This window comes from Chenopodium quinoa, unplaced genomic scaffold (assembly GCF_001683475.1).
Source record: "Chenopodium quinoa cultivar QQ74 unplaced genomic scaffold, ASM168347v1, whole genome shotgun sequence".
NCBI lineage: Eukaryota > Viridiplantae > Streptophyta > Magnoliopsida > Caryophyllales > Amaranthaceae > Chenopodium > Chenopodium quinoa.
This window is the reverse complement of record NW_018742556.1, coordinates 35,081-106,408: the sequence shown is the minus strand read 5'-3', so window position 1 is coordinate 106,408 and position 71,328 is coordinate 35,081. Positions and strand designations below refer to the sequence as shown.

At 37.7% G+C, this 71,328-nt stretch overlaps 6 protein-coding genes and 1 long non-coding RNA gene across 7 annotated transcripts; 3 read left to right on the top strand and 4 right to left on the bottom strand.

Moving 5' to 3' along the window:
• The first annotated feature begins 14,875 nt into the window (after positions 1-14,875).
• Positions 14,876-18,777, top strand: LOC110720322 (probable serine/threonine-protein kinase PBL7). The gene is made up of 6 exons (XM_021899325.1): positions 14,876-15,942; positions 16,300-16,557; positions 16,654-16,826; positions 16,924-17,003; positions 17,145-17,292; positions 18,067-18,777. The coding sequence occupies exons 1-6, from the start codon at positions 15,393-15,395 to the stop codon at positions 18,403-18,405; spliced, it is 1,548 nt and encodes a 515-aa protein (XP_021755017.1). The 5' UTR covers positions 14,876-15,392; the 3' UTR covers positions 18,406-18,777.
• Positions 18,778-19,234: 457 nt separating this feature from the next.
• Positions 19,235-19,807, bottom strand: LOC110720276 (polcalcin Che a 3-like). The gene has a single exon (XM_021899277.1). It carries the CDS (start codon positions 19,803-19,805, stop codon positions 19,545-19,547), a length of 261 nt encoding a protein of 86 aa, XP_021754969.1. The 5' UTR covers positions 19,806-19,807; the 3' UTR covers positions 19,235-19,544.
• A 503-nt stretch (positions 19,808-20,310) lies between these two features.
• On the bottom strand, positions 20,311-25,301 carry LOC110720321 (probable fructokinase-6, chloroplastic). The gene is made up of 7 exons (XM_021899324.1): positions 24,857-25,301; positions 23,268-23,479; positions 22,036-22,248; positions 21,407-21,604; positions 21,173-21,310; positions 20,969-21,085; positions 20,311-20,759 (listed from the first exon to the last, which is right to left on the bottom strand). The coding sequence occupies exons 1-7, from the start codon at positions 25,020-25,022 to the stop codon at positions 20,625-20,627; spliced, it is 1,179 nt and encodes a 392-aa protein (XP_021755016.1). The 5' UTR covers positions 25,023-25,301; the 3' UTR covers positions 20,311-20,624.
• Positions 25,302-44,521: 19,220 nt separating this feature from the next.
• On the top strand, positions 44,522-45,451 carry LOC110720293 (probable calcium-binding protein CML18; the record flags this gene model as incomplete). The annotated part of the gene is made up of 1 exon (XM_021899294.1): positions 44,522-45,451. A coding segment is annotated over one exon (555 nt), but the record flags the coding sequence as incomplete, so codon positions are not given.
• A 5,124-nt stretch (positions 45,452-50,575) lies between these two features.
• Positions 50,576-54,765, bottom strand: LOC110720320 (GDP-L-galactose phosphorylase 2-like). The gene is made up of 5 exons (XM_021899322.1): positions 54,045-54,765; positions 52,716-53,143; positions 52,388-52,573; positions 52,028-52,288; positions 50,576-51,268 (listed from the first exon to the last, which is right to left on the bottom strand). Exons 1-5 carry the CDS (start codon positions 54,169-54,171, stop codon positions 50,930-50,932), a joined length of 1,341 nt encoding a protein of 446 aa, XP_021755014.1. The 5' UTR covers positions 54,172-54,765; the 3' UTR covers positions 50,576-50,929.
• A 7,317-nt stretch (positions 54,766-62,082) lies between these two features.
• On the bottom strand, positions 62,083-63,951 carry LOC110720319. Its single transcript, XR_002511305.1, has 2 exons — positions 63,265-63,951; positions 62,083-62,521 (listed from the first exon to the last, which is right to left on the bottom strand). It is a non-coding gene; the product is annotated as an uncharacterized LOC110720319 (long non-coding RNA).
• Positions 63,952-67,350: 3,399 nt separating this feature from the next.
• LOC110720318 (putative receptor-like protein kinase At5g39000) lies at positions 67,351-70,981 on the top strand. Its single transcript, XM_021899321.1, has 2 exons — positions 67,351-68,687; positions 69,289-70,981. Exons 1-2 carry the CDS (start codon positions 67,513-67,515, stop codon positions 70,826-70,828), a joined length of 2,715 nt encoding a protein of 904 aa, XP_021755013.1. The 5' UTR covers positions 67,351-67,512; the 3' UTR covers positions 70,829-70,981.
• The last annotated feature ends 347 nt before the right edge of the window (positions 70,982-71,328 follow it).

The following is a 71,328-nucleotide window of genomic DNA, read 5'->3' as shown; positions in this document are numbered from 1 at the left end:
CTTCTTCTGCTGCTGGGGCTGAGACCACCATGGGGCCAAACAACGCTATCAGTCTGATCCTCGGGCTGAAGCATAGGAACTCGGGCAGTCGTCTTCAGAATCTTGCGGTTCATCATGCGCTTAACTTTAGACTTGCCGCTTTCTGAATTTTTGCCTTGTCTGTTTTTTGCTTCAGCTTGCCTTGTCGTACAAAACAGTTTATTTTTTGCTTCTGTACGTATTTCGGCAGCTGTTATTTTCCGCTTGTGGGCGACTGCCGACATGGTTTTTAATTTATTTGAACTTGTAGCTCAATTTCTGAGCATGAATTATTAAAATGATGTTCTTTTCTTCAGCTGCTTTGTCTTATTTTGAATGCTTTACTGTTTCTTCAATTCTGCTGAACGTAAACTCGCACTGGTAGTGCCTCTTGTCCCCCCAGAAATTGAAGTATGACTTCAGCTGAATAAACAATTTCTTTATTTCTTAAAAATGGGTATCCGAAACACAGGGATTTCTGGGATACAAGGCTCAGTTAAGGCAATATCCCAGACGTGTCCGTGGACTCATGCCTTTGGAGAACAAGTCTTACTAAAGTTTGACTTCAGCTGAAAGACCAGAGTTCTTTAAAAAGACGAGTTTGTCAGCAATCTGAAACCCAGTTACCCGAAAGGGAAGGTTGCAGACGACGCTGAATAAACGGTTTCCAACTGTTGCTGTTATCCTTAATTTTCTGTCTATCTTTAAAAAATGGATATCCGAAACACAGGGCCAACTGAAGGCAATGTTTCGGATAATGGCTTTCTGGAATACAAGGCTCAGTTAAGGCAATATTCCAGAATTGTCCATGGACTCATGCCTTTGGAGAACAAGTCTTACTAAAGTTTGACTTCAGCTGAAAGACCAGTGTTCTTTAAAAAGACGAGTTTTGTCAGCAATCTGAAACCCAGTTACCCGAAGGCGAAGGTTTCAGACGAGGCTGAATAAAAAACCCTTAAAGAGTAGATAGAACCAAGAAAACTTTGAAAGAATAAAAAGTTGCAAATATTTATGTAAATGGTGGCTCCAAGGCCTTTCATTAATTCAAAATGTACTTACAAAGATTGTTCTGCCCCGAAGGGTTTACACATGATATTTTTTCAGTACATCAGCGTTCCAGTGATTTTTCAGCTCAGTTCCCTCCAACTGTCGAAGTCGGTATGTCCCTGGCTGAAGCTCATCATAGATTTCGTAGGGCCCTTCCCATGCAGCTGAGAGCTTCCCATGGATTCGGCCTTTCTGAACTGCAGCAGCATTCCGAAGGACAAGATCCCCAATTTTAAGAGGCCTTGCGTGGACCCTTCGGTTGTAAAATTTGCTGATTCTCTGCTTATAAGCAGCCATTCTATCTCGGGCCGAGTCTCTTACTTCGTCGAGGAAATCGAGAGATTCCTTCATCAGTTGCTCATTCTCAGCCGAGAAGTGGTGCACTCGTAGGCTCTCAGAGCCAATTTCCACTGGAAGAACGGCTTCGGCACCATACACCAGTTACAAGGGTGAATAGCCCGTTGCCTCTTTTTCAGTTGTCCGAAGGGACCAAAGGGTTCCAGGGAGCTCCTCCAGCCACTTGGACTTTTGGTCTTCCACCCTCTTTTTGAGGGCATTTAGGATCTGTTTATTTGCAGCTTCGGCTTGTCCGTTACTTTGCGGGTGGCATACCGCTGAATATGCCAGTTTGATGCCGAACTGATCTGTATACCGCTTCAGTGGTAATTTATCAAATTGCCTCCCATGATCGAAGACAAATACTCTCGGGATGCCGAAACGAGTGATGATATTTTGCCAGATAAATTTTCTGACAGTTTGCTCTGTAATGTTCGAGGCTGCTTCGGCCTCGATCCACTTACTGAAGTAGTCAACACCGACTATCAGCCATTTTTTCTGGTACACAGCCTCTGGAAATGGTCCTAGTATATCCAGTCCCCATTGGGCAAACGGGAGTGGATTAAGGATCGGCTGAAGATCCCTTGCTGGCTGGTGGATAACTGGAGCGTATTTTTGACATTTTTCGCATTTCCGGACCAGCTCCTTAGCATCTGCGATCATGGTGGGCCAGTAATATCCAGCCCTCAATGCCTTGTGGGCTAAGGTCCTTCCCCCGATGTGGTTCCCACAGATGCCGAGGTGAATCTCCCGTAGGATATAATCTGCATCTGTTGGTCCCACGCATTTCAGCAATGGGGCTGAGAAGGACTTTTTCAGAAGCCCCCCTTGAAGACAATGAACCTTGAGCTGGTTCTCTTCATCTTGGAGGCCAAAGCTCTATCTCCGGGAGTCTCTCCCCGAAGTTTGAAAGCTAGGATGGGATCCATCCAACTAGGCTCTGGGTCAGTGCAGCACACTTCAAGTGCTTCGTCGACACTTCTTTCTCGACGCACTTCCACATATACGGATCTGTTCAGCTCAGTGAGAGTTGAACTGGCAAGTTTGGAGAGTGCATCGGCTTGAGTATTCTGACCCCTTGGGATCAGCTGAACTTCGAAAGTTTTCAGCTTTGCAATGACTGATTTGATCTTGGCAAGTAAGCTATCATGGAGGGCTCTTTGGCCTCGTAGCTGCCGCTGATCTGATATGCAACTAGCTGAGAATCTGTTTTCAGGCAGACATGATCGGCTTCCAGGGAGATGCACAATTCTAGGCCAGCGATTGCTGCCTCATATTCGGCTTCGTTGTTCGACGCCTTAAAAGAAAAATTTTAGTGCATACTCGAAGGATTTGCCTTCGGGAGAAGTTATCACTACTCCTGCCCCCGAACCGTTTTCGGTGGAAGATCCATCCGTAAACACGGTCCAGACTTTCTTTTCATTGTCTAGCGCTTCTTGGTATGAGCATTCGGCCAAGAAATCCTCTAGAGCTTGAGCCTTAATGGCAGCCCTCGGACGGTAGCTGATGCTGAACTCGGTGAGCTCAAAAGTCCACTTGGCTAGCCTACCAGATTTTTCAACCTTGCCGAGAACTTTTTCCAACGGCTGATCAGTTAAGACCACTATCTGATGGCAATCAAAATAGGGCCTCAGCTTCCGAGCAGCTACTACTACCGCAAAAGCGACTTTCTCGAGTAGAGGGTAGCGAGTCTTGGCATCCGTCAGTGTATGACTGACAAAGTAGATCGGTTGCTGACTTTTGCTTTCTTCCTTCAGCAGTACTGCACTGATGGTGGCTGGGCTAACGGCCACATACAGGTACAAAGTTTCTCCTTCTGCTGGGCTAGCCAGCGTCGGGAGTTGAGCCAGATGCTCCCGAAGCTGTTTAAAGGCTTCTTTTTGCTCTTCATCCCAAACGAGCTCTTTTGTTTTCGGGAGTTTCAGGGCTTTGAAGAAAGGTAACCCCTTATCCGAAGCTCTGGAAATGAACCTCGAGAGGGCTGCCATTCTTCCGGTGAGCCGCTGAACATCCCGCTTTGTTTTCGGCTCAGGAAGGTCGAGCGCTGCTTTGACTTTGGAGGGATTGGCATCAATCCCCCTCTTGCTGACTATGAACCCAAGGAATTTCCCTGACTTCACGCCGAAGACACACTTCTTCGGATTCAGCTTCATTTGATGCTTTCTTAAGGTGGCGAAAGTTTCAGCCAGGTCTTTAACATGGTCCTCAGATTTTTTGCTTTTGACGATCGAATCGTCGACATAGACTTCCATGTTTCGGCCTTTTTGGTCGGCGAAAACTTGATCCACCAGCCTTTGATAGGTTGCCCCCGCATTTTTCAATCCGAAGGGCATCATTTTGTAATTGTACACCCCAGCGTTCGTGACGAATGCCGTCTTTGCTCGATCGTCGGGGTGCATAAAGATCTGATGATACCCCGAGAATGCGTCCATGAAACTAAGCAAGGCATGGCCACTTGTCGAATCGACTAGCTGATCGATCCTCGGCAAGGGATAGAAATCCTTCGGACAAGCCTTATTTAGGTCCGTGAAGTCAACGCACATCCTCCAGGTACCATTGGCCTTCTGAACCATCACCACATTTGCCAGCCATTCTGGATATTGGCAAGGCTCGATGAAGCCTACCTCCAGCAACTTTTTGACCTCGGCTGCGATGTCTCGGTTCTTATTAGCGGAGTAATTCCGCTTCTTTTTCTTAATTGGTCGACATGTTGGGTCAACATTAAGCTTATGGGAGATGAGGTCTGGACTTATCCCGGGCATATCAGCTGCCGAGAAAGCGAACACATCTCTGTTGTCCCGAAGGAGTTGAATAAGTTCACAACGGGTGTTCGGATCAAGGTCCATCCCGATTGTTACACATTTCTCAACGTCTCCTTCGGCCAACCGAATTGTTTCAGTCTGTTAGTCCATATCCATTGCTGATGGACTGGACTCTTCAGAATTTGGCCTGCTGCCTATGTCAGCAGGTGTCTCAGTCTTTTTGTTCTTCGGCTGGCTCTCTGAATCTTTCGGTTCAGCTGAAGAGCTAGCCTTTTCCCTTTCGAGCCCTTTTTCTCTGGGCACAGATCCTTGGGCCGAAGCACTTAGGCCTTTCGCCTTTTTTGTGCTTGGCTCTCTTTCTTCTTCTTTCTCCTCCTCATCCTTGTCGTCATCTGTGCGACTACTGGATGGCTGGAGGTAGTTGCACCTTCGGGCGTCCTTTTGGTTGCCCTGTATCCTTTCGGGGAAGCCAGCGTCTGAGACGTAAATCATCAGCTGATGATAAGTTGAGACGACCCCTTGGATCTCATGAATTATAGGTCTCCCCAAAATCACGTTGTACACTGAAGGAGCCTCAATGACCAAAAATTCAATCATGACATTCCTGGCTGCCTCATCGCAGCCGATGGTGACAGGAAGTGTCACCTTCCCATCCGGATAAGTTGAAGCCCCGTTGAACCCGGATACCGGGTAGGGTACCGGCGTAAGGTGCTTGGGCTTCAGCTTGATTTGATTGTAGGCCTTTCGGAACAGAATGTTTGCTCCGCTGCCACCGTCAACAAGGACCTTACTGACGTCGTGGTTGGCCATCGTGGCGATGATCTTCAACGGATCCTCGTGAGGGAACGTTACCCCCCGGCAGTCGGCGGCTGTGAACGTCATGTTCGGCACCGGCGACTGGGGAGGCTGAATGTCAGCGTTGTTCACCTGGTGGGTCAGAGCCCTAAGGTGTCGCTTATGCTCCCTCCGAGAGCATATTTCTCCCGAGATAACATTGATCGGAGAGAATTTTCCCTCCGGCTTTTTACTGTTCTTCCGGGGGAAGTCGAGATCTTGCCGAGAGTCCTTTGCCAACTTCTCGGACTCTTTTTTCTCGCGGTAATCCGCGATGTATTTTTTCAAGTATCCCTTCCGGACCATGTCCTCTATCTGGTCCTTTAGTTGGATACACTCCTCAGTGTTATGTCCCGGAGATTCGTGGAACTCGCACCATTGATTTTTATTTTTCCGCTGATACCACTCTGGGAGTGGTCTCGGCTTTCGGTAACTCTGCTCCTCCTTCGTCACGCTGTAAATTTTGGCGCGTGGAAGAGAGAGCGGAGTGTAAGACTCGTACCTGCCTGTGTATGAAGCGGATTTTTCCTTCTTTGGGTCGCTGGCCGAAGATTGCTCCGAGGCCTTTGCCTTTCCCCTTGCCCTATGGCCTTGGCCTTCAGACAAGGGTGTTTGTTTTTGCTTCCCTCCCCCAGATTGAGGTTGGGTTTTTGTCTTGTTCCACTCTTCAGCTCGGATGAACTTATCCGAGGCATTCAGAGCTTCCTCCAAGGTCTGCGGGGTATGCATGACCATGAAGTCTAAGGAACTTCCCGGGCTGAAGGCCATTCTGCATTGCAAAAACGGCTAGCCCCTGGTCCAGCTGAGAGACGCTGGATGACTCGTTGCTGAAACGGGTCAGATAGTCTCGGAGGCTTTCGGTCTCCCCCTGTTGCAGACCCATGAGTTCTGCAGTAGTCTTCTCTCGGCGGTTTGCCGTGGAAAACTTGCTCCTAAATTTGGAGGACAGATCATCCCATCCTGTTATAGAGCCTTGCTTTACTCCCTTGGAGATCCATGCTTGCGCGACCCCCTTGAGAGTGGTTGGGAAATATTTGTACCAAGTCGCTTCGGATCTGGGGCAAAGATGCATATGAGTCTCATACGAGGCCACGTGGTCATTCGGATCCGAGGTCCCGTCATATGTGATGTGCGACGGTATTTTAACCGTGGGCACGTGCTCTTCCAGTATCCATTGCTCGAATGGCGAACTGGCGGGTAGCATAACGACCTTGCCCTTGTTCCTGGCCGAAGGGACCGCGCTCCGCCCTCTTAGAGAGGTAGGAGTGGTTTTCGTCCCTGGCTGGGAAGTCTGGGCCTCGGCCGCAGGGAACGAGAGGCGATTGTGCACGCTCGGTTCCTTGCCGCCGAGTCGGTCGAGGACGCTTCGGCGATCAGTCTCAGGTTCTTGGTGAGTAGATTCTGGCCGAGAAGCTGAGCTGCTGCTCTTATGCGTTTCTGGTCGGGAGGTTGAGGATCCTTTGAAGAATTGAGGGTTCTTTTTCCTTTCTTTTTCAGTTTTCCAGGTATCCTCTTCCCACTCTTCCAATTCCCGGAAGGAAGGAAGTTTCCCACCATCATGGTCTAGCTTCCTCCGCTGATGCCGGGTGTGTGGAGGAGTTCGATCACGAGGTGGCGGCATATTTTGTGCCCTCATTGCCTCCATGAGCACTGCCAGCGCTCTTGCCACCTCCTCCGAGCTGGGCCCCGTCAAAGGGGTCCTCGGCTGAGTGTGGGAATGAGAGCGGACGGTCGTGGTTGGCTTTGGGGCACTGAATGTGTCCTATGATCGGACTGACCCCTGCTAGACCGAGAGTGACTCGGCCTATGATGAGAGTTATGAATTACGGGAGAAAGGGAATCCTCCCTGTATGATCCTCCCCCGAGCTGGCACCCTTGGGAGAGTTCCGGTCCGGTGAGGGTGATGGTGTGGGGGTTTTAGGCTTTTCGCCTGCTCCTTGACGGAGGCCTTTGCTCTTGCGGTTCTTAGCCATTGCTACTAAGATAATTGCAAGATGATTTTGGTTAGAAACTTGGCTTAAAGATTTTTGAAAGTCTTCCCCACAGACGGCGCCAAATTGTTTCGGATGAAAACAATGGGACCTTGTTGAAGGTCCGATGAAGTGGAGAAGACTGGATTCGGTCCAAGTGATGTTGGGCCGAAGGTTTCCTGCACAGTAAACTAGCCCCGGGGGTGTTGCCGAGGAAGGCCCCTCCGATGCTAAAGTCAGTACAGTGTGTAGAAAGAGAACACTATGCAAGAGAATTAATTGCTTGAGGCTTTGTTGAATGAATGTACAAATGTTATATTGATGGCTTTTATACCTTTGTATATATGGAGAAGTTGGGCCTTAGCCCAATTGGCTTGCCTTGGGGACTGATCTTTGACTTTGGCACAATTGGAGAGTTGAACCTTGACTTTGGGCTTTTAATTGGATCATTCAGTGACTAGGCCCAATTGGACTAAATTGGACCCAAACACCATATAACATGCAAATGGAGTAACGGTGAAGGAAGGCAATTAAATTAAGAGTAGTTTTAAACTTTTAATGATTCTTGAGGCAAGGAAGCACGTAAAGAGGTAGATCGATCACGAACTAACACAAATAAGTAAATAACCCATTCTCCAATACTCAAGTTTCTCATGCACACGTGATGATGGGCCCATTATTTCTAGCTTATCACAAAAATAATACTCCCTTCATTTCACTTTGTTAGTCCCATATAGAATTAATCACAAAAAAAATAAGAGAATGAATAATATTTGGAATCTTACATTTTAGTACAAAAATTGCTTAATTAGTTCTATCTTATTAAATTTTGTGATTTTTTAATTTGGAAAGCATCAATTACAATGCTTGTTTAATGGGATTGATGACTAATCAAAATATTTAATTACTGTCATGTCATCAATCAACTAATGGGATTAGAAATTATAAGACCAAATTAGGAAATTAAAATAAAATAAAATTTAAAAAGGAATAGATTCAATATGGGTAGATCATTTTGAAACGCCCAAAATAGTATATAGGACTACCATTATGAAACGGAGGGAGTAATAATTCCCCAAAATTTGGTAAGCTTAGCTTTGCTCTCTTGCGAAATTTCTCCTATTAATGTTTTGCTTAACTAAACAAGTTACTATAAATTCTTAATATATTTCATTTTAGTTTATATGTGCAAGAATTTTGCAAGCCTTCTAGAACCAATCCCTTCATAGTTTAATGAAATCATTCCAAATCTTAGTTATGTAACAGTAAACACTAGTATTATAATTTGACTGTGATTTTATTTTGTGAGAAATTCATAATTTTTTAAATATATAAGACTCATATTTTCAAAGTTTAGTCAGCATGCATGTCTTTGTTTAATAGTTTATCCTCAACATTATTCTTCTAATAAGTGAGTGTACACTATTGAAAAATAATATGATATATGATATAATGCCCACTTAATTAAATTTTCTAAAAAAAAAACATACATATACTTTTACAAACATAATGAAACCTTAGAGTGAGGGATAACTATACTAAGGCCCCGTTCTTTAGAGCTGCTTTATTCTGCTCTACTCTGCTGAAATCTGTTTTGCTCTGCTCTGCTCTGCTATGCTTTGCTGAAATCTGATCTGCTCTGCTTCAATCTGCTCTGCTCTGCTCTGCCCTGCTCTGCTCTACTTAAAATTAATACTTAATATTAAATTATTATAATAATAATTAATATTTAATAATAATAAATAATTAATATTTATAATAATAATAATAAATAATTAATATTTAATAATAATAAATAATTAATATTTAATTATAATAATAATTAATGCCTAATAATAATAATAACAATAATTAATTATTGATATTTAATAAAAAAATAAAAAAAATAATAAATAATTATTAATATTTAATAATAATAATAATAATAATAATAATAAATTATTAATAAAGATAATAATAATAATAATAACAATAATAATTAATATTTAATAATAATAATAATAGTAATAATAATAGTAATTATACTAACAGTAATAATAATATTTGTAACTAATAATATTAATTATAATAACAATAATTGATTTTTATAATAACAATTAATATTAAGATAATGACTAATATTTAAAGATAATACTAATTATTAATTTTTAATAGTAATAATTAAATAATATTTAATAATAATTATAATTAATATAATAATAATTAATATTTAACTTTAAAAATTTAATGATTATAATAATAATACGATAATATTAGTAGTAGTAGTAGTAGTAGTAATAATAATAATAATAATAATTATTATTATTATTATTGTTAATATTTAATAATAATAATTATTATTATTAATATTTAATAATAATAATAATTAATATTTAATAATAATAATAGTAGTAGTAGTAGTAATAATAATAATAATAGTAATAATAATAATAATAATAATAATAATAATAATAATAATAAAATCTGCTCTGCTCTGCTCTGCTTTGCTCGGTTCGGCTGAAATCTGCTCTGCTCTGCTGAAATCTGCTCTGCTCTGCTTTGCTTTGCTCTGCTGAAATCTGCTCTGCTCTGCCCAGAAGCTCAAAAGAACAGGGCCTAAAGTGGTTAGAGCTTCCTTTCCGATTTCAGGAGATTTTAGAATCAATTCTCACCCCGTCCTTTTTTTTTTTTTGACAAAGGCTAAAATACAAATTAAGGATTAGAAAAAGAAACTAGATTAACTATACAGAAATTAGCTACTTGGTGTGCCTGATGGACTTGCTGTCTTTCCACCTTCCTGATGCAGCAAACTTCGAATTGCTCACCCCGTCCTTGTGACTCTATAAACACCAAAAAAAACAAATATAATAAAATCACTAAGTAAATAATTGAAGCACCTTTTTAATTGTATGTAAAGAAATACTAATTTGTTAATATTAATTTTAAGGAATTGTTGCAAATGATGGGAAGAATATTATGTACGAAGCATTATTATTGTTCATGTATATTCATATTGTTTTTTAATTTGCTCATAAAGGTGAGGTGCGCTATCACAACTCACGAGTAATACCAAAAGATTAGATTATTCTTGTACACTTACAAAAATGAGATTATTTATGATTATTGGTTGATTAATAGATCATGCATCGACTGTGGTTGATCAATGTGCAATAATTATCATAAATATACTACGTATATAGTTTTGGCCAATTTGTAAAAGAATTCATACTAATTACTCGAACAAACTACAAATGGAGGTAGGTGAAAGGGTCGTCATGTGCAAATTAATACCATATACACGTGTATAAACAAATAAAACAATCACAAAATCTTCAAAAAATCAAAAGAATTCTAGAGTATGTTTGTGGATTATTGTGATTCATGTTCAGCCTTTTGTTGAGTTGAAAATGAGCTTTTAGGCTAAATCATTAAAGCATAATATATATTATAATTTAATATAATGTTGCTAAATGATTGATTTTTGGCAACTCATCATGCATGGGAAAACCATAATTACATAATTAGTGGGTTCATTAGAAAGTAATTCGATCTATGAACATGCATGTATGTGCATTAATATATATTATATAGAGACAAAAGATGTAATTAAAGAAGTTTGATTTCATTCATTTTTATAGTTTGTGGCCCCTAATTGTTGTTGATGTACACCTTACAATTGCCATAATATAATTAATAAGTGTCAAAATGATAGAAGTGTTTGTTATAAGATATGGTTTTAATATGATCCAATGTATGACTTGTGTAAGATATTATGTCTCCTTAGGTATTTTATGGCCCACTTGGTTTTAATTAGGGTCACCTTAAGTGCATGAGGATTAAGGAATACTATTGACCCTATCTTATGGGTCCCACATTTCTAATATTTTCCACCTTTTATTTACTTGCTGTCTTGAGAAATTGTGATGAGTATATATACCGTATTTATGTACAACTGTAAGAGTATATGGGTAGTGTGTACTCTGTGTAGTAGTGTCATACACAGTCAAGCTAAGGCACTAAGCTAAGGGTCTGTTCTATTCAGCTTGTTTTTAGTTCAATTCAATTCTTAATTTTCTTCTCCTATAAAATTTTCAATTCAGTTCAATTCAGCTCCAATTAGTTAAATTTAGTTCAGTTCAGTACTCTGTATTTTTACAAAAGAAGTTATAATTTGTTATGAAAGGATTAGAATTCTCTAAATACTAACTTGGCCTACTTTATTTGTATATTATTTTTTCTGCTAAGAGATTTAATTTACTAGCCACAAATGACACAACTCACAGAAAATAAGTCATTTAGATACCTATATACGAGTAATTTTTAAATTCAAAGGAAAATCCCCATAATATAATTATGTAGTTGAGGGTAATAATAAATATTAATTAAACCGTCTCAATCATAAGGTGAGAGCTCTATTGAATACCATACGTTTACCTCAACTCCTACTAGATTATCTACTTCATATACTAAATATAAAACGGTATTAACTTCTTAATATATATATACAAGTTGATTGTCATCCTCATATATACCATATAATTAGTTTTTATAAAGACACTTAATTAGTTTACGTACATCAACTACTATTTTTATTTTCACATTAGTTTTGTTTTGGAGTTGTTTTCTTGCGTGTGCAAAATATCTGCGATCACAATCAACCAAGATAAGAAAAGTCATTAAATTCTTAGTTAAGATAAAGTCCTCTTATACACGACTACAATAAAAATTATAAAAAACCTTGTGTTATTGACTAATTTGATATATATCGTTCGCCTACTTCTATGTTTTTATAGTCTAAAATGCCTTTTCTTTAACAGTCACAGGTGAGCTACACGTTTATGCATAAAATAGCAAATTACATTATTTAAATTACTTACTTTTTATTGGTTTAAAGTTTAAACATATTTACTTGTTGCCTTGTTGGCTAATACCTACTGCTGTTTTGTTAAAATTTTAACAACGTTAGTTGGTTTTAGTTACATGCATGTTTAGGCTAATTAAAAAATATATGATACAGTTGAGTTTAAATTATAATAAAAATACAAACATAATTTATGCTACAATGAGGATGGTTTAATTTAATTGTTGTACACTTGTATGTATAGATACGTATTTATCAATTGATGTCTTTATTAATTTTTAAGTTTAGTCTTATACGAGTACTTTCATACCGTATTTTGCATAATGATTGTGCTGTTAATTGATTGGTTCAATATTGGATGCTTTTTTACATATCACAATAATAAGATTAATGCATAAATATTACTCTACCTTCGTTTTATATTATTTGCAACGGTTAGACATTTTTCCTAACTCTTTATTTTATGTCAAATTAAATCGTTATAAATACTAAATAATATGAAACGGTATAGTAATATATTGATGAAGTGATTAGGGGAATAATAATAACATACAAACAATTCTTCTTTCCTTGAATTATGAATTATAAAATTAGGTGACCCTATTATTCAGGGTTTTAAAGGAGGGAGAGTATCAAACTACCACTTTCAACCGACCACTCAGTAGCTTCTTACACAAAAAAATAAATTGCTATCTTGTCGTGAGCATTTAAAAGCCCTACAAATTGAGAGTGATAACAATCCGGCCAAAATGATCAATTAATTAGCCCTACAAATTAAAGCATCCAATCCACCTTCTCTCTTCCATTTCCATTTTCTCGTTTATTATTATTTCTAAACCAAATAATAAAGTGAAACACAATTGAAAATGTGATTTTTGTTTAATTACAAATTACGGATCGGAATATTTTTTTTAGTAAAAAATCATTTCCTCTTGAAAACATTTTACGTCAAATCATATAGAGCTTGCTTTAGTTCAAATCATTAAATGACTACTACAAGGCCCGCACCCATGTCTCTTAGCATAACTAGTATTAATTGCTTTAAAATTAAAATAATGATAGTTGATACCCTTTACGATTTTCATAAAAGACCATGTGGAATTAAATTCCATACTTCTTGAATATGAATTTAAATTATTTTGCATCATTGTTATTTTATTCATTTTTTTCTTCCTTAGATTATGCATTATAAGGAGTATTTTGCTATATTCTTAAGGCTTGTCCTTTAATGTTGTAAATAAAAGGAAAAAATATATAGCCATAACCAATAATTATTAGAAAGTTCATACCTAAAAACCGGTTAGTTTTGGCAGAAAGCTGAATAGAACCAAAGGAAGGAAGAAGGTAGTATATCCAATTCTAACCAATTTTAATTTGATTGTGACTTTTTTTTTTTTTTTTTTTCCCATTTGCCTTAATCTGCCGATGTCATTCCATTAATTAATGCATTCACAACACATGTCATGCACATAATACATGTATCTTACTAATATAGTAGTATACTTCATACTGATTGTTACACATTCTATTTTGATGTTTGATTTTCCTAATTTTTTTCCCCATATCTAGTTATCTTACTATATTAATTAATACGTCTTCTTTTTTATTTTTTATTTTTTATTTATTTATTTTTTTTTTTTTTTAATGCATCACTTATATTGTAATATTTTTAGTTGTGTACTAGTAAAAATTATACTCCATAACAAAATTAAACTATGAAATAAAAATTGTAATAAACCCTAACTTTATTTATTAAAATATAGGAGTGGTGATCACTTATGATAATTATGGTCAAGAAATATAAGTAAAAGTCAATTCGTGTGTTCTAAGAAATGACACTTACACCTTCACCACACTTTTTGCAAATCAATTTTAGCCAACATTTGAAGTTTTCAAAGCATAAAAGTTTTGTATTAAAGTGTTTGTTATCTTGTGTCCCATAAACAAACAAAAATAATACAACAACCCCAACCCTAAATCTCAAAAGAGATTGATCTAGAAAAAATATAAAATGAATAAATGAAAGATGAAAAAAAAAATTAAATGAAATCTTATACCCTTATTGGCTTACTTTATATCGGACATCCGGAATGTTATATTTAAGCTTGAGAGGAGGTGAGGGTTAAAAATAGATTCCAAGTACTACTTCGTATTAAATATCTTATATATTTTTATAATTATTGCTTAATAATTCAAATCTGTTTTACATAAAATTTAAAATATAAATCATAATATCATATAATATACAGAATATTTAATACATACGAAGTACAGAGTATATACAATAACAAAAAAACACCGTGTATTACAAAAGTTTGCATTTCAAGTGGTGAGGAAATGAAGCCATAAATAAAAACATCTCATCTGTCATGCTTAGTTGCTAAGGGGTGAAGAATGAAAAAGTGTCGGATGGTCACCAAACTAGTTATCATACTTGTTTAATTTGGCTACTAATTATCCTATTATCATTATTGGTAATACTTTTTTAATCTTCATATCCCAACGTCCAAATCCCCATATCTTTTTTACAAGTCACAACCTTTCATATCTTGTTCTTTTCTTTTCTTTTCTCTTCTTAGGTAGATATATATATATAGACCACTTTTATCCCACTCCTTTCAAATCTCATTGACCAATCATTTTATTTTGATTTTCCACATGGCAACTATTCACACCAATTTTAGATTTTTATTAAAACCAATTTTATGAGGTATAATAAATGTATAATCATTTCTAATAAGTAAAAGAAACTTATAATAGTAAAAATCAGTTTAGTTACCGAATAAAACTTAAATTGTCAAATCGATAATATTTTCAAGACAAAGAGGTCAAAGACCTTATATTTTTCTACTTTGTTTTCTTGAATTGAACCTTTTCACCCTATAGTTACTTAAGTCCAATCTATATATTTATGACTAATATGAGTAATATCCAAATTATAAAGATATATACGCACAAATCTTTACCATATATTTTATTTCCTTTTAGGTATATATATCCCAATCCTTAAGATATGATCATAGTATGAAGTATATCCTAAAAGATCATTAGTAGACAAATTTCGCCTAATATGAACTCATAACCCAAAATTAAAACCCGATGAACATAAATGCTTACCAAAAAACAATACGTGGACGACTTCTTCCATCCAAAAAAACCCTCTATTTAGGTGGATTAATCAATCCTCAAAAACACACTATAAACCCCCCTAATAAATCGATCACCCAACCTCACTACCCTCCAAATAATGGAGTAACGGTCCCAAGTAGGTGCTTATTGTCTTCATTCTCCTCAACATCAAGCATCTTCAACAGCCCACCCCCCTCACCCCCTCTTCATTTAATTAAATCTTTATCAACCAACAATTTTTATTAATTATTAATATCTTGGTTTACTCTAATCACTCACATTTCATTTTTTTTTTTAATATTATTGACATACTTTACAAAATTTCTCATAATCTCTCTCTTTCTCAAAAGCTGTTGTATTCTGTTCCTCTCTTTCAAGTAAAGTAGCAATCTTTCTTTCATCCTTCTTTATGATTTTTTCTGGGTTTTTTGTATATTCTTTTTTTTGAGATCTAAAATGGGGTTTTCCCAATGTGATTACACTGAAAACCAACAAATTCTTACAAATTCTTCAAATTCTCTCTCTTTAATCCCTGCTTATAGTGATACTATAGACAATGATGAGGATGATTATTGTGATAATTACAATGAATTAAAGTTTAAATCTTTTTTGATGAATATGATTTGGGATTTTGGGTTTGGTTGTTTTGTACCAAAAATGAGCAAAAATGAAGGGCAAAAGAAGAGTAATTCAGAGCATAATAAAGCATGGTTACTTGCAGAATCTGGTGGTGATTTAGCAAACTGTGAACCTCACTCAGTTCACTCCTCTTTTAGGTTCAGTTTATGTTCTCAAAAGGAAATTGATTCCTTAAAAACTGCTAATTTGAACTCTTCTACTACTATTTTAATGATGAATTTGGATAATAATTCGAGTGATTCCAACTCCAAAGAGCTTAAATGGCGAAGGATTGAATCATTGGAGAAGAGTATTTCACCTGTTGCTAACTCTTTGATCAGGTTTAGCTTTGCTGAAATTCTTTCTGCTACCCGCAATTTCTCTGAAGGTACTTTCATGGGTTTTTTTGTTTTTTTTTTTTTTCATCATTTCTTGAATTTAATATGGCTTTGCTTTAATTTAGTTCATTCTTTTCTGGGTTTTTGTTCCTTTTTTTTGCTGATTGTATGGGTTGCTTTACTCTGGTTTTGTGTTTTTCTGGGGTTTTTTTGGTTGATTGTTGTATTAATTGCAAAAAAGTTTTATCTTTTTTGTTTTTGATATAAAAAAGAAATTTACAATTCATGTTATTTCTAAGGTAATTAAATGGGTTGCTTTTATTTTAGTTGAATCTTTTCTGTTTCATTTAGTATAATAATTGTTATATTAAGGGATTGATGTTGGTGTATATTTGATGTGAAATCAGGTAGAGTATTGGGCAGAGGTGCATTGAGTTATGTATTTAGAGGTAGAGTTGGATTTTTGAGAACAGCAGTGGCAGTAAAGAGGTTAGATAAAGAAGATAAGGAGAATACAAAGGCTTTTTGTAGAGAGTTGATGATTGCAAGTTCTCTTGAACATCCAAACATTGGTCCTCTTTTGGGATTTTGTATTGATCCTGAGGAAGGCTTGTTCTTGGTTTACAAATATGTGTCCAGTGGAAGCCTAGAGCGACATTTGCACGGTATAGCTAGCGCGATTTTTTTGTTGTTTTATGAGATTTTTCATTGGTGTTGTGTAAATTTTGGATGAAAATTTAATTATGAGATGTTATTTGCAGGTAAGAAGAAGAGTGGGAAGGGTTTCGCGTCGCTTTCATGGTCTGCAAGGTATAAGGTTGCTGTAGGAATTGCAGAAGCTATTGCATATCTACATAATGGAACTGAAAAATGTATTGTTCATAGAGATATAAAGCCCTCCAATATTCTTCTCTCTTCCAAGAAAAGGCCAAAGGTGAATTCCTGGTTTCTTTCTGGATTTAATGTTATGTTTTGATTTTAATATATGATAAGATGTCTAAACTCTAAACTGAATTTATGAATTTTTGTAGCTATGTGATTTCGGATTAGCAACATGGACTGCAGCACCATCAGTCCCTTTCCTTTGCAAAACTGTGAAAGGAACCTTTGGGTATGAATTTACAAATAAATACAAGTATTATTGTTTGTCAATTTTGAAAAAGAAAAAAAGTTGGTTTTTCATCTATTTTCTGTGCAGCAATTCTACTTTTTTTCTTTACTTTACTTGGTGAATCCTGAATTTTTTTTGCAGATATTTGGCTCCTGAGTACTTCCAACACGGGAAGGTATCCGATAAAACTGATGTTTACGCCTTTGGAGTTGTCCTTTTAGAGCTTATAACAGGCCGAAAACCAATAGAATCATCAAGGCCATCCGGAGAAGAGAACTTGGTTCAATGGGTATGTTACTGCTTCAATCTTGTATTCCTTTCATTAAGCGCCCTGATCAGATGAGCATGAGCTAAATTTCTAGTCATTGTCTAGTTTTCGATTAGGTCTTATGATAATTGCTCCTCCTTAGATCATCCTGAAAACAAACGATTCACCAAGAAAGTTGCAACATTAACTTTGATGATGACATTTGTCGGTTTGCTTTCGTTTTATACGCTGACCAGAAGAGCTGAAACTGTTGTATTTGACTAGTTCTGGATTAAGATGAATTGATCCTTTTTATTTTCCTTAGTACAAGTGTTCATCTATAGGGTTATAGCATTAACTCTAGTGAGGCCATCAAACTGATTTTTAGTTTTAATGAATATGGTTAGTACTCTTGGTAGTCCCCCACTGTTTGGTAGAGGATAATGGCGACTAACACCAACAGCCTGTACGGTGTATAATTAGTTTGACAAAGACATGGCTCATAAGTTCATTTATCGATAATTTGAAAATTTTCTGTTTTTATAGCAAAAATGATTCCTTCGTAATGGTCCTACCACATCTTTACATTTATACAGATCTATTTGATAAGAGTATTAAAATCCACAAATAATCAAGTCATCTATGCAGTTAAAATTTATACTAGTGTTTCTGAATGTACCAAAGTTTAGTTTACGAGGGCATTTCAAAATTTTAGAGTAAATGTGAATCTTTTTTTGAAGATCACAATGTTGTGTTCTGCTGCTGTATTCATGTGTGAATCAAAATGTACTAAATCATCGTTTCTTGCTATTGCAGGCGAAGCCACTAATGGACCAGGGAGACTCAGCATTTGACAGTTTGCTTGACCCACGAGCTAAAGTTACTCCTAAAAGCTCAAAGCTTATAACCCAATTGGTACGCGCTGCAGCTGCCTGTGTGAGTGGTGAAGAATCTAGTAGGCCAAGCATCAATGAAGCCATCATTCTGCTAAGAGGAGAAGGCTGCCTTGTTAAGGGTAAGGCAAGTTTAGGCAGTCGAAGAAGTTATGTTCCTCCAATATTACAACGAACAAAAAGTGAAATGAAGTCTCATTTGGCTTTGGCTATGCTTGGAGCATCTGAGCTGGAAGATGATGATTCCCTTTATGGTCGATGACACTAATGAAAGTTCGGTGAACTTTTTTTTTCCTTGTGTGAATGGCTGTCCAATTTCTACATCAGCGTTGTTTATTGTCGTTTGATAGTTGACTATTGAGAGAATTTGTCAGGCTCTTTCATAAGGTGGTGATAGGAGCAGGGGATGCTAAATGTTTTGTATAGAAGTAGGATCAGTGTGTACATAAATATTTTCAATGTGCTGCTCGAGAGGGATCGAGCTTCTCGTTAGGAAGTTGATTGAGGAACTGAGAAACTTAACATTGTGAAAATTTGTCCAGAATTTCAGAGTGATTGAGTCTGTTCTATAACTTTTTTTTTGACACTTCAATTTCACACCAGTAATATTAACTCTGTTGCAGTGTTGATGCAAGAAATTTCTGATAAAATGTCAATGCACTTGACCTATGAATTTCAGTAACATGTTTTTTATTTCAAATATTCTTTTCAATAAGTCTTATTGCTTGACTCGAGTCTTTTAGAATCAGCCACATCAAAAATGAGCAAGTCAGAAAATTGCCTCTGAATTGTTTGAATGAATTGTAAATGTTTGTGTAGAAGTCTGATTTACCTTGCAGCCTAAATGAATAAAACTCTATTGTATCGTCTATACAACAACAACAAAGCCTTAATCCCATGAACAAATAGTATGCCGAAACAATTACCTTTGCATACTTTCCATACAAGTTCTTGTGTGAGTGACTCGAGTTCAAGTCAGGTTTGTTTCAGGTTGGCAAATTCAGGGATAGGTCTGTTTTAGTATGGATTCTAAGTCAGAAAATCGCGGTTGTCACTCAAAATTATTACAATGTAGCATACACCTTCCGGAAACATAGGATACAAAAATTCATACAACTAGACATGAAGTCACATGATCACATGTAGATTCAATTCCTCGCTTGCATAATATCAAATAATGCAAAAGATTGAAACCTTGCAATTCATCAAAATATTACAGAAATGATACAATAACTACGTAAAGACATTCATTCATGTAGTTACAGAAAATCATGTGATTTTAGTGCCTTGTCCTTATATTTCTACCAAAGAAAAAGCATATTTACTACAAAAAAAAAAATGCAAGAACCAAAGACACCATTCCATGTTCATTAGTGTAATGTTTTTAGTTAATCAACTAGCTTAGAAGATCTTGGAAACATCTTTAACCAATCCACGGTTAGCCCGAGCCAAGTCAGTGAACTCATCAAACGAAATGAAACCATCACCATCAGTATCGATCTCTGCCATCATCCTTCTAACTTCATCAGGGGTGACTGAGCCGAGGGTTTTGAGGGCGTCACCAAGCTCAGAGGATGATATTTTGCCATCACCATTCGTGTCGAAATGCTTGAAGATTCTCTCCCTATCAGCAATGTCTTGAGGTGTATCCTCAGCAGCCATGTTTATTTTCAATGTTAATATCAAACAAAATAACTTCATTAATTATATATAGATGTTTATTAATTTCAGAGTAGCGAGGCCTTCCATTGGTTTTAGAGGATTAATTAGCTTACTAATCGGACCGCCTTAAACTTAGAGTTGAAGATGTGGCTGTAATTAGAATCTAAATATTGATTATTGTTGCTAAATATAGTTAAAGACCAAATACTAGAATCCTATTTGTGGTTATGGATTTATTTACCACAGAATTTTGGTATGGAGTATATCTTAGATATGGAATTATTTTTTTTATACCGTAGTACAAAAATCACGATATCATCATATTAACGGCGCGTCTCAACTCTTGCATTAACTTACGGTTGCCTAATAAACATTAGTCCATAGCCTTAAGTTCAGTCATTGATGAACAGAAGTATGAAGCATCTTTCAGGGAATCCCTAACAAAAACTTTGTTAATAGAACATTTAACTATGTAAGCGAAAACAACTAATAAAAAAAAGAAGAATTCTAGCCAAATTTCGGTGAACTACATATAATTGAAGCATTTCATTCACAACCCAGTAAGGGTAAGAAAAATGTTTGCAAATTATCTCTCAATTTTTTTGAAGAATAGTCAAGATTACAATATGTAAGAAAACTGCCGGCAAATCCTAAGATTGCAGCCACACTAATACTTGGCACGCTAATATACACGACATGCAATAATGCAAGGGCCATTATTTAAACTAAAGTTGACCTTGCAAATAACATTATTAAGCACATTATGGCCTAAAAATGAGGGAATAGTGGTACAAAAATTACATGGATTAAACCAGAATCTTAAGCCACAGACTTCAGCATTGCATTAAGCACTGCTTCTCTAGTTGGCAGAGCAGGAATCGCACCTCGCTCTGTAACAGTCAATGCACCACAGGCATTGGCAAATCGTAGAGCGTCTCTTAAACGATCCTCTTCCTGCAAAAGTACCACAAATGTATGTGACATAATAATATTGTCTCATGGAAGGCATCTTTTACATTTCAATGCACTTTGCTTAGACTTGATTCCACTATTTTTTCTTCCTGACCCTCACCCCACACACAAGACTCTCCGGTCTACATCACCATGCAGCCGCATTCATTTTAACAATTCTCAGTAATAGATATATGGTATCGGAACCTTACCTGAATCAAGTTCATGTCAGAAGCTAGTTGGGATAGCATGCCAGCAACAAAGGCATCACCCGCACCTGTGGTGTCTACAGCCTCTACCTTCAAACCCTCAATTCTACCACTAAACTCCTGCAACATATCAAATCCAAAAACACTGTTTTACCAATAAATTTTCTTGTTTATTTTCTTTCTATCTCTGTTTTTAGGAAGTCTTACCTTGGTATAATACCGACAACCTTCTGCTCCCTCAGTCACAAGTAGTAGCTTGAGGTTTTGGTGGTATAGTTTGCGCACAACATTGTCATCATAAGGATCTTCTCCTTGAGTCAAAAAGGAAATCTCTTCTTCGCTTATCTATACCCAAATGAAATGTCAGATCCATCTTTCACCTTTAAATTTATTTAAAATATAACACAATATTTTAGCATGAGATCACAATTGGTCTCCAACCTTGATAATATCTGCAGTATCCCAAATGCTAAGGATCCCTTCACGCGCACTCTCTGCAGATGGCCATAATGGAAGCCTTAAGTTGGGATCATATGAGAGCAGCACACCAGCATCTCTGGCCGCATTAGCAGCAGCAATGTGAGCTGATTTGCATGGTTCAGTAATTAAGCTTATTGACCCATAATGAAATATCTTTGCCTGTTGATTGTTGAAGTAAATGGAGTATTAGTCAGTAGATAGCTTGTTTTCTTGAAATCACATAAAATCCTTAATCTTAAAGAAGAAAAGCTAAATGCAACATTTAGTTTTCTTACTTTGTTAGAATAATCCATCCTTTCCGGTTTCCACCGAAGAATTTTGGATTCTGATCATAGTCCTCAAGAAAATAACATGGAAACAAATTACTTAATGATTCAGCCTTAGTTAAACATGCATGCAATGTTGTGCTTGAGTTTCATAGCATCGGTCACAGTGATTTTCATCAGTACCATACTGCCATCCATGCACTTCAAGCTCACAAGTCCTAACTTTTCAACCAAAAAATTTGATGTACAAAGTACAATGTATTCACTATATATAGCAAGATCTCTACATTTAATCAGAAAGGACTTTTTTTTTAAAAAAAATACCTTCCTAATAAGCTCAAAATCAATCTCAGATTCCTGAAGCAGCATGTCAGCACTAGGATTACGATAGAACATAAATTCACGCTCCCCGTCTTTCCTCAATGTCACAAAGGCTAACGCAGTTCGTGCTCCAGGATCGAATCGCATTCCTTCACTGTTCACATTATTCTCCTTTAGAATATCAGCAAGCATGTACCCAAACTCATCTTCACCAACCTGCATGTACAAATAATGCAGAAACACAGCAGAAGAGATTTTTTAAGGCAGCTGTGCAAATAAACAGCAATATGACAGCAAATTATCACCAAAGATACTAAGAGCAACTAATTCTTGACACCCCCCCCCCCCAAGAAGCAAAATATAAATAAATAAATAAAAGTGCATTGAAGGAGAAAGGCTTATGTTCGAGATCAACTATGTTTCTGCAATTTGTAGCTTCATGAATCTTGAGGTGTGACTCGCCCCAAAACGCAAAGTGTTTTAGGCTTGTAGTCCTCACATAGGCGAAGTGGGGGAAACATGGAGCATCACATAATGACTAAACTGATTGTTGTGCATTAGCTATAGTCTAATAGTTGTGTCTAGAATTGTGAGTGAGCCTCTTGAATTATCACAATTTTCTATTAAATTCAGCCACATAGTCCATTCTAGGACTAAGAATAACATCATGCAAATCTTAAGACACTAAAGATATCCAAGAAAGTTTTTTGCTGCACAATTTGCAATAGATAATTCTGAATAGGACGTAACAATCAAATTATCCATACACTCAATTGCTCAGTTATATCTAACTGCTGCAATGAAGTCTGTTGTGCTTGAGATAATATAATCAGGAAACTGTCACAAGCCTCATCATTCATGGTAAAACTAAAAGTAGTTTAGGAAAGCATTTAAATTCTGGAACAAAATGCATGATTCAGGTTTTCATTCTTTTCACCCATAAACAAGACTCATGTAGCAGGATTAAATACATATACCAACATGAAGTATGTTACAAATATTGAAAATTGATATTCATTCTCCTCCTGTAGTCATTAGAAACAGATGGTTTTACTCGTTAGAAAAAGAACAGTCTTGTGCAGGACATTGAGGTAAATTTAGATCTGCTTCAAATGTTAAAATTCAAAATACAGGATATTTGAAGTTTGTAAAAGAAAAGCTGTGAAATTAACTGAAAGGCAGTGATTGCAATGAACAATCGAACGGGCAGCACAGCAACAAGGAGTGATTGTTACCTTGCCTATGAATGCAGATGCACCACCTAGACGAGCAATTCCAACAGCAACATTGGCAGGGGCACCACCAGGAGCCTTCTTAAATGCAGGTGCTTCGGCCAAGGAAAGCCCACTTGTTGTGGGCACAAAATCAATAAGCATTTCCCCGAAGCAAACCACAAGGGAAGACTCACTTGCTTCAAATGAACCATTATTTCCAGGTTGTGCCCTATCTACAGAAGATGAAATAATAAACATTGGATGGATCAATCTCATAATCAACAACATATCAAATAATAGGAGAAAAAAGATCATGTATACAAGATTAAGCACCACCCCCACATCTTCGATATATCAAATAATCAAACTTATCAATATTAGGAACTATACTCCAGAAGACCAGAATAGAAGGGGAAAGCAACAAAGGATATATATAGAGAACAGTTGCAGTATGAAGTATGAAGGTAATAGTTGACGTTGATCCCTGCCTGTAAGGACAACAATCATACCTCAAGCGGGTTTTGTCTAGGAAACCACTCCAATGCTAACGCTAGAATAGAGTTGTAGGGTGATGTATATCTAGTGGAGAAAAGGAAAGAGAGGGTAAAAGTACCAACGAATTTGTACTACGGTTCACGCTCAGAAGTAGAAATCGTGATATGTATACCCATAAAAGGCCATAACTATAAACTTCATATGCTTTGATAAGCCTTGCATAGCACAAGAAAGAAAAGGAAAAATAAAAAAATAGTATTAACAAAATTATTACCAATTCTCTACTACTTACTACTTTTGACTCATCCATTTAAGGATACATATAAGCTAATGACATTACCTCCTTTCCCTTGAGCCCATTTCATATCAAAATTGCAAATCAATAGTTATAACTTATAACTAAAAAAGACATTTACTATAAAGACTATCAAAATGCCCGAAAAGCGAATGCTGATCAAACACTAATTCACTATGTCCATTCCAAGAGATCTGTCACCTTTTACCTCATCATGAAGCAAAAAAATGGGGAGCAATTTAATAGTTTCAACACTTTTGCTAAAGCCATTGCTGAAATTGGTTTCAGCCAAAGTTAAACTTTATGCATTGATTTCTCTACTAGATTCGATCCAAAAATACTAATTAAAGCAATTTCAATTCATCTATAGAAGTACCCATGTCAACAAAAATTACTTTTATAGGTAATCATCAATTCAAGGTCCAAACTTTATAGTTGATACAGTAATAATCAAAGTTAAAGTTAATCTTTATCAACTCAAACACAAAAATAGCTACAGATTTTTGCAAACCCCAAAATCAATTTTAACCATTAATTGTTTGTTTACCCTAAATTCTAAACATTTTTTTTTTCCACATAATTTTCACATTTTGTATCAATTATCATGTTAAATTAAAGGGAAAATTTAATTCCAAAATCACGTCATTTGAACTTTGATAAAAAGGCAAAATCATTTTTTTTAAAGTCTCGACTACTTCATGTTCATAGTATAACTACTAATAACTGTCACATTGATAAATACAAACTCACAAAACTTCACATAATAATCTAAGAAAGCTAAATTTAATTAAATATTTTTATTTGGGAGAGAATCTGATACCTTTTAAGATACAACGGCGGCCGGAATCAGTAGACGGCGGAGAAACAGAAGCTCCGGGGAATTCTCGCCGGAAAAAGACGGCGGCGCCGGGAAATTTAGAGGGTAAAGAATAATCAGATTTGGAAGAGAGAGAAGTGAAGTGAAAAGGGGATAAATACAGAGCCATTAATATATTTTAGAATTTAATTTACAAGTAGTACAAAATTGTTAATTATGGTATTATATGGTTAATTTCTAGAAAATAAAATGCAAATATATGAAAGTGATGGAGATGAAAATATGAGTGAGATAAATTGGGAAGAATTTGGAGAGAGTTTGAGTAGGAGCTTCAGAGTGTTGACTTGATTGAGAAAGCCTTGTTTGGAGATGAGGAGGTGGATAGTTTTGTTCTGGTTGGGGAAGCAAAATTCTGGCTATTGTTTTTTGGATTATTATTTTTAAAAATATATAAAAATAGAGATATAAGATATTTTGATGATTTGAAATTCTTAGGTTTTGTGGAGCATTATGTTTGACTTTTTTCAAGTAATACAAATATTTAACATATATTCAACATAAAAAAAAAATATACAACTATACAAGTAGGAAAATTAGGTTAAAATAATTTAATTATTAGCAGTGTGTAAAAAATAATACAATCTCAACTATTTGCTATCAACCGTATAACCTTTAGTATAATATTTTACAAAATGATACGCCTATATATTATACTTCGTATTATATTATGAATTAAATTTTATAATGAACGGATAAAGACACAATTACACAAAATCAGTGAAAGTAGATGCACATGCTAAAGTACTCAAAGGCCTATTTATTATACGGATCTTGCTAGCGAACGCCGAATGTCAAGTATTAATTTAAAAAAGCAGGACGAAATCACGCGTCGATCAATGTAATTAATGTTTACACCCCACTGGTGTTCGTTAGCTTTTGCCTTTATTATATTACGTATTAAATTTTATAACAAACGGATAAATTAAAGAACAATTACACAAAATCAGTGGAAATAGATGCACAAGCTAAAGTACTTAAAGATTGTAAAGATAATTAATTAAAAATTAAAGGATGAACCTATCCGGATTACAAGTGCTTAAAGTTATAATTTAGGAAATTGTTCAAACCATGCATACAATGGTTCTCTATTAATTAAAATAAATAGCGTGGTTAAATTCTATAAAGATCATTTTTTTTTTTGAGGAAAATACTGTAGTAAATACTTGAATGGTTGCATGTTGTAGAAGATACTAAAAATAATGAAGGTTCAAGAGACTTCTAGATTAATGTAGCAATTTATAATGAAGTTTCTTCCTCTTCCTCCAAACTATCAAATATCAACTATAAATACGAGTACTGAGCGTCGCGATCCACCGCAAATCCTCAACGCTATAATCTCCTATTTCTATTCCTTTATATTTTAAGGTTATGATATTTTAAAGGTGGAGTACTTAAGAATATTCATAAATTATACTAAATATAAAGCTATAAAATAACAATAAATTAGCTGAGTTAGAAATAATAAAAGAAACCTACTCGTAGCTGAAAATTAGATAAAATACCCGGGTGCACCATGCTCATGGCGCACCCGGGTAAACAAAAAAAAGGCGGAAAGAACATATAGTGTTTGATAAAGAACATACCTATGTTTAACAAAGAACATACCTTTAATATGTTCTTTGAGTGAAACGCTAAACATCGCCCGCAATTTACCATATAAAGCCCACAAATATGATATGATTTGACCATTATGCCCTTTTTCTAAAATTGAAATAAACTCGGTGTAAAAAATGTGGAGTCGTACTGGCTCGCCGGGGGAGACCGGAGGGCAGGCCGGAGATGCGGGGGACGCCGGAGGTACGTCGTCGTCGACGGAAAACGAGGTAAGTCACCGTTAAAATTCACGGTTTACCGTCGGAGTGGCTCCGGCGTCTAGGGTGGACGCCCAAACCGTAGCCTGGACGTCCAAGCCAGACGCCAGAACCACCAGAGTGGCGTCCAGCCCAGACCACCAGACTGGCGTCCTGGGCAGACGCCACTCCACTGGGTGTGGCGGCCCTGCCAGGCGCCAGTCCAGTGGCTGTGGCAGCCCTGGCAGACGCCACCTTTAATAATTTTTTTTTTTTTCTTTTTTGATTTTGTTGTTGTTTTTTATTTAATTTTTTTGTAAAAAAAAAAATCGAAAATGATTTTTTAATAAAATTCGAAATGGGTTTTTTGTAAATTAAAATTGAAAATTCGAAATAGGTTTTTTTAAAATTAAATTTGAAAATTCGAAATGGTATATTTTTAAATTTAGTTTGAAAATTCGAATTGGGTTTTTATAAAAATTAAGTTTGATTATATATAATTATGTTTTTTTTTGTGTTAATTCTGTGTAAATATAGAAATTAAATGTATTATCCGTTAAATGTATTTATTGTAATATATAATTGATGCAGGAATATGGTGGAGACGGAAATGATTACAGTGGGATATTTGGACATGATGGTCCATTCGAAGAAGCTCAACAGGCGATTGATTGGGCAAAACAGGTTGCAATTGCAGCTGGATTTTGCTTGGTAGTAGCAACTCATAAATCTCAACGGGATGGTAGAATGGATCGCATTTTAGGATGTGACCGTTATCGCAAAAGAGAAGAAAGAGATTTTCGTACAGCCACTCGGTTTGACACAAAGCGGAAAGGTTGTGGGTGTGAGTTCAGAGTAAAGGTTCGACAACTACGGAGTCGTGACGGTTGGGAAGTGATAGGTTACTCTAAATGGGGGTATCACAACCATGAGATGATAGTATATGAAGAGGGTCATCAACAACTGAGCGGCTTAAGTCCTGCTGCGAAACTAGTTGTGAAAGAAATGAGTGATGCTCAAGTGAAGCCTGCTAAAATATTAGCATCTGTGTTAGAGAAATTTCCAGAAGACCATCCAAACCGAAGACACATCTACAACGTCAGACAGCAACTCAGGTTTGAACGGTCAGAGGGAAGGAACCCTATACAGCAACTGCTACACCAGGCACAATCACGTGGTTACCTGTTCTGGTTTGATTCTGATGAAGATACAGCGGAGGTGACTCATCTTTTCCTTGTGCATCCTGATTGTGCTGATATGATCAAGTCTTGGCCATTTGTGATTTTGATCGACTCAACGTACAAGACAAACAAGTACAAGTTCCCTCTGGTTGAGATGGTTGGGATGGCTCCAACGAACCAGAACTTTCTGATTGGTCATGCAATCATCAGGGATGAGACGGCTCCAAGTTATTATTGGGTGTTGGAGAAGCTGAGAAACTACATCGGGCCTAATGTTCATCCATCAGCCATCGTCAGCGACTGTAAACAAAATATACGATAAATAATCATCATCGCAAATCAAATAAACTAAAAACATACAAATAATTGTAAACAAAATATAAACGTAGAAAAAATACAACGAAATTGAAAAAATTTATAAAAATAAACAACAAAATATAAAAACAATTCAAAATTATATTACAAAAAAAAAAAAAAAAAAAAATTAAAAACAATTTTTTAAAAAAATAAAAAATAAAAAAAAAAATGGGGGGGGCGCCCTGGCTGGACGCCCAGCCAGCGGTGGTGGCGCCAGCTGCAGACGCCGCCACCAGTTGGCTGGCGCCTGGGCTGGACGCCACAGCCACGGCTGCGGCGCCTAGAATAAACGCCACAACCTGGCTGTGGCGTCCAGCCCAGGCGCCAGTCAACTGGTGGCGGCGTCTGCATCTAGCGCCACCACCGCTGGCTGGGCGTCCAGCCAGGGCGCCCCACCGCGTTCACGACGGTTTTTCCCTTTTTTTTAAAAAAAAAAAACAAAATGTACCTTTCCTCCTTGGGACATCCTTCCCTCCGCCGCCGCCGCCAATTCCTTGCCTTGCCGCCTCGACATTGCCGTTATTTAATTTTTTTTTTTTTTAGAGAGGTTGAAAGAAGATGAGCAATGAGAGTGTGAGTGATGAGAGTGTGAGTGATGAGAGTGTGAGTGTTTTTTTTTAAGGTCAAGGGCAATTTCGGCAAACCAAGTGAATTTTGTGGGCTTTATGTAGTAATTTGTGGGCGATGTTTAACAAATCCCTTCTTTGAGTGTGATCAGTGTGTTCTTTGAGTAAAATTATATGTTATGTTTCGGGTGAAAACAATGGGACCTTGTCGAAGGTCCGATGAAGTGGAGAAGACTGGATTCGGTCCAAGTGATGTTGGGCCGAAGGTTTCCTGCACAGTAAACACACGTAAACTAGCCTCGGGGGTGTTGCCGAGGAAGGCCCCTCCGATGCTAAAGTCAGTACAGTGTGTAGAAAGAGAATGCTATGCAAGAGAATTAATTGCTTGAGGCTTTGTTTGAATGAATGTACAAATGTAATATTGATGGCTTTTATACCTTTGCATATATGGAGAAGTTAGGCCTTAGCCCAATTGACTTGCCTTGAGGATTGATCTTTGACTTTAGCACAATTGGAGAGTTGAACCTTGACCTTGGGCTTTAAATTGTATCATTTAATGACTAGGCCCAATTAGACTAAATTGGACCCAAACAACTTGCCCCCCAGACCCGATTTGGCAGGATGACGGGTCGGGTTTGATTAATCAGAAAAGGAGGGAAGTGAATGATTTAATTAATCCAAGAAATTTGAATTTAAACCGTAATTAAACCGTAATTAATGAGATAACAACAGTTAAGGCGAATAATTGTGGAAGTTGGACGGATAATGGGCGGTTAATCGCAAGGTCGTGTGTTTAACGGTTACTTAGTGGGGTATTTAAGAGAAATTGAAACGCGGACTCCCAGTATTCCCATTTATGGAGATATAATTAGAGGCGCGTCGTCTCTCCTCACTTATTAACCAACACAAACCCAGAATTCTCGAGAGAGCCCAAGAACCCAAATCAAAACTTCGCAAATTCCCCGAGCATTAAGCTTAGAAACTGAGACTCGTCACTACCAATTCGTAAATCGGCAACTTTCGCTTCAGATTAAGGTAAATTCCTTTGATTTTAATTTATTTTTCTTCGAATTTGAACTCCTTCCCCTTTTTTCGACTTCTTTCTTCGAAATTCATCAATGGTGAGAGGAGTTAGAGGTAGAGCCCGTGCTCCAAGAAGAGCAAGGCCAATTCCCGATCCCAGGAACAGGATTGGGACCTGGAATGGACAGAGAGTAGAGCCTGACCCTGCTGAAGGGATTAGGGCGACTCCCATTTCTTCGGCTCCTCCTCAGAGAACGGAGGGGCCGAGCGCTATCCTTTGGGACATCCTTCCTGGGTTTTCGGAGTGGGAGGATGCCGAAGTAGCTTCGGCCATGATAAAGAACCGCCCTTACTCATGGTGGGTGGAGAATGCTGAACAGTATCGGTTTGCCGAACAGATTGAGTTGCATTACGGCATCCTTGAAGCTGATGGGTATTGGTGCCGAATGCCCGTGGCATCCGATAGAATCCATCGTCCACCCCCGGGGTATGTGGGGGTGTACACAAGACAACTTCAGTATGGGTTGAGGTTCCCTTTGGACGTATTCGTCCGAGACTTGCTTATCCATTATAATATTTCCCTATGTCAGCTAACTCCCATTAGCATCCGAAGGGTGATGACATACTTATGGGTCTGCAAGTTCTTCAGGTATGTGTCAAACCTGCACTGCTTCAAAAAGCTCCATCGGCTAGTGCCAAATATTCAAAGTGGGCACGGAAGTCACGGTTCTGGGTGGTACCGGATTGAGTCTCGGCCCCAGTACCTAAGCATGTGGCCGAACGACTCTTCAAACAAGGACTGGAGAGGTCAATGGATTTGGGTTAGGGCACCCACGGACCCGGGCCACCCTTGCGTCTTCAGCGCTCCCAGGTATCTTGCTGAGCCTGATCCCGACATGGGAAGTTTAGGTCCCCCCGAAGATAACGGCCCAGATCCGAACCTTAATCAACAGAACATCTTCGGCAAGCTGCCGAACCGGGGGGGGCAGCGGCCGAATGCAGCATATCCCGGAGACTTGGCTCCCCGATACGCATTATGTCTTCCAAGAGAACATGTTAGCAGCTGTCGGCCTCAGCCGAAAGTTTAAGGATGGTAAGCTTCTTCGGCTGGGGCCGAGGCCTTTTATTTATCTCTTTTCCTCCGTTTTCACTTCGCTCTTTTATGCTGTGCCAACCTAACTGAACTGACCTTTTCCCTCTTCTTTTTCAGAGCGGGACGAGACCAACGTCGGCATTAACTACGCCCGTCTTGGCGTCAACCGAGAACGAGTTGTAACTGATCGGGCCCCCTCTATCACTGAACCGAGGCATAGGGAAGTTCATCTAGATTCCTCCCATTTCCAAATTGAGGCTATTGCTCTGTATCAGAGGCACAAGCCTTGGTGGAAGAAGAGAGACCCCTGGTTTCAGCTGCTAGACGAAGAAGCTGAAGCTGCCCGTACGGCCGAAGAGGTTGCACGGGTTATTGAAGCTTGTGAAGGAGGAGAAGGGTCCTCCAGGGCTACTGAAGAAGAAGCTGCAGCTAGGGCAGCTGAAGAAGACGAGGCTTTGCTGAAGACCTCGGTGAGCTTTTAGACTTAGTTTTGTCTGTGTTTGTTTTGTTTTGTTTTTTTTTTTTTGTACTCATATTCTTCCTCCCCCCTGTCTTTTACAGTCCGAAGAGAGTAATAGACATAGAGAAGGGAAAGCCCCTGTTCGTCCCGAAGACCAGGCACAAGAAGAGTCTTCAGACTCAGACATGGACGAGCAGCCGCTTCAGAAAAGGCGACGAAGAATGGCCATCATCGGCCCGCATGACTTTCAGCGGAGGCCGATGACCATCGGCGTCGAAATAAGGGAACCCGAGGAAGGCAATGGATCGCCGAGGGTTCCCCGGCCACCACCTCAATCACCTCCAAAGACCCCTCCGCCACCTCCCGAGATGGAGGTGGATCAGAAAACTCCCGAACCTAAGGGAGGGGTCCAAGAGGAAGTTCAAGAGAGTGCTGCTGAGCACAGAAATGAGGATGCTGTGATGCCCAGTGCTGAGGGTTTCACGGCAGACATTGCAAGAGAGGTTGAGGCCTTCGTCCTCACACCTGAAGAAGAAGAAGTCATAATAATTGACTATTCTGAGAAGAAGGGGGATGTCGAGCCATCCAAGGTTAAAGAAGCTCCATCGTCATCCTTCCCTTCCTTCCAGACGCTGCAGTCTGGGGAAATGGGTTTCTCGGCCCCTCGAATTCCAATCCTAGATCACATCTGGGACCTCATATGGGGTCAGAACCGAGAAGGTGCTGCAGCCTACTTTGGCGATTTTGCTGGCATGTCCGAAGTAGATAGGGCAAGAATCTGGTCGCTAAAGGCCACTGCTGGGATGGGCGAATCCAACAGATCAGTTCCAGACCCAGCCAGGTCTAACCAACTGCTGATGATGCAGGTGATTCTCCCTGCCTTTATCTCTTTTTCAATTCAGTTTCAGTTATTATTATTATTTTTTTTTGGACTTGTGCTCCTGTTTTCAGTTCGTGCACAATCAGACTCTCACTGTAGAGCTGATAGATACCCTACAAGATAGGGTAGACGCTGCCGAGCACGACAAAAAGGTAGCTGAGGAGGAGCTAAAGCTTGCTAAGCTGAAGCAAGCAGCAGCTGAAGAGAAGCAGCAGAAGGGTGAAGAATATGAGAAAAGAGCTGCTTAAGCCCTTAAAACCTTCTGCGATGCTATGGAGAAGGAAGTTTTTCCCCCACTGATGGAAGGGGAAAAATTCCTTCAAGAGCACATGGGAGTGGACATCTCCAAGTTCAAGGCTACCATTGAGAGCCGAATCCAGGAAGGAGCTGCTGCACAAGCTGAAGTGCAGCAAAAGCTGGAAGCTCTTGAAGCCAGTAGAATGGCCGCTGAAGAGATGCTCCAAGCTCGAAATGTCCAACTCTCAGAGGCTGCTAATGCTGCTGAAGCTCAGAGAGCTAAGCTCCAAGAAGTTGAGGATCAGCTGATGTCCAAAAAGGAAGAACTGACCCAGGCTCAGACAGAGGCTTCCCAAGTTCAGCAGGAGCTGAATACGCTGAAAGGTTCCTCCTCCAAGCTCGCCGATGAGCTGAAGAAATCCAAGGAAGACTTGGAGGAGACAAAGAAGAAGTTGGCTGATGCTGAGGCTCTACTCAAAGTCCGTATCTATACCCAAGAAGAGTATGAAATGGGTTTCAGAAACGGGTTCAGAGTGTGCCGAAGAGTCTGCCTACATGCTGAGCCGAAGTTAGACTGGTCCAAATGTGCTGAATGGGTCCAGGATCCCGAAGACCCTCATATGAAATATGCAACTCCAATCGAAGCTGAAATCCTTAAGGCTGAGGAAGCCGAAGAAGAAGCTGAGAGAAAGGAGTTGGAGGCTGAACAGAGGGAAAGGGAGGCTCGGCAGAGTGCAAAGCCTGCTTCTTCTGCTGCTGGGGCTGAGGCCACCATGGGGCCCAACAATGCTGATCAGTCTGATCCTCGGGCTGAAGCATAGGAACTCGGGCAGTCGTCTTCAGAATCTTGCGGTTCATCATGCGCTCAACTTAGACTTGTCGCTTTCTGAATTTTTGCCTTTTGTTTTTTTGCTTCAGCTTGCCTTGTTGTACAAACAGTTTATTTTTTGCTTCTGTACGTATTTCGGCAGCTGTTATTTTCCGCTTGTGGGCGGCTGCCGACATGGTTTTTAATTTATTTGAACTTGTAGCTCAATTTCTGAGCATGAACTATTAATTTGGCGTCCCTTTCTTCAACTGCTTTGTCTTTGAATGCTTTACTGTTTCTTTAATTCTGCTGAACATAAACTTGCACTGGTAGTGCCTCTTGTCCCCCCCAAAAATTGAAGTAGGGGTATCCGAAACACGGGGCCAACTGAAGGCAATGCTTTGGATAATGGCTTTCTGGGATACAAGGCTCAGTTAAGGCAATATCCGAGACTTGTCCATGGACTCTTGCCTTTGGAGAACAAATATTACTGAAGTTTGACTTCAGCTAAAAGACCAGAGTTCTTTAAAAAGACGAGTTTGACAGTAATCTGAAACCCAGTTACCCGAAGGGGAAGGTTTCAGACGAGGCTGAATAAACAATTTCCAATAGTTGGTGTTATTCTTAATTTTCTGGCTATCTTTAAAAAAATGGATATCCAGAACACAGGGCCAGCTGAAGGCAATGTTTCGGATAATGGCTTTCTGGAATACAAGGCTCAGTTAAGGCAATATTCCGGAATTGTCCATGGACTCATGCCTTTGGAGAACAAGTCTTACTAAAGTTTGACTTCAGTTGAAAGACCAGTGTTCTTTAAAAAGACGAGTTTTGTCAGCAATCTGAAACCCAGTTACCCGAAGGCGAAGGTTTCAGACGAGGCTGAATAAAAAACCCTTGAAGAGTAGATAGAACCAAGAAAACTTTGAAAGAATAAAAATTTGCAAATATTTATATAAATGGTGGCTCCAAGGCCTTTCATTAATTCAAAATGTACTTAAAAGGATTGTTCTGCCCCGAAGGGTTTACACATGATATTTTTTCAGTACATCAGCGTTCCAGTGATTTTTCAGCTCAGTTCTCTCCAACTGCCGAAGTCGGTATGTCCCTGGCTGAAGCTCATCACAGATTTTGTAGGGCCCTTCCCATGCAGCTGATAGTTTTCCATGGATTCGGCTTTTCTGAACTGCAGCAGCATTTCGAAGGACAAGGTCTCCAATTTTGAGAGGCCTTGCATGGACCCTTCGGTTGTAAAATTTGTTGATTCTCTGCTTATAAGCAGCCATTCTGTCTCGGGCCGAGTCTCTTACTTCGTCGAGGAAATCGAGAGATTCCTTCATCAGTCGCTCATTCTCAGCCGAGAAGTGGTGCACTCGTAAGCTCTCAAAGCCTATTTCCATTGGAAGAACGGCTTCGGCACCATACACCAGTTCAAAAGGTGAATAACCCGTTGCCACTTTTTCAGTTGTCCGAAGGGACTAAAGGGTTCCAGGGAGCTCCTCCAGCCACTTGGACTTTTGATCTTCTACCCTCTTTTTGAGGGCATTTAGGATCTGTTTATTTGCAGCTTCAGCTTGTCCGTTACTTTGCGGGTGGCATACCGCTGAATATGCCAGTTTGATACCGAACTGGTCTGTATACCGCTTCAGCGGTAAGTTATCAAATTGCCTCCCATGATCGAAGACAAATACTCTCGGGATGCCGAAACGAGTGATGATATTCTGCCAGATAAATTTTCTGACATTTTGCTCTGTAATGTTCGAGGCTGCTTCGGCCTCGATCCACTTACTGAAATAGTCAACACCGATTATCAGCCATTTTTTCTGGTACACAGCCTCTGGAAATGGTCCTAGTATATCCAGTCCCCATTGGGCTAACGGGAGTGGATTAAGGATCGGCTGAAGATCCCTTGCTGGCTGGTGAATAACTGGAGCGTATTTTTGACATTTTTCGCATTTCCGGACCAGCTCCTTAGCATTTGCGATCATGGTGGGCCAGTAATATCCAGCCCTCAATGCCTTATGGGCTAAGGTCCTTCCCCCGATGTGGTTCCCACAGATGCCGAGGCGAATCTCCCGTAGGATATAATCTGCATCTGTTGGTCCCTTGCATTTCAGCAATGGGGCTGAGAAGGACTTTTTCAGAAGCTCCCCCCTGAAGACAATGAACCTTGAGCTGGTTCTCTTCATCTTGGAGGCCAAAGCTCTATCTTCGGGAGTCTCTCCCCGAAGTTTGAAAGCTAGGATGGGGTCCATCCAGCTAGGCTCTGGGTCAGCGCAGCACACTTCAGGTGCTTCGTCGACACTTCTTTCTCGACGCACTTCCACATATACAGATCTGTTCAGCTCAGTGAGAGTTGAACTGGCAAGTTTGGAGAGTGCATCGACTTGAGTATTCTGACCCCTTGGGATCAGCTGAACCTCAAAAGTTTTCAGCTTTGCAATGACTGATTTGATCTTGGCAAGATAGGCTATCATGGAGGGCTCTTTGGCCTCGTAGCTGCCGCTGATCTGATATGCAACTAGCTGAGAGTCTGTTTTCAGGCAGACATGATCGGCTTCCAGGGAGATGCACAATTCTAGGCCAGCGATTGCTGCCTCGTATTCGGCTTCGTTGTTCGAAGTCTTAAAAGAAAATTTTAGTGCATACTCGAAGGATTTTCCTTCGGGAGAGGTTATCACTACTCCTGCCCCCGAACCATTTTCGGTGGAAGATCCATCCGTAAACACGGTCCAGACTTTCTTTTCATTGTCTAGCGCTTCCTGGTATGAGCATTCGGCCAAGAAGTCCGCTAGAGCTTGAGCCTTAATGGCAGACCTCGGATGGTAGCTGATGCTGAATTCGGTGAGCTCAAAAGCCCACTTGGCCAGCCTACCAGATTTTTCAACTTTGCCGAGAACTTTTTCCAGCGGCTGAACAGTTAAGACCACTATCTGATGGCAATCAAAATAGGGCCTAAGCTTCCGAGCAGCTACTACTACCGCAAAAGCGACTTTCTCGAGTAGAGGGTAGCGAGTCTCGGCATCCGTCAGAGTATGACTGACAAAATAGATCGGTTGCTGACTTTTGCTTTCTTCCTTCAGCAGTACTGCACTGATGGTGGCTGGGCTAACGACCACATACAGATACAAAGTTTCTCCTTCTGCTGGGCTAGCCAGCGTTGGGAGTTGAGCCAGATGCTCCCGAAGCTGCTTAAAGGCCTCTTTTTGCTCTATCTCCCAAACGAGCTCTTTTGTTTTCGGGAGTTTCAGGGCTTTGAAGAAAGGTAACCCCTTATCCGAAGCTCTGGAAATGAACCTCGAGAGGGCTGCCATTCTTCCGGTGAGCCGCTGAACATCCCTCTTTGTTTTCGGCTCAGGAAGGTCGAGCACTGCTTTGACTTTGGAGGGATTGGCATCAATCCCCCTCTTGCTGACTATGAACCCAAGGAATTTCCCTGACTTCACGCCGAAGACACACTTCTTCGGATTCAACTTCATTTGATGCTTTCTCAAGGTGGCGAAGGTTTCAGCCAGATCTTTTACATGGTCCTCAGATTTTTTGCTTTTGACGATCGAATCGTCGACGTAGACTTCCATGTTTCGGCCCTTTTGATCGGCGAAAACTTGATCCACCAGCCTTTGGTAGGTTGCCCCCGCATTTTTCAATCCGAAGGGCATCATTTTATAATTGTACACCCCGGCGTTCGTGACGAATGTCGTCTTTGCTCGATCGTCGGGGTGCATGAAGATCTGATGATACCCCGAGAATGTGTCCATGAAACTAAGCAAGGCATGGCCACTTGTCGAATCAACTAGCTGATCGATCCTCGGCAAGGAATAGAAATCCTTCGGACAAGCCTTATTTAGGTCCATGAAGTCAACGCACATCCTCCAGGTACCATTGGCCTTCTGAACCATTACCACATTTGCAAGCCATTCTGGATACTGACAAGGCTCGATAAAGCCTGCCTCCAGCAACTTTTTGACCTCGACTGCGATGTCTCGGTTCTTATTAGCGGAGTAATTCCGCTTCTTTTGCTTAATTGGTCGACACGTTGGGTCAACATTAAGCTTATGGGAGATGAGGTCTGGACTTATCCCGGGCATATCAGCTGCCGAGAAAGCAAACACATCTCTGTTGTCCCGAAGGATCTGAATAAGTTCACAACGGGTGTTTGGATCAAGGTCCATCCCGATTATTACACATTTCTCAACATCTCCTTCGGCCAACTCAACTGTTTCAGTCTGTTGGTCCATGTCCATTGCTGATGGACTGGACTCTTCAGAATTTGGCCTGCTGCCTATGTCAGCAGGTGTCCCTGTCTTTTTGTTCTTCGGCTGGCTCTCTGAGTCTTTCGGTTCAGCTGAAGAGCTAGCCTTTTCCCTTTCGGGCCCTTTTTCTCTGGGTACAGATCCTTGGGCCGAAGCACTTAGGCCTTTCGGCTTTTTTGTGCTTGGCTCTCTTTCTTCTTCTTTCTCCTCCTCATCCTTGTCGTCATCTGTGCGACTACTGGATGGCTTGAGGTAGTTGCACCTTCGGGCGTCCTTTTGGTTGCCCTGTATCCTTTCGGGGAAGCCAGCGTCTGAGACGTAAATCATCAGCTGATGATAAGTTGAGACGACCCCTTGGATCTCATGAATTATAGGTCTCCCCAAAATCACGTTGTACACTGAAGGAGCCTCAATGACCAAAAATTCAATCATGACATTCCTGGCTGCCTCATCGCAGCCGATGGTGACAGGAAGTGTCACCTTCCCATCCGGATAAGTTGAAGCCCCGTTGAACCCGGATACCGGGTAGGGTACCGGCGTAAGGTGCTTGGGCTTCAGCTTGATTTGATTGTAGGCCTTTCGGAACAGAATGTTTGCTCCGCTGCCACCGTCAACAAGGACCTTACTGACGTCGTGGTTGGCCACCGTGGCGATGATCACCAACGGATCCTCGTGAGGGAACGTTACCCCCCGGCAGTCGGCGGCTGTGAACGTCATGTTCGGCACCGGCGACTGGGGAGGCTGAATGTCAGCGTTGTTCACCTGGTGGGTCAGAGCCCTAAGGTGTCGCTTGTGCTCCCTCCGAGAGCATATTCCTCCCGAGATAACATTGATCGGAGAGAATTTTCCCTCTGGCTTTTTACTGTTCTTCCGGGGGAAGTCGAGGTCTTGCCGAGAGTCCTTTGCTGACTTCTCGGACTCCTTTTTCTCGCGGTGATCCGCGATGTATTTTTTTAAGTATCCCTTCCGGACCATGTCCTCTATCTGGTCCTTCAGTTGGATACACTCCTCAATGTTATGTCCCGGAGATTCGTGGAACTCGCACCACTGATTTTTATTTTTTCGCTGATACCACTCTGGGAGTGGTCTCGGCTTTCGGTAACTCTGCTCCTCCTTCGTCACGCTGTAAATTTTGGCGCGTGGAAGAGAGAGCGGAGTATAGGACTCGTATCTGCCTGTGTGTGAGGCAGATTTTTCCTTCTTTGGGTCGCTGGCCGGGGATTGTTCCGAGGCCTTGGCCTTTCCCTTTGTCCTCTGGCCTTGGCCTTCAGACAAGGGTATTTGTTTTTGCTTCCCTCCCCTAGATTGAGGTTGGGTTTTTGCTTTGTTCCACTCTTCGGCTCGGATGAATTTATCCGAGGCGCTCAGAGCTTCCTCCAAGGTCTGCGGGGTATGCATGACCATGAAGTCTAGGAACTTCCCGGGCTGAAGGCCATTCTGCATTGCAAAAACGGCTAGCCCCTGGTCCAGCTGTGAGACGCTAGATGACTCGTTGCTGAAGCGGGTCAGATAGTCTCGGAGGCTTTCGGTTTCCCCCTGTTGCAGACCCATAAGTTCTGCAGTAGTCTTCTCTCGGCGGTTTGCCGTGGAAAACTTGCTCCTAAATTTGGAGGACAGATCATCCCACCCTGTTATAGAGCCTTGCTTCACTCCCTTGGAGATCCATGCTTGCGCGAACCCCTTGAGAGTGGTTGGGAAATATTTGCACCAAGTCGCTTCGGATCTGGGGCAAAGATGCATATGAGCCTCATACGAGGCAACGTGGTCCTTCGGATCCGAAGTCCCATCATATGTGATGTGCGACGGTATTTTAACCGTGGGCACGTGCTCTTCTAGTATCCATTGCTCGAATGGGGAACTGGCGGGTAGCATAACGGCTTTGCCCTTGTTTCTGGCCGAAGGGACCGCGCTCCGCCCTCTTAGAGAGGTAGGAGTGGTTTTCGTCCCTGGATGGGAAGTCTGGGCCTCGGCTGCAGGGAACGAGAGGCGACTGTGCACGCTCGGTTCCTTGCCGCCGAGTCGGTCGAGAACACTTCGGCGAACAGTCTCAGGTTGTTCTTGGCGAGCAGATTTTGGCCGAGAAGCTGAGTTGCTGCTCTTATGCGTTTCCTGTCGGGAGGTCGAGGATCCTCTGAAGAATTGAGGGTTCTTTTTCCTCTCTTTTTCAGTTTTCCAGGTATCCTCTTCCCACTCTTCCAGTTCCCGGAAGGAAGGAAGTTTCCCACCATCATGGTCTAGCTTCCTCCGCTGATGCTGGGTATGCGGAGGAGTTCGATCACGAGGTGGCTGCATATTTTGTGCCCTCATTGCCTCCATGAGCACTTCCAGCGCTCTTGCCACCTCCTCCGAGCTGGGCACCGTCAAAGGGGTCCTCGGCTGAGTATGGGAATGAGAGCGGACGGCGATGGTTGGCTTTGGGGCACTGAATGTGTCCTATGATCGGACTGACCCCTGCTAGACCGAGAGTGACTCGGCCTATGATGAGAGTTATGAATTACGGGAGAAAGGGAATCCTCCCTGTATGATCCCCCCCCGAGCTGGCACCCTTGGGAGAGTTCCGGTCCGGTGAGGGCGATGGTGTAGGGGTTTTAGGTTTTTTCGCCTGCTCCTTGACGGAGGCTTTTGCTCTTGCGGTTCTTAGCCATTGCTACTAAGATAATTGTAAGATGATCTTGGTTAGAAACTTGGCTTAAAGATTTTTGAAAGTCTTCCCCACAGACGGCGCCAAATTGTTTCGGGTGAAAACAATGGGACCTTGTCAAAGGTCCGATGAAGTGGAGAAGACTGGATTCGGTCCAAGTGATGTTGGGTCGAAGGTTTCCTGCACAGTAAACACACGTAAACTAGCCTCGGGTGTGTTGCCGAGGAAGGCCCCTCCGATGCTAAAGTCAGTACAGTGTGTAGAAAGAGAATGCTATGCAAGAGAATTAATTGCTTGAGGCTTTGTTTGAATGAATGTACAAATGTAATATTGATGGCTTTTATACCTTTGCATATATGGAGAAGTTGGGCCTTAGCCCAATTGACTTGCCTTGAGGATTGATCTTTGACTTTAGCACAATTGGAGAGTTGAACCTTGACCTTGGGCTTTAAATTGTATCATTTAATGACTAGGCCCAATTGGACTAAATTGGACCCAAACATGTTCTTTACATTATAACTTATGATATTTAACATATGTTGATAAACATATTTTTTTTTTTGGGTTTAATAATACAAAGTATGTTCTTTGAATTTGGCGTGTATGTTCTTTAAGGTCGTAGTGACGCCCAAATTCTATTTTTTTATTATCATATGTCATATTTAAATTACTTTTATTATCATATATTCTTTGAGTTTGATTAGTGTGTTATTTAGGTATTAAATATATGTACTTTACAATATAAATTATGTTCTTTTAACATATGATATTTTGAAATTTGATATTGAAATCTTAAATTATTTTTAATTGAAAATAATGTTAGAGTAAAAAAACTAAATTATTATGGGAAGTTGAATTTTTTTTGGAGAGATAGAAAACTATTTTTTGGGGAAATGATATCTTTGGTACGGATTTTTTAAGAGGTGATCAACATTGGCATGACTCGCATCCCGAATCGATCCGGCCCGAAATAGGGTGGGTTTGGGCAAACCTAAAAATGCATTTTTAGTTAAAACTCGAACCGGGTTCGAAAAAAGCCCGAAAACCCGCTACTTTTCTATGGGTTTGGGCACAAGAAATTATGATATGGCCCGGCCCACTCGATTTTTATCACCTCTAAATTTTTCCCGTTAATAATGTGTAATTTTTCAGAAAATTTTATCAAGTTTTTACCTCATTCTTTTTATTATATCTTTATGTTCTTTGGTAATGCATGTTTTTGTCAAATACAAAAATGTTCTTTGTCAAATACATGTATGTTCTTTATGAAACACAGGATGTTCTTTCCGCCTTTTTTTTATTTATCCGGGTGTATTATGAGCACTATACACCCGTGTGTATAAACTACGGATTACTCGTAGCAATGAGAAATGGAGTAAAAAAATATATAGCTAAGAATAATCAATTATGATGGGTTTTATATTATTATACCTTCAATTTCTATCTCTCTATTCCATAAACACACAAAATAATATTAGAATAACTCATTGATTGAAATCTAAAAATATCGGTCATAATATTTTATATAATATAAATAATCAATTTGTATCGGATAAAAGTATTCCGCTATATTTGGTTAAATCACGGTTATTTAATCATCTCATTTTCCCAAATAAACTATTTGATTATCGAGTTAAATTCTCCCTTTTTATTTCGATGGGTTATTCATTACTACATGTTTCTAAGAATGCGACTCACTTATTACTTTGATTACATATAATCATTTATATAAAATAAATTGATTATATCATGTGGGTTGAGATATTAATAGATTTACTTTACAATAAACTTTTTAGATATCAAATTTATATAATTTTCAATATCTAACCAAAGATATTAATGGCAAAAAAAGTACCTTAGATATTGCACAAATGCAAACTAAATCGAACTTTTACAAATGAATGAAATATTTTTGTTATACTCGTATATTAATTTACGTGGTTCCATTCATACACCCTTACACTTTTTTTTATTATTCACTATAAAATTTGCTATAATATTTTCTTTCCTTACTTTTTTCAAATCAACCACATGAAATTTCATGCTGTTCAAAGTGTTGTAAAATCTCTTATAAGAAGAAAAAAATACTCACTCATTAAGCGATTTATATACAAACACCGGTACAATTGTATTATAGAATTGTTTTCAATTCAATTCAACATATGCATCTCTTTTCATTCACTCATAAAGGTGTTCCACTTATCAATATGAATTTAACTAACTTGTAAAGGGTTTCATTTTGACAAGTCAATAACCATCATTACAAATTACACATATGGATGGGAGATTTGAACATGTAACCAATCATATACGTACAACTGAATGCATATATAATACCACTATACAATTGAATTGCTTTCAATTCAATTCAACATATGCATCTCTTTTCTTTCACTCATAAAGGTGTCCCACCAATTAATACAAATTTAACTAACTTGTAAGGGGTTTTATTTTGACAAGTCAATAATCCTCCTTACAAATTACACATATGGATGGGAGATTTGAACATGTAACCTATCCTAAACAAACTGAATGCATATATAATGTCAATATACATGCATATAGTACCACTATACATGAATGTCTCTTGTACATATATAATGATACTACTCTCGTACATATATGTAATTACATGAATGTCTCTTGTTATGAATTTCTACATGCATAACCTTTCTCCATTAGTGGTTCCTCGTATAGTATTTAACATAATGTTTCCCTTTTTCATAAATTAAAAAAAAAAAAAAAAAAAAAAACTCCGTTGTTAATAAAAGCAGATCCGTGAATCGGGTCCGCTAAATCTGGATTTGTGGCCGTTGTGTCACTCACCAATTAAGAATTAACAAGACAATAAATACACATACAAGCAATAGACTATATAAGTAAGTAAAATTGATTGGAATTGTATCCCAAGAAAGCGCGTCCAAAAATAAGAAGCCAAACCAAAAAGCCCACAGAAAAGTATAGGACCTAACTACATCACATGGAGCTTCTATTTGAACATGGATCATAATAAATTGGTTGTCTATCTCTTTCATTTAACTGTTTTTCTTTTACGTTTATTCACTTTCAAAACTTTTACTTACTTGCACACACTTCTCGTGTACGTTTTAAAGCCCAAACTTGTCGTTAACTGTTTTGATAAATTACCAACTTTATAAGTTGATCATTTGCTATGTTTTTGTTGTAGATTGAACACCATTTGCTATGTTTTATTGATTATACATTAGAGTATTGAATATGCATGGATGAGCGTAGCAATTGTTAATTTGTTATATAATACTGTATGTATTTTTTCCGCTTTTAGTAGCTTATTATATGCAACCCTAAGGGTTTAGTATATCACTGTATTATTTTTTTATGTATATTCAGACAAAATTATTTTCCTAATTTGTACCCGTATAAGTTGATACTCTCTTCGATTTGTAATCATTGGCATGCTATACAGTAGTCTAAGTCTAAGCTATGTCTTAATCAAAATGTGTCAATTATTATGAAACGGATGAAATAGAGAGCGTGTAAGATATGCATGCATTAATTTCAAATGGTTTCTATTATCACGTCCTTTTTATATTAACAATCCTGGTTCTTTAAGCTAGGGTAGCTAGACGGGTTGGATTGTTGGAGGCAAGCTAGGTTGTGAAGAGGGAGCACCAAGTACCAAATAATTATACTGGTTGGATTGGGGCTTGCTCTTTTTAATTTAAGACGTGAGATAATTCTACTTGTGTTAGATTGTCTAGGTGTATTTAGAAAGTGAATTTAAGTCACAAAACTGACTAAGTTCATAACAAGTATGACTAGATTGTGTGCTATAAATTTAATCCATAAACAATCCACTCTAAAAATTAAGGTGCGTTCTCCGTACTAAATTGCAACTTGGGTGGTGGTTAAACAAATAGCCTTGTCCACCACTACAAAGGAACTAAGGAATGATTCAATGATATAATCTGTTGCTTAGTTGCTTTGTTCAACCATAACAACATGACATATAATCACATCTCTCCATCTTGAATAATTCTGAAATCATCATAACATACATTACTTTTTTTTTTTTGAATAGTTATCATATATTACTTGTATTATTTACACAATTAATAATATAAACCCTAACTGTATAATAAGAGGCAACAGCAGCACTACTACCCCCAACTAACTAAATAAAAAAAAATTAAATTAAAATAACAGAAAAAAGAATCTAAAAAAAAAATATATAACAATATAAAGAAATCATACTCAAAGAAAGTTGGTTATTACTCAACCGCGTCCTCCTAAAACCGCGTCTTCTCCAACTATAAAACAACTCCATCACTACCTTCTCAAAAAAACCTTTTAATCTCCCCTTTTTCTCTCTCCTCTCCTCAACTTTCTCTCTCCTCTCAACCCTCACTTTCACTCTCCTCTCCTCTCATCAATGGCGAAAAAACTCAACTTCAAATTCAAATCCTCAGAAAAAATCTCAATCAGAAATCGAGATAATCTTCCAGAAATTCGACAAAAACGGCGACGGAAAGATCTCGGCGTCGGAACTCAAGTCGCTGTTACACGCCTTAGGATCGGAAACATCGTCGGAAGAAGTGAAGAAGATGATGGATGAGATGGACAAAGACGGCGACGGTTACGTCGATCTAACTGAATTCTCCGAGTTTCACGCCGGATCTGGCGGCAATGCCGGCTCCACTAAGGAACTTCAAGAAGCTTTCAGTTTATACGATAAAGATGGCAACGGTAAGATTTCAGCGCGTGAGTTATACGATGTGTTGAAGAGTTTAGGTGAGAAATGTTCATTGAAAGATTGTAAGAAGATGATTCAATCTGTTGATGCTGATGGTGATGGTCATGTCGATTTCGAGGAGTTTAAGAAGATGATGGCCGCTTGATTGATGAAATCGTTCGTTAATCTAGAGAGAGGAAGAAGAAGATTAATTGTGTATAGGTGATAATTTTTAATTTTAATTTTAATTACTACTTTTTTTAAGTGTAATTTTTTGATTGTTAATTAGTGGTTGAATATACTACTGCTAGTTAATGGTTTCTTAATTGACGATTTTTAGGGATTTAAGAAGGGAAAAGTATTCTTGTGAATACACTTTGCTTGCTAACTGGTTTTAGTTTAATATTTCTGATTTTAATTCGTAATTCTCTTTTTGTTTATTTTATGCTAATTGTGGAGTTATTCGATTTAGATTCAGTTAGGTTTTCTATTCAATTGCTCAATTACTATATAGTATGAGTTAGAGGAATATTGTGTTTTACTATCAATTTTGTCGATTTTAATTGCTTGATTTGTGTTGGGATTCATTTATGGTATGGAATTGACAGATACGGTGTATATTTGACAATCGTGTAATCGATATGGGAGCTAGTAGGGCTACTTGCGATACTTTACGATAAAATAAGATATACTCCGTAATATAGAATCATACCGATTTTTTGGGTAAGATTTTAACGTGTGAACTACATACATCTAAGATAATAAATGCGTCTAAAATAGTGCATGCCGTACCATATTATGAAATCATCGCTTATTTTATTTATTTACTCGTATAAGTTTAATCGTGTTTTGAAATGAATGGTGTAATAAAGATGAGAGCGCTTGGAAAGAAAGCGAGTTGCCCATACTAGAAATTTTATGACCACAAAAACAATCAAGTGTGCATTACCTATAATAATTAATGTACACACAAAATAATTTGGTTAATTTTGGGGCTTTTCCTTCATTGGAGGAAATTATCGTGACACATCGTTATCTAGTGTATTATAATGCTATCACGATACAAACTCTTGAGGAATTGATTAGTCATGTGGCGAAAATTCAAGACATGTCTGAAATGTTCAATGGAGCGCGGCAATAGCATATGGTTCAGGTTTTATTATTGTTTACTAAATTATTTTGGGTACAAAATCAATGTAAATTATTATTATCTGTTCGATAATTAATACTGGGTATCATTTTCAGATTTAGTAGTATTATCTAAGCTACTATGGTAATTATATTGAGTTAACAATAACTTTTTATTTAACAATTACTCTAAATATTCTTTGACAAAAATGTACTTAATGTTCAAAATCATGTTAAAATATAATTAATCCCTAAGTTATCAACATACCTTCTATTATCCCGCATTATTTTATATTATAGTATTACCCTAACCTCGTTTGTCTTGTTTTTTTAAAGCACTTTCATAAAACAAAGTTACAATGGATAAATTAAAAAAGATCGATATAATAAGACTTATTCTCATTGACTGAACTCAGCTGAATTGAACTGAAATGAAATGAATATTTTATAAAAGAAGGAAATTAAGAGCAATTGAAATGAAATGAAATGAAGAGACCCAATAACACAATTACTGAATTATGGTTAAGGTTTGTTGTTTAGCTTAGAACTTTTCTAAGGTTTCCTGCGAATGTGGAGCAGGAAGTGGAGTAATATATGGGAAAAGAACATGTCCTACATATAGCCTATTCTAAACAATGTCAGAAGAATTTGTCAATGAATTTTTTAATTTTCTTATTGAAGTTGTTTTCAGCTACAATTCTTCTAAAGAAAAGAAAAGAGCAGAAAATCATCTTCTAAAATTCTAAATGTGGGTCCAAGCTCCAGAAACTCCAATGCTCAGATTGGTCACCAACTCACCATTCACCAATTCACCGCAACTATTTCTGTTAATGGACCCACAATTGCCCCATTAATAAGTAAATATAGTTGAAGTAGTACGAGATTCCTTATTACTTGATTTACTACTGTACTTCAATTTGGTTGTTAACACTTCCTATGGGTCTGTTTTGATTTACTGAGTTGAATTGAACTGAATTGAATTAAAATGAATATTTTACTACCTTCATTACACATTATGTGCAACATTTTTCAAAAAGGGATGCTACACATTATGTGCAATAAATAAAAACTTTCTTCATTTAGTAAATTTTATTGTTTGAAGTTACCATCCTATCCTTACTTAACTTTAATAAACACATTAAATTATATGTGATCAACTAATTAATCAATTATTAAAGTCCTAACCCACCTTCTCTCTCCTCACTCACATCCACATCCACCACCAAGGCACCAACAGCACCACATTTTCTCTACCCTCCCTCTCAGCCACCACCACTTTTCTCTCATTTCTCTTTTATCTCTTCTCTAACAGCCACCGCACCACCACCGCCATCCAGATCTAGTCGCCGCCCCTCCTCATCTGAGTCGCCGACACTTCTCCTCCCCTCGTTATTGTCGCCGCAACCTTCTGTTCACATGTTTAAGCTGTCACCATAAATTGAAACCCTAAAAAAGTAGAATTTGAGATTGAGCTTGAAAACTCAGATCTAAAGCAACAATGGTGAAAGATGAGACAAATCCGAAGGAAAGGTGCGGTGGTGGTTACGAGGTGGGTGTGGGGTAGCTTCGTGGTGTGGACGCGAGTTGGGTGGAGTCGGTTTCGGATCTTGGTGATGGTGAGAGGATGGTTATAGCAGGACATGGGTAGGAAAGAAGTGGGTTTTTTGGATCTACTTGGTGGTTTTGGTGGGTTGGTATGGGTGGTTTCAGTGGTGATTTTGGTGTTTTCAGTGGGTTGGTATGGTGGTGTCGATGGTTGGTAGGGTGATTTCGGTGGTTTTGGTGGTTCGTATGGTGGTTTCGGTGGTTGGTAGGGTGATTTTGGTGGTTTTGGTGGTTGGTATGGTGTGGTGGTTGTTGTTGCTGGTGGTGTACGTAGGTGGTGGTGCAGGGGGTGAAAGTGATGGTGGGTGGAACATCTTATTTAATTAATTAACCCCATAGTCACATGCCCATACTTTTGCTAATTAGCTTTTTCATTTTTTTTCTTGGGAAATGTGCAACCTCCTTTGTTGCACTTAACATGTAACGGAGGTAGTATAAAAGAAGGAAATTAGGAACTAAACTGATCTGAATTGATTGGAGCTGAATTGAATTGAAAATAAGCTGAAGATTACGCCCTTAAATTTGTCTTTAAAAAATTACTATTTTGTTATATTGTCCATATAATTTACTTCCCCCGTTTTAAAATATTAATACAGTTTCGTATTACGCACTTTGAGATCGAGATATTATAGTGTAAATTAATCAAAAATAAATTTTACACATAGTACCTAATCATTCTCTAATCTAATGTTAAAATATTTGTTTACCTTCACTAATCGCCTCCTTGAACTGTGTGCATAAAGGTTGTGTTGCGAGTAAAAGAAACATAAAAAGTAGAGAGTTCTACCACGATATATTTATCCCTTATATTTCTACTTTGTTATCGATGATACTATATCCACCTCATATTGATTTTCTCACTTTGACCAATTTTACCTCGCGAAAATTATTTAAATGAGAAGATTACTATAAAACGGAGGGAACATTATATTATCATTGTACTATACATCTATACTATAAGTAATACACATAAGCATCTAAAAGTGAAACCAATAAGCATCTAGTAATCATGTATTCATGTGTAGAATGTATTGGAACCCTTAAGTGCTATAGCCATTAAGACTCTTAAGAATAAAGATTATACTTGTTAGGTTATTAATTTCTAATCCGTATAATTATCACCATAAATGGATTTATAATCCGTACATGTGTTTATGCCTGATGACTTGACTATTAATATCATTAGTTATTTCTTAATTAAAAATTATACTGTAATAATTTCTTTAGAGGTATGAAATTATGAATTGAGAATTTGATGAGATGTATTTAGTAGAATCTATGACTATACAGAGTACTTTTTGTGGATTGCTAAACACCGTCAACAAAAATGATCACCACCGTCAACATTTGGTGTGAATGGACAATCATACCCTTACTACTTCACCATCCCTTCATCCTTCCGGCAACCTACAACCCCTTCCAACCGGCGATCACAACCCCTTTTGACCGACGACTCACCACACCCCCCTCTATGACAACCCACCACCTTCCCTGGTCGGCGTGAAGGTGGTGTTTTTTTTATTTTAGGCAACCGTGGTAACCGGAGCCCAAAACCGGTTACCGTGCGTGGTAACCGGAGCCTAAAACCGGTTACCGTGCGTGGTAACCGGAGCCCAAAACCGGTTACCATCCACGGTAACCGGTTTTGGGCTACGGTTACCGTGCACCTTAATCGATTCTATGGTAACCGGAGCCCAAAACCGGTTCGATTTTGGGCTCCGTTTACCATACACGGTAATTGATTTTGGGCTTTGGTTACCGCGATTGCCTGAAAATCTGAAATTTTTTTTTTTTTAAAAAAAAGGAGGGAGGTGGTGGGTCACTAGTGCGGTGGTGATTGTCGCCGGTCAATGTGGTGGTGGTGGTGGTGTTAGTCGTCAATTAGGGTGGTGGTGTCAAGGTGTTAGTGATTGATGGCAAGAGGGAAGATAGTAGTGAAGTACTAAGGACATAATTGTCCATTCACACTAAATGTTGGCGGTTTTGATAATTTTGGATGGCGGTATTAAAAAATAGTACTCCGTAACATAAATAATACTTTATTTGAAAAAATATACTCGAATAAAAAAAAAGTGTGAATACTGTGAAGTCCAAATAAATCAATTACTTGAAAATAGAGGAAGTATTTAACAAACCCAAATAAGCGTATTGCTTGAGAATCAGATAATGGAGTGTTAGTTGTGAAAGTTTATAATGTTTCACATCAAAAAAGTCAATCTAAATTCTCAAATGTAACAAAGAGGTCAAAGACGAAAAAAAAAAACCTCCTTATTTTCCATAAAACTTTATCAGATATTAAATGGGCTATTAAGTGTCTTCAATAAAGGCCATTTATGTCCTGAAGACCATTTCCAAAGCCCATCACAAATCGTCCCTAAAACTATATCAAAAGTTTGAAGCTTTCCAAAGTTTAATAGAACATAAGAGGCCTGCGAGTCTGTTATTTGTGATAACGAAAATACTCAAGCTGTCAACTTGCGTACTTTGTATATATGTTTATCAACGCGTTTTGTCCTCCGTCCCTTAATACAATGCCTCTTTTGAGCATTTATTCCTCACATAATAAAGAGAAAGAGGCATTGTATTAAGGGACGGAGGGAGTATTTAATAAGGGTGACCGTAATAGATAAGGTTTTGAGGGTGAGACTCTTAATCAGTACGGTAGACCTTAACTGATGAGGTAATGAGGATGAGACCACTAGCTTAACATTGTTGACAACTTGTATGTTTATTGACGCGTTTTGGTATTTAAAATAGGAGGCCGTAATAAATGAGGAGATTACTAGAATAACATTGTGATCAACAGAGTTGCTAGTAGACAGACCAAGATACTAAGAAATCTGTTCCTGACATAGATAAATTTCTTGGGTGTCATTTATTCTCTATGGTTATGATGAAGATGTCCAAACTACTGGGCAATGGCTCAAGACAATTGATGAACAAGAATAAACATAAAATAGCAGAAAAAGGGTGGCCGTACTCCAACTGTTAATGGTACATTATTTTTGAGAATGGAAATATCTACAGAGAATAGACATTTGCTTCATCTATAGCTTCTGGAGTTCTAGGACTCGAGAAGTTTTACAGGCGTATCCTGATTTATTATACAGAAAGTATAATCTAGCCAATGAAAAATATCAGAACGAAAAAAAAGCAGAGAAAGAAGTGTGGCCTAACATGGAGGTCAAGCTCTCTTAATTTCACGGGAGTACAAAAGTTAGCACAGTGAAGGCCAGGCGGTAAGGCACTTAGTACACTGCATCAGTGCCAACGCTGGCTGCTAACTTTACTGCAAAACTGTACAATCTTTTGGCAGCAGTTGAGCCGATTCACAAGATTCTTGGAGAAGTTCCTCAGTCCCTTCCTCTTCTTTTAAGCAAGTCCTACAGGTTAGAATCTCTTTTAGCCCCGAAGCTTCTAATACTACTGCCTTCACCTCATTGAATCTCTCCTCTGACAGAGATACCTCGGCCAGAAGCCTCCATGCATATTCCTCTGATGCCTTGTCGAAATCCTCTCTCCTTTTCAGCACCATGTGTCCACTGATCTCCCACACTGCTGGGTTCACCTGTGTGTCCAGCACTTCTGGGCTCACTTGTCCCAGAGCTTGTCTCTCAGCATAGCACTGTATTTCAAAAGAAAATATCAAATATTAGTCTCTTTCCTTGCAAAGCACTAGCATCTTATTCTAAATTGCACTAAAGAACAGCAAACACTAAAACAGTGGTTTGAAAATAATATACACAGTACATTTGGTAAGCGGTCATTAATGGCAGGAATGATAATGGATTTGTATGTAATTTTGCAAGGAAATCCTATGGCCATTACCATATCAATGGAACTACCTCACCTACAAACATGTATTTTTGTCTTACAATTTTCATTTTCACACAATACCACATTACCACCCCTAAAATGGTAATGAAAATTTGGTATTTGGGGGAGGGACTAGCATTACCATGGGTCCATGGGTATTGGGCCATTGGCAATCTTCTTCACAAAGTTACAAAAACCTATAAACTCATTACCATTAGTCCATTACCAACCATTTAATTACTACGTATTAACAACCAAACAGGCCATTAATTGATGGAATACATCATTTCAATCATTTGTCAAACATCTGATTTCAAGAAAAACATTAGATACTAAAATGAAAATCAATCACATAATTCCATCAGAAACATACCCCTAACCCTGTCCCGCCTCAATATACAAGTCTGTAAGGTATGAAATATGCAGTAAACTTATGGAAAGCGATGGCAGCATCCTTTAATAAAACCCAACAAGATATAGATGCAACTAGACACAAAAGTCACTAAGAAAAGCGTGACACAATTTACTCTTTAGGGTTGGATCACGGTTGCAAAAGAAAAAAGATTACCTGAGGGAACAACAATATCCTTTTCCCACAACCAGATATGAGAATATTGAAAGGGACATTAGTACTTTGAAGGCGAATACAAGAATTAGCAACAGCATCAGATAACTCTTGTATAGTGTTACCACCCTCAAAGACAAACCCCCGAACAGGATACTTCAAAACTTGAGATATCACAACTCCATTACGAGTAATATCTTGTGCTTCAGATATCACTTGAGTTGGTGCTTTCTCAGCTGGGAAAGGCACTTGCAAGTAATAAGCCTGTCACAAGTAAAAAAAAATAAAATTAAGAACATGGATATAGACAGAAGTCAAAATGAAGTCCGTAATGCACTCCAAAAGATTTCCATTAACAATTACCTGAAAGTGCAGGTGATTAATCGTGGCAAATGCACCTAAACTATTATAGCCAACTCTAAAGAAGGGATCAGCTGCTTCTTTTGCAAAATAAAGAGCAGCCAAGAAGCTTGCATGACCAATCCTCTGAGGCAGGCAATCAAATATACGAGGAATCAAAAGGACGTGTCCATACTCTATCGGGCTCACCTGACAATAAAACCAATTACCAATGAGGCACACCACACAAAATTCTTCTTGGTAAAACTAATCTAATATGCAAAAATAAAGGGCAACTTGCTTTTTGGGAGACAGCAAGAAAAGCAAAGCTGAGATATACACACAAACTTACATTTATAGCAACAATGTTTGGTGAATCGGATTCTGATGTGACAGGTGCACTTGGAAAATAATGAGTCATATGGTTGTTACTAGGTTCAAACCTAAAAAGTGCTTCTTCTTGGCCAACCTTTGTAAAATTGAACTTGTTAGCATCAAATGGTTGAAGAACCTGATCAACCCGGAACTCAGTGGGCCGTTTCTTCAGGTGACGTCCCTCATTAAGCTGGGCAATAAATCCATATCTTCCTGTTATAATTTTAGTTTCACATTTGGTCACATCGTATCTGAAAAGCCTTTTCCTCATCCTGTCCTCCCACTGTCCCAGCAAGAGGTCATGTAGAAAGGAAATAGAAGGCCCTTGATCCAAAGAATAGGCCATGCCATTTTCAATCATAGCATCATCCTCTTCCTTGTATGCATATAAAGGAAGCTTTGACACTGAAAACAAAACCCAACAAATGGATTGAATAGATGGGGTAGTATATTCTATGCACAAAGCTAAGGCAGGAAACAAATCCACCTAACACTAGAGTGAACCAGAAGCATCTTAGTAACCCTTAAGTCCTTGAATCTGTATCTTTATGTAGAGACACTAGTGACTAGACACACACATTGACTCTCATCCTTCAAAGCTACACGTTCTCGATTCTCATCTTGTATCAAATGCAAACAACTGATAATACACATGTGTTAATCTCATGCTTTAGGCTGATTACAATTACTGAACTACAGGTTTACATCATATGCTAATCATAAGGTAACCAAACTAATCTTGATCTCATCTCTAAAGCAATTGCTCAACAATATCTCAAAAGAAATCTTGATTCAACATATTAACGGGAACATGAATAAAAAATAACCAAAAGAAGCTCGAGTGCAAGCTGCTGTAAAACGAACACAACCAAGAGCGAATCAAGAAGATAAGAACAACTTCAACAAACAATTGTATGAAATTCAGAATCTAAATCCTACAAAAGAGAATATCTAAGAAAATCAAACTTAAACAAGCTTCGATGATCAAGTCATGGGCAAACATATAAAGAACAATAAAGCAATGTCTATAACTAGTCAATGTGATTATAATCCCAAACATGATAGATAAATAAAATAGGCAAATAGCACATTCAGAAATGCACTATATGCAACAGTTTTCAACATGAATATTGGATGTTCATGCAAATTGAGCCATAAATGTCATGATCACAAGCAAAACATCAAATCATTCAACAAAGGCAGCACCTATTTGATCAAACTAAAAACAAAAATTACGAAAAAACATCATGCAAATCAAACTCATAAAAAAATTACTAATATTAATTGCACCAAAATCAATTCATACCAAGCAAGCAGCATTTCCCAAGGCAATTGCGCCCACAACCAAGCTTCCCAACATCATCCTCCTCCTGATAATTGGAAAGAACCGTGGGAACCCTCTTAATAGTAAGAGTTCTATCCAAAACCCCCATTTTTATACTTCCCAAAAATTCTCGAAATAAACAGAAAATCAGCAAAATCTAAGAAAAACCCAGAAGAATTAAAGAAAAAAGAAGAAAAGGGTAATTGACAGAAAAGCCACCACAAGCAAGGAAGAGGAGATCAGAAGGGCAACCGCCGTCAGAAGGCAGAGCACCCCTGCCTCCGTGAGGAGAAGGGGTTCTCAATTTATCAACACCCAATTTTGTCAATCGATCAAAATTGTTGTTTTTGATTTGGGATTTTTGGTGGGATTTGGGAGTTGTTTGGGCGTTGATCGCAAAGAAAGCCGTGATTGAATTTTGTTGAAGGAAATTAAAGACTGCAACTTTTTGTCTCTCTTTCTTCTTCAATTAAAGGTGGTGGTTTTGGGGTTTTTTCATGGAATCCATAAATTTTAGAAAAGATGGCGAAATTTGAGAGAATCAGAAGTTTAGAGTTCCTATGTTATTTTTTTTTTTTTTTTTTTGATGGCCAATTTCCTAAGTTATTGGTCTTCCACGAGAAATCTACCAACCTTTTTGGAGTTTGGTTTTGAAGGATCAGGGGCACTTTTATTGACCAAAATCTTTAATTTTTAGGAAATTTTCACATTTACTACCACCTGAAACGTCTCGCTTTAAATTTGCTACCTATTAAATTTTTTTTTCCCTTTGCTACCACCTAAATCAGACTTTGTTAAAAATCACTACCACTTAACGGAATCCGTTAGGATTTCTGTAGGTTTATTTAAAAAAAAAAAAGAAAATTTAAAAAGATTTTAAAAAAATTAAAAAAAACCAACAACCCCACCCACCCTTCCCCTAATCTGCCACCCTCTCCCTCCCCTAATTTGCCACCCTCCCTCTCCCCCCTTTCGGCGGCCGGCGCCGGCGACCTCTCCCCATCCCTTTTCCCCATCCAAAATTGACAATCTTAATCCTAAGCCGACACCCCCAAACCCAGACCACCACCGCCACCGTAACCCCCAAAACCCATACCAACACCACCGTAACCCCCTTTCCCCTTCCCTCCACCGGAAATCGGCCCCCTCCTTTGATTCCCCCACCGAAATCGACCCCCTCCCCTCCCCCTACCCTTTTCGGCCATCCCTAACCCTAAACCACCACAACCGAATCCCTAAAATTCGTTAAGGGTGGTTTTGTGGTGATGGTTTAGGGTTAGGGACAGCCGAAAAAGGTAGGGGAAGGGGAGGGGATCGATTTCGATGGGGGAATTAGGGGAGGGGGGCCGATCTCCGGTGGAGGGAAGGGGAAAGGGGGTGGTTTTCGTTCGGGGTGGGGGTCGGAGCTCAAGAACGGGAAAGGGAAAGGGGGGATTGGATGCGCATAGGGTGGGGGAAAGGGAGGGGGTGGGTTGGCGCGGCGGCGCCGACAGGGGGAGGGGGGAGGTGAGGGGTGGTAGTGAGGAGGAGGGGTGGCTGCAAGGTGGTTGGAGGGGTGGCTAAACGGTGGAGTGGGCCCACTAACATAAATAGTAACAGAATAAGGCATGTGGTAGTGATTTTTAACAAACTCTGTTTTAGGTGGTAGTAAAATAAAAAAAAAATTAAAGAGGTAGCAAATGTGAAGCGTGGTGTTTTTAGTGGTAGCAATTCAAATGTGAAAATTTCCTAATTTTTAATGAGGTTAAATTTAATTTGGATTGATTGATCCGCAAAGTTGTTGATTTATTTACAAAAATACAACTACTTTCGCTTTTTTTATTAGTTGACACGTTTTGAATTTAACACTATTCACACGCCTTTTTTTGACCATGTTTTGTGATTTATATGCAAGGAAAAATATAGTCAAGTGGGATTTTGTTAGATTCGTCACAATAAATATTTTCATAATATCAACTTTTCATAATTTTTGCTTATCGATAATTAAAGATATTAATGATTTAATTTGTGCATTTGCAAACGTAACTAAAGAAACGTGTCAACTAAAAAGAAACGGAGGAAGTATGTGTTAAATTTTTTTTTATATCTCAGAGATTAACTTCTATTTACCTAAGCCGAATTTAGTGGTGCATATGACAAGTGTTTAGCCAGTCGTACGCTACAAAATGAACATTTATAAGAAAAAAAAATTGAACATTTATAATATAAGAATAAAATAAAGAGACTATGAGGTACATCTAATGTTATAAAACTGAACATTTCAGTTGTAAATAAAAATGAACATATCATGTTGTTGCTTATTCATCAATATTTTTTAAGTTTAAAATGAAATACCTTGATTTGGTCGATTCTCTTAATGAACATCTTACAATTTGCTAAACTATAATTTAATATCAATTAAATAAATCAAACAATATGTTTTTTAAATAATGAACAATGCTAATGTCTAACATTATTAATGCTAAAGTCTAACATTATTAATGCTAATGTTAATTGAACACCCTTTACTATAAAAACAAACATTTTATACAACGAAACAAACGCAAAAATTTCTGTAAATTAAAAAAGAAAATGAATACTTATTTTATAAGAATGAACATACTGTATGAGATGAACATTTATTTTATAAGAATGAACATCAAATTGCATGAAAATGAACATTTAATTATAGAAAAAAAAAACAAAATTATTGTAAAATATGTCCCATTAGAAAATGTTCACTTATGGTATACTAAATGTTCATTTCTGAACAAGGGACCAGCCAATGTTAGCTGGTCTCGAGTCCAACTAACAACAACTGGGTGTGTATTGGACCTATTTTGAATGAACTGGGCCTTTAAGTAAAAAGAAAAAAATAAATAATAAAAGCCTTGTTAGACAACTAACGATAGTTTTTTTTAGACACAAACACTAGATAAAATTAATAAGCTAGGCAGCTAGCTGAAATTGATAAGTTAATAGGTGAAATTAATGAGATGAGTTGACAAGCCACCTAATTATTTTTATTGTTTTGTAAAATTATTTTGTTAAGTAGATGAAAATTTATAAAGTGCTAAAACTTGTGTAGGTGAAATGAGAGGTCCGTGTCATTGGAGAGCATGCTTCATGGTCATTGAAACTATGTAACATACTTCGTATGAAAACAGTCTCGTGCTTTCATTGCCTAACCTCCACAAAGATCACGCAACTACATTGTAGCTTACTAGCTTCAATTTTTTTGTTCTTACCAAAGTTTGAAGTTTAACTCAGATGTATATCAATATACTAAGCTACCCTGTTGTGAAACAAGCAAAAAGAATAAAATAATTTCATACTCCATACTTAGAAGCTTAGAACTTAGGGCAATTAAAAGAAACGGAGAAAATAAGATTGAGCTGATTCAACAAACAACATAGGCACGTATAAAAAAAGTCATGAGCACGTTCAATGTCTTCTTCACTATAATCTTAGCCTTATCATTGTACAATTTGGTGCAAGTATCATGTATTACTTGTGATAGAGTAAAAAAAATATTTCTGGTCTCTTGGAATGATGAGTCAATCCCGGAAATATAACCACTTGAAGACAAAGAAAATCCACATGAGGCAAATTCCAAGGCATATAAAATGGAGGAGACAAAATATGAAGACATGATGGGAAAATGTGGATGCCACAATATGAAGAATGTTATCATTTGGTCATTCCTTAACTATCCTATGTAAACATGGTTACTTCTGATGCAGCTTGCTTTCAGGATCACTCGATTGGCCTTGGTGGAATAATGCGTGATAGCTTTGGAGATATTATGGTCACTACTTGCTGCAGGATGCTGGGTGCTCTTGCTGCTCGTCACTCCATGTCTATTGCCTTGGATGCAGGCCTACGAAACGTGATTCTTGAAACTGATAATAGCAAATTATTTCATTATCTAAAGATGCAAAAGAAGGAAGTTTCTGGTTTTGGTCTAATTGTGAGTGACATCCTTCTCCTTGCTAGTAGTTGCTCTTCTTTTAATATTTGTCAAGTAGGTAGAAATGGGAATGTTGTAGCCCATAAATCAGCCCATGTTAGGAGGGAATTTGGTGAGATGCGTGTTTGGATTGAGGATGCTCCTCCTTGTATTCTTCCTGTTGTTTTCCTAGACTCCTCTAGCCTTTAACTTTTATAATATGGTTACGGATTGTCAAGAAAAAAAAAAAACATGGTTACTTAAACATATAATCAATACTCCCTCCATTCTTTTATTATATGCCTATTTCTCATTTTGTACGGGAATTAAGAAAGTTAAAAATTCTTTAAAACTAATAATTGGGAGTATAAATATGCATGTGGGGTTAGAGAGAGATAAAGAGAAAGAAAAAGTGGTTGGGAATTAGGAGAGAGAAAGTATTGAGAATTGATGTTAAAGTACAAAAAAGAAAAAGGGTGACAAATCATAAAAAGAGAGTAATATTGTAAAAAAGTAACTTATTAATAGAAACAAGCACTTAATTTTGGTCACCCCAAAAAGGAATACATGCATGTAATAAAGGAACATAGGGATAATATTTTGCTAATCTAACTTCCTAATTATTGATTGCTTACCAATCCAACGAATGCCATTTTCAACATATTATAATGTTGTTGTAAAAAAAAAAAAAATTATAATGCAAAACAACAAATAAAAAAAATAAAAATAAATAATTAAAAAAAAAACTAAACCTAAATGCGTTAAAGTCAAGGACGGAGCCAAGGGGGCTGGGGTGGGCCATGACCTCCCCCTTGGCTCAAAATAAATACTACATATTAAATTTTGCATACAATTAATTTAAGCTTTAGTGTATAGGAGTTGGTTTTTGCCATGTGATAGTGAACAAGAGGTAAAGAGTTCAAATCTTACAACTAACATTTTGTTTTTTGTTTTTTTGTTGTTTTTTTTTCTTAAAAAAAAAATAGCAAATGTAATCAACGAACTCAATAAAGTTGAAAAATTACACATACATAGATATGATCCTGGCCCCCTTCATTTTAAAATTTTGGTTCCGCCACTGGTTAAAGTTATTGTTCCTCACAAAATAACTCACGACCAAAAACCCCCAATATCTCCATAGTCCATACTACTATTTGTCTATTTCATGATTAAATAAACTACATGCACCCAAAAATAAATAAATAAATAAAAATAACAAGCCCGTACATTATACTGTACGGACCAAAAGACTAGATGAATTGGATTTAAGTACCATAAATATCACCGGTCTACAATTACCTAATAAAAAAAATATTGTAAGAAACTATCTAATAAATTAAAGGCAAAATTGGCCTCAACACTCTGAATTTTGGCTTGGGTGCACTCAACACCTTGAACTAAGCAACATAGCCAAAACACCCTGAAGTATTAGCATGGGTGCACTTAGCACCATAAAAGAAAATTTCAGGCCAAAAGTGGCTGGATTTCGGCGACTTTTTTTTTTAAATGTTTTTTTTTTTATTTTCTTCTTCTTATTATTAATATTATTTAATATAATAATAATAATTATTATTACGAAAATACCTCGATTTGGGTGTTGTTATTTTTTTTTCGGAAATTGTTCGGGTAAGGTTTCGGGGGTCATTTTTTATCTTAATGGATCCAAATTAAGTTCGGAATTCGCAAAAAATAATGGAAATACCTCGTTTTGCGTGTCGAGGAATATCTCGATTTGTGTGCTGTTATTCTTTTGACGGAAATTATTTTGGCAAGGTTTCGAGGTCATTTTTCCCTTATTGGATCCAAATTCAGCTCGGAATTTGCAAAGAAAATACCCTGTTTTACGTGTCATGAAATATCTCGATTTGCGTGTCTTAGCTACTTAGATATTTCTCGACATGCAAATCGAGGTATTCCCGTTATTTTTATGCAAATTCTGAGCTTAATTTGGTTCCATTAAAGGAAAATGACCTCCGAAACCTTACCCGAACAATTTGCGTCAAAAAAATAACAACACGCAATTCGAGGTATTTTTGTGTTTTTTTTTTTTTTTTTTTTTTTTTTTTTTTTGCAAATTCTAAGCTTAATTTGGACCCATTAAGAGTATAAATGACCCCCGAAACCTGACCCGAAAAATTTCCGTCAAAAAAAATAACAACAGGCAAATTGAGGTATTTTCGTAATAATAATAATAATAAGGAAAATTTGATAATTACTACCAATTATTGATGCCAAAATTGAAATTACCACCTCAAGTTTTTTTTTTTTAATTTTACCACCTAGTTTTTTCCAAAAGTTTTCAAATTCCCACCTTTTGGGAGACATGACGTCATCAAGGGCCCACGCAACCGTTTTCCCTCTCTTTCTCTCTCTCTTCCCTCGATTTCCCTCTTTCTTCCCACGATATCCAAGTTCCCCCTCTACAATGCAGTTGATTTGGCTTCTCAATTGGTCCCCCCCACTGCTCTTTTGCTCAGAGAAAGTACCGCAATAAGGGTTCTTTTAGAAAGAAAAGGAGAGAGAGTGAAAGTTGAGTGTTGAATGTTAGGGTTTAAAATTAAATTTGGGTGGGTGAGAGTACAATATTGAGAATTGAAGAGGAGAGAGATGAAACTGAAATAAGGGAGAAGAAGAACAGGGGAAGAAAGAGGGAAATCGAGGGAAGAGAGAGAAAAAGAGAGGGAAAAATATTGCGTGGGCCCTTGATGAGGTCATCTCTCCTAAAAGGTGGGGATTTGAAAACTTTTGGGAAAAACTAGGTGGTAAAATTAAAAAAAAAAAAAACTTGAGGTGGTAATTTCAATTTTGGCAACAATAGTTGGTGGTAATTATCAAATTTTCCTAATAATAACAACAACAATAATAATATCAAATAATATTAATAATAAGAAGAAGAAAATAAAAAAAAATATTTTTTTTTATTTTTTAAAAAAAAAGTCGCGGGAATCTAGCCACTTTGGCCAGAAATTTTCTTTTATAGTGCTAAGTGCACCCATGCTAATACTTCAGGGTGTTCTGGCTATGTTGCTTAGTTCAGGGTGCTGAGTGCACCCAAGCCAAAGTTCAGAGTGTTGAGGCCAATTTTGCCTAAATTAAATGGTAAGATGTTGTAAAATACAGGTTTGGATCCTCTAGAGTTGAACTCTATAGAGTTCAATAAATCTAGACCCTCCCTAATATTCATCTTGCATGCATTTCAAAATAAAAGATAAAAGTTCAATAAAAATAATTAAAAACTCTCACTCTCACAACTCTACAACTCTATAATTTTCAAACTCTAGAGGATCTCAACTCATATTCTTAGTATGAGATTCTATATATTCTTAGTATATATACATATATGAGATTTTCAATATATATATATATATATATATATATATATATATATATATATATATATATATATATATATATATATATATATATATATATACGGGGTGGTTCCGCTGAAAACAAGGCTTATGCTGAAAACAAGGAATCTCAACCATTCATTAATAGCACAAAAGATCGGATGGTGTATAAGCTTTAAGATCTTTCTAACCTTACATATAATCAATTCAACCATTTTAAAGGTCACTATATACTAAAATGAGGTAACTTTTTCTAAATTGACGACATTTATATAGAGTCACTATATATAAAAATAACGTAACTATATCAATTGTGACGATATTTACACAAAGGTCATTATATACAAAAATAAGATAATTATATCAATTTTGACAAAATTTACATACAGGTCACTATGAACATAAATAAGGTAACTATAACGACTTTAAATCTTTGACACCATTTACATAAAGGTCACTATATACAAAACTAAAGGTCACTATACATAAAAATAAGATAACTACATCAATTTTATAACATTTCTATGTTGCTAATGTTATTATATACAAAAATAAGGTAAGTATATATAAACTTCGGGTAATTATATCAATTTGACACCTTATCCAGAGGTCACTATATACAAAAATAAGCTAACTATATCAAATTATAACAATTTTGACGACATTTATATAAAGGTCACTATATATATATAGAAACAAGGCTGCAATATCAACTTTGATGAAACTTGCACAGAGGTCACTATATCTAAAAATAAGGTAACTATATTAATGATTTCGGTTTCTATATGCAAATTAAGTTCACTAAATATAAAAACAAGGTATCCATATCCTTAATATGGACAAGTATATACAAATAAAGGTCACTATATACTACTCCGTACTAGTATAAAAACAAGATATCACCCCATGCCACAAAAGAGTTACTATATGTAAGCCTATCACTCAAGTAGCTCCACCTCCGCACTACCAGCTAGTCAGCTACCGTGGATCACCATGCAACTAGCAGCTCGCCACCGCACCAAATCTCGGCCGCTGCACCGCTCACCAAACAACTATTTAAGCAGCAACAACTCCGGAACCACACCACGAGCAGCCACCTAAGCAAACAGCAACAATAAAGCCAAGTATTATAACTTGTTCACTTTCGAATCTCGAATTTAATTCCCAGAAAAAGTTACTACCTGTCAAAATCATCTTTCATATATCATATAGTCATCAAAAAAAAAAAAAAAAAGTAAGCAAAACAACTATGACAATATGGCAATCATGAGCTTAATTGGTGGCAAACGACTAATCGAGGCCTTGTAAAATTAGATTCAGAGTGCTATGCATGGAGTGATTGGAGTCTATAATGCATCATTTTCCACTTAATTTAGATAATGTACTCAAACAAAATACAAAGTCGTAATAAAATTCAACTAATCAAGAGATATGAAAAATCTGATCAAAAAAAGTAAAGCTAAACACAAAGATGCAAAACAAGCTAAAAACAGAATCATATGAAAGAGAAAAACAAATTAACACCTCACACTTGAATTCGGAATCAGAATAAAATCGAGTAATATAATCGATTAACAACTGAAACCTGATAAATATTATCTTAAATCGATTAGAATTTTAATAATAACCAGCAATTATCCAAGTTATTATATCAAAGATGTTAAATCAAACTAAAAATCAAAACCCTAAGTGAAAGAAAATCAAAGTAACAATAATTAAGTGCAGTTTACGAAAGCAAGAGAAAAATTTGCTCCAAAAAACATATTTTAAAAGCTTGTATTAGCAATATCATCACCAATTCTTCAACAAAATCATCAGATTCGTACAAATTCTAAGATACAAAATAATTTTCGGCAAATTTCAAGATAATAATAATACTCAACTTTTGTTAAAATAACCATAAATTGATAAATTTAAAATTTACCTGCTAGCTTAATTGCAAATTGTAGAAGAAAATTTGATGAATCGAAGAAGAAATCAACAATGTTGAGAAGAAAGAATTCCCAAATTGTTGAGGAAAGAGATGAGAAAAAAGAAAAAAACGGAAGGTCGAGAGGAGAGATAATACTACTGTCAACTGTGAGGGGGTAAAATGTATGAAAATGCGTTTAAACGTTAGATGGAATGTCATCCGTTAGATTATAATCTACGGCTAGGATAAATTGTTTTCAGTATAAGAGTTGTTTTCACATGATCCACTCCATATATATATATATATATTCTTGGTATGAGATTCTATACATTCCAATTTAAAAAACCAAATAAACGCTAAGATAGATCCAATCAGCCAATTTATCGAAATATTACAAAGTATTATACAAAAGCAAGAATTTTTTTTTTTTTTTTTGAAATATACAAAAGCAAGAATTCGGTAAATAAATGCATTTTGTTATGCTATTATATTATGTAAGATTAGCCTGCCAATGACAAACCTAAAGAAACAATTAAATAACAGGATTTGAGTATTATTGAGAGAGCAGAGGATTCAATGTAAACATAATAATTTGGTGAGTGAAATTTCACAACTTTTCTGTGTAAAAATCATACTACCTCAATTAAAAATTAGTTGTAACTTTATAGTATTATCAGTGCACATATATGTTTAACATGTGTGTTACCTTTCCTAATATACTTCGTATGTCTTAGGCCTCGGTCATCCCAAAACCCAAATAAAAATAGGGAAATTTTTACATTTGCTACTAGCAAAAGGACCATGTTTCACATTTACTACCGTTTTAATGTTTTATTTTACTTTGCTACCACCTAAATTAGAGTTTGTTAAAAATCACTACCACTTAACTTACACCGTTAGTATTTTCGTTACCACCACCCAATCACCGTCCAGCCACCACTCCTTCCCACCCACCACTCCTTCTCACCAACCAGCTGCCAATAATCCACCTCCACTGTTCAACATCAAACCCACCGCAACCGCTACTCACCGTCCACCCACCTGCTCAAGCCACTGCCATCGTCGCCTGAGCCCACCCCCTGCCCGCGACTCTGACCACTCAGCCTGTCGGCGCCGGTTTCGCGTTCCCAGCCCCCTCAAAAACCCGATCCCATCCTCGATCTCAGCCCCCTCTCTCCCCTTGAAAACCCCCTCGATCCCAGCCAATCTCCCCTCAAAAACCCAATCCTAGCCCCTCCTCGTCCCCTGTTCCCTTTTCTGGCCACGTCGAGGGAGTTCCCTGCCATCCAAAACCACCCTAAGAGAAACCCTAAAACTCGTTTAGGGTGGTTTCGGGAAGGGGTTCGATTCCCACCCAAATTACCGGCGCCGCCCGCAGCTTTGGGCGTAACAATCTGATTTAGGTGTTAGCAAAGTAAAATAAAAAATTAAAAAAGTAGTAAATGTGAAGGAGGGTCCTTTAATCGGTAACAACTGTGAAAATTTTCTAAAAATAAGGGCCAGGACTCCAGGAGCAGTACGAGTATGCCAAAGACCAATTATTGCAACCGACAAGTAAACAGAAGTCAACTTGATATGCAGCTGGCAGCCACTTCTGATTTCACATACACAATTAAGTGAGTACATTATAAAAGCAGTACATGTTATCCTGAAGCAGAGTTATAAAAGCCATACATTATATATTAGCGAAGCGAGAGATCATATATCAGTAAAGGAGTGTAAATTACAAAAAAAAAAAAAAAAAGAAAAAAAAAAACAGTCATTAGCAGAAATTAATTTAAGATGAACAACAAAAACAATGGCAAGAGCTATGGTGGAAGAAGATGTACTGTTTTCAATGTGCTTCATCTTCGTCTTCTCCTGGTTCTTCTACTGATCATCTACCCATTTTGTCTTGCAAGGGCTTCTGCCCCTGAGGTTTACTTGGCTTTAAAACCAGAGAGGCTGGTGTTTCCAACAGCACAAGATAGCACGTATGCTGGCAACAGCCAACTTCTTGCAGCGAGCCATCGTCGGTCGTGCCAACATTACGAGCGCTGTAGGTGAATGCCGGCCTCTCAATAGCAAGCGTTTGCACCTTGCTTCAATACTTATGCTGTATCTATGCTAGCTAATTAATAGCGTGTGTTTGTTTTTTTTTTTTAAGAGTTTTTGCATCCATTTTCATGTAATAATTGATAATGTCTAGAATTATTATCATTGTCACTTGTCATCATGGCTACAATTTTAATCACTAGCGTCAGATAATATATATACGGAGTACTTTGGATTTATAATTACAGTTCCTAAATATAATTGATTCGTTTTCTTCTTTAAAGCATTATCATTAGATTTTTTTTTTTTTTTTTACTTTTAGCACCAAGAAAAACACGAAATTGTTTTTTATCACCCCCAACTATCAAAGAAACTGTTAAATTTAACGGGTTTCAAAAAATTTATCTGTATTAATATCAAAAACATGTCATTTAGACGTTTTGGGGGTCATTTTAGTCTTTTGAACCGATTTGAGATCCGTATTGGCTAAAATTTTTCGAAAATGTCTCGTTTTGTGTGAATTACGTAAAATGATGTATTTTTAGTAGGCAAAATAAGGTATTTACTATAATTTTTAGTCAATTTTGACCTCAAATCGATCCCAAAGGACCAAATTAACCCCCAAAACATTAAAGAACATGTTTTTGACACAAAAATCAAAGAATTTTTTTAATTTTGTTAAATTTAATGATTATTTTGATAGCAAGTGGTAAAAAAAAAAACAATTTTTAGATATTTAGAAGGTGGTAAAATATAACTTAAAATAACTTTTAAAAGTTTGGTGGTAAAAAACAATTTTGTGTTTTTTCTTGGTGGTGAAATTCAAAAAAAAACCTTATCATTAATGTGCAAACATAAAATGTCCATGGCAAAATTTCTAATTTTTTTTTTTTTTTGTGTAAACGTTACACTTGAGATTTTCATATACGGAGCGTATGTATGCATTGCTCTTACATACAATGGTATCCTACATCAAACTAACCTAAATCAAAATGGATTATACGCCTTTTATATAAAATAATTTTGTATCAATTATGTATGTTAAGATTTGGCACTTGGGACATGAAAATTTTAAGGTACATCAGCTTCTACCTTACTTAGTACAGGCTAAAAATGTGGAAAGAACATGCAGCTATTTTGTAAAGAACATACCGCTATTTTGTAAAAAACATATAGCAGTTTTGTAAAAAACATCCAATTTTATATTTTTTTAATATCTAAAGAACATCTCTTATATTAATAAAGAACATGAAAATATTATGTAATAACCATTGTTTATATATATCCACCATAATTCAAAAAACATTTCATAGTAACCAATGAACATTATATCACAAATATACATTACACTGACGATCAAAGAACATGAACATATGTTCTTTTCACTCTATTTTGGTGCAAATATGTTCTTTTTACTTTAGTTATATGTTTATTACATTTTAATAGTATTTTCTTTTCATTACAATTGTATGTTCTTTACATTTGTATAATATGTTCTTTTTGTGAAACGGCGGTACGATGCAATGTATCCACGCCTGTAGGAACCACACATTACTTGGGACAGAATGTTTATCCTAAAATTTAATAAATAATCCGGGCACAAAATTACTACGTAATTAACTACTCCCTCCGTTTTTTAATAAAATCCTATAATTTTACTCGTCAATGATCCCAATCTCTTATATAGTTACTATCTCTGCTTCGCATTACTCAGCTTGCAACAAGCGAATATTTTGTATCTCACAAATAATAGCCCTTTGTTGCGAGTAATACGAAGCGGAGGCCGTATATTACATGTCTCATTTATTATTTCTCACTCTCTCTCACATCCCTTTACTTTTCAATTTTCCACTAAAATATTAACTACACTACTCGTATTAATTAAAGTTAATAAATTCTCATAAAACTCCGTGCATTCATAACTTTAGCTTTTAAAAAAAAGGTGAGTATATTTTACTATTCGTACAATTTTTCTACAAAAATGTTTTACTGTCTAAGAGAATGGAGACTTTTAATTAGTGAAGGAGAGAGTAGGAATAAAAAATAAAATTGAACTTATTATAGATATATAGCCGTAGACTTTTATTCGTAATACGGTCAACTAATGTGCCAAATCAAAATTGTACTATCATCGATCCAAAATGCTTTCTTCTCTAAATCCATCCTCTAACGCTAATCAACCCTCAGTTTTCATTAAGGTTTCCTCATTTTAAAATTTGTTTAAAAATGCTTCCCTTTATTCTTCTTACACTAATTCTTCCCTTTACTTCATCTGCTATGATGAGTAATACTGATTACTTGATCGCCTGCGGTATCTCCAAGTCCACAACCTCACAAGACGGCAGAACGTGGCAGAGCGATAACGATCCGGTGTTTGCTCCGGTAAACATTAGCCAAACATCCTCCTCTGTTGATGTCATTGGAGGATATGATGCTCCTTACACAAGTGCCCGGATTTTTAATACCCATCTTACCTACTCATTCCCGGTCACCCCGGGTCCCAAATTTCTCCGCCTTTATTTCACCACCGCAACTCCTTATAAGTACAACACCACCACCACCATCCCCGCCTCTGGGTTCTTCTTAACCGTCGAAGCCAACGGAAAAACTCTCTTACACAATTTCAGCGCTTTCCAAAACTACTCCAATGACTCGAACATGTTCTACGAATACCATCTTACCATACAAAAAGGACAACCTCTCAACTTGGCCCTCTCAACCACCTCATATGGTTTCATAAACGGTATCCAGATCACCTCTGTACCAGAGGGCCTTTATTTAAATTCCACCCGAAACCCACCTTTGTTTTATGTGTCGTCGGGTAACGTCTACCCCTTCCAACAAGAAGTGGCAGCGTTACAGATAGTTTATCGGATTAACGTCGGAGGGTCTTCCATTGATCCGGTAAACGACTCTGGAACACTTGGCCGTACCTGGAAACTGGACGATAATTGCGTTGTCGGAAACTTCACTGGTATTACAGGATATCCACCGTCCGTGCGTGAGCCGTTTGCAACTGCGGTGAAATACTCTCCAAATGTGCCATCCTACGTGGCACCAAGGCAAGTGTACGGGACATTGAGGATGATTGGACTGAAATACCCTCAGAGCCTAACCAAGAACTTGACTTGGCGATTTGACGTCGATCCCGGGTTTGATTATATGGTTAGACTTCATTTCTGTGAGATGGATAGAAGGGTGACCAAATCTCATGTAAGAGTGTTTGATGTTTACATAAATAATGAAACCGCTGATACCGTTGATGTTTGGGAAATGAGTGGTGGAAGTAATATTGCAATGTTCCGAGATTACGTTGTTAGCATGATGTACGGTCTAAGTCAAAATGGCATCAAAGTTCCTATCTGGCTTGCTCTCCATCCGAAGAAGAATTCTGATACCCGGTCAGTGTTAATTTATATCTATCATTAATCTCAGTATTTCAACTAACTTAGCGTATTCCTACAACCAGTAGCGAAGTCAGAATTTTTCAAGTAATCTTAGTTATTATTCTGCACTTTATGTTTATCTCTAAAAAAATTTAAGTTAAACCTTTTTTTTTTATTGGTGGCGCGGTATCTTATAGGACACGTGCCCTACCAGGTCTTGAATTGGTTCCACCGTACCACTGCCTACAATAAATCATCACCTCCACCTTATACTTCTATATGATTTCTATGGTACTAATTAACACCGATATTGGCCTGGGGTTTACAAATATAAATGAAAAGGCTATGTAGTACTACTCAGTTACATATTATTTGCAACGATTTGACATAAAGTAGAGAGGAAAAATGTCTAATCGTTACAAATAATATGTAACGGAGGTAGTATATGGTCTTATGCAAATTAAGTGTATTATATTTCCTTTGTTAAAGTTTGTTTGTACTACATGCGCGAGAATTTGTGATTTAAGTTACTGATAAAAGTTCAATCCAAGAAATTGCAATAGAGTGTAACAATCCTCAATGAACTACTAATGTCACTGAAACTTCATCTTTGCAGTTTGATTGATGCGTTTCTAAATGGAGTGGAAATTTTGAAGTTGAATCAATCAAATGGAAGTCTTGCTGCTACTAACCCGCCCTTATCAATGGCTCTTAGCCCTCCTTCGGTCCATACCCCAAGCTCGAAACACCTTCATACCCTCCCAATTATCTTAGGCACAACTGGGTTGGCTTCCCTCTTCTTCATTGTTTGTCTAATTGTCTATAAATGGAGGGCGAACAAGATACTTATTAGAAAGGAAAACATGGACACAAACACAGGAAGCAAGGATAAATGGGCCCCTATCTCATTTGATTTAGGGAACGCGACAACTAACACCATGAGTTCATCCTTGCCGTCTGATCTTTGTCGCCATTTCACGTTCATCCAAATTAGGGTTGCCACCCGTGATTTCGACGAGAACTTGGTCATAGGCAGGGGTGGCTTCGGAAAGGTCTACAAGGGTTCTATAGATGGTGGAGCTACCAAAGTGGCTATCAAACGACTTAACTCTACATCTAAACAAGGGGTTCGAGAGTTTCAAACTGAGATCGAGATGCTCTCAAGACTACGCCACGTACATTTGGTGTCCTTGATAGGGTATTGTGAGGACGAGGGTGAAATGATCCTAGTTTACGAGTACATGCCACGTGGCACTCTTCGAGACCATTTGTTCTACAAAGCTCCAGATAAAATTGACAACACTAACAACAATCCACTATCATGGAAGCAACGCCTTATGATTTGTGTAGGATCAGCTCGCGGCCTACACTATCTTCACGCGGGTGCAAAACAACTTATCATCCACCGCGATGTCAAGTCTACCAACATCCTCCTTGATGACAAGTGGATGGCCAAAGTCTCTGACTTTGGCCTCTCCAAGGTCGGACCTGACCAAACTGAGGCCGGTGCTACTTATGTTAGCACCGCAGTCAAAGGGAGTGCAGGGTACTTAGATCCTGAATACTTTCAACGTCACCAATTGACGGAGAAATCCGATGTGTACTCCTTTGGAGTAGTCTTGTTCGAAGTTTTATGTGCTCGAGCTGCAGTGAACCCAAACCTTCCTAAAGAACAAGCAAATTTAGCAATATGGGCACAAAGTCACTACAAAAAAGGAACCCTTCATACTATTGTAGACCCGAACCTTACGGGGCAGATTGCACCCGAGAGTCTAAGGAAGTTCGGTGAGATAGCTACCATGTGTGTTCGTGATCGGGGGATCGAGCGTCCCTCGATGGGAGACATAGTGTGGGGGTTAGAGTTTGCGTTACAACTTCAAGAAACTGCCGAGGATAACAAAATTGCAAATGGTACACCAAATGAAAGTTTCGATCTAAGTAGTAGTTATCTAAATGCTATCGATGTTGGTTTTACAGATAATGATATATCGACAAACTCAGGAAATAACTTTTCTCAAAGTAGTGTTGTCGAAGGTACTTCAAAGAAGTTTATGGCCAGTAACAGTAAATCTACGACAAGTTCATCTTCCGATTATCTTGCTCATTCCAAACCTGGTTCAGTCTTTTCTGAGATCACTCATCCAACTGCAAGATGAATCTGTTCCTTAGCTTCTTTTTTTACAAGAAATTATTTACTTCGTATATCACTGTATTATAAACAACTTTCATGTAATTTTTAATTTTTGTTGTTTAGCCTTCATTTTTTTATACTTGTAAGATATACTGAAATACAACATCATTATAAATCACTTTCTCCTTTTAGCAAAATACTAATACCTTCCTTTAAAAAAAAAACCCTACCTTTATTATATATTATGTGCAATTTTAGGGTATTATTTGTGAGGTATAAAAAATTCAAAAATTGCACATAATACGTAAATGGAGGTAATAGTATTTGTTACGGAGTAGCTAGTAATCTTCTTCTAAGGTTTGGCTTAGGAATAATAATAAATCTCATCTATTCACCTAAATTCATTTATATGAAATTGTTATAACGATGAGTCAAGAGTCAGGACAACAAACCCAAACAATTGGCCAGCTTTATTTTATAATAATGTTACTTTTTCTTGTCTTTTCCATGTTCATATAAATAATG

What these genes read in the sequence shown, in the direction of transcription:
- LOC110720322 (XM_021899325.1), top strand. Translation starts at nt 15,393, where the DNA reads ATGGGGTTTTCCCAATGTGATTACACTGAAAACCAACAAATTCTTACA. An exon ending in CCTAGAGCGACATTTGCACG is followed by an intron (nt 16,558 to 16,653) that starts GTATAGCTAGCG and finishes TGTTATTTGCAG; the next exon opens with GTAAGAAGAAGAGTGGGAAG. An exon ending in ACTGTGAAAGGAACCTTTGG is followed by an intron (nt 17,004 to 17,144) that starts GTATGAATTTAC and finishes TTTTTTTTGCAG; the next exon opens with ATATTTGGCTCCTGAGTACT.
- LOC110720276 (XM_021899277.1), bottom strand. Translation starts at nt 19,805, where the DNA reads ATGGCTGCTGAGGATACACCTCAAGACATTGCTGATAGGGAGAGAATC.
- LOC110720321 (XM_021899324.1), bottom strand. Translation starts at nt 25,022, where the DNA reads ATGGCTCTGTATTTATCCCCTTTTCACTTCACTTCTCTCTCTTCCAAA. An exon ending in ATACTGCAGATATTATCAAG is followed by an intron (nt 21,311 to 21,406) that starts GTTGGAGACCAA and finishes ATTTGGGTATAG; the next exon opens with ATAAGCGAAGAAGAGATTTC. An exon ending in CTGACATGAACTTGATTCAG is followed by an intron (nt 20,760 to 20,968) that starts GTAAGGTTCCGA and finishes GTACTTTTGCAG; the next exon opens with GAAGAGGATCGTTTAAGAGA.
- LOC110720320 (XM_021899322.1), bottom strand. Translation starts at nt 54,171, where the DNA reads ATGGGGGTTTTGGATAGAACTCTTACTATTAAGAGGGTTCCCACGGTT. An exon ending in TGGGAAATGCTGCTTGCTTG is followed by an intron (nt 53,144 to 54,044) that starts GTATGAATTGAT and finishes TTTTGTTTTCAG; the next exon opens with TGTCAAAGCTTCCTTTATAT. An exon ending in TTAATCACCTGCACTTTCAG is followed by an intron (nt 52,289 to 52,387) that starts GTAATTGTTAAT and finishes TACTTGTGACAG; the next exon opens with GCTTATTACTTGCAAGTGCC.
- LOC110720318 (XM_021899321.1), top strand. Translation starts at nt 67,513, where the DNA reads ATGCTTCCCTTTATTCTTCTTACACTAATTCTTCCCTTTACTTCATCT. An exon ending in AAGAAGAATTCTGATACCCG is followed by an intron (nt 68,688 to 69,288) that starts GTCAGTGTTAAT and finishes TCATCTTTGCAG; the next exon opens with TTTGATTGATGCGTTTCTAA.